This window comes from Sprattus sprattus (genome assembly GCF_963457725.1).
Source record: "Sprattus sprattus genome assembly, chromosome: 3".
Taxonomy (NCBI): domain Eukaryota; kingdom Metazoa; phylum Chordata; class Actinopteri; order Clupeiformes; family Clupeidae; genus Sprattus; species Sprattus sprattus.
The window spans coordinates 28,643,545-28,715,633 of NC_137922.1; the positions used below are offsets into that span (position 1 = coordinate 28,643,545).

The 72,089-nt window shown below is 44.3% G+C and overlaps 4 protein-coding genes across 5 annotated transcripts in view; all 4 read right to left on the minus strand.

Annotated features, from left to right (window-relative positions):
* The window catches only part of cyp27a2 (cytochrome P450 family 27 subfamily A member 2), a gene marked incomplete at both ends in the record, with an annotated part of 41,752 nt that extends 41,208 nt beyond the window's left edge, over nucleotides 1-544 (minus strand). The window contains one exon of the mRNA XM_080835435.1: nucleotides 284-544. Coding sequence (XP_080691561.1) covers nucleotides 284-544 — 261 coding nt within the window. The remainder of the gene's footprint in view (nucleotides 1-283) is intronic.
* Nucleotides 545-7,980: 7,436 nt separating this feature from the next.
* On the minus strand, nucleotides 7,981-34,974 carry map3k2 (mitogen-activated protein kinase kinase kinase 2; the record flags this gene model as incomplete). Its single annotated transcript, XM_080834037.1, has 17 exons — nucleotides 34,706-34,974; nucleotides 32,974-33,042; nucleotides 27,747-27,859; nucleotides 27,536-27,576; nucleotides 27,292-27,391; nucleotides 26,189-26,302; nucleotides 24,545-24,608; nucleotides 23,731-23,855; nucleotides 22,913-22,992; nucleotides 22,368-22,435; nucleotides 19,124-19,216; nucleotides 18,668-18,916; nucleotides 18,368-18,516; nucleotides 17,558-17,689; nucleotides 9,727-9,856; nucleotides 9,155-9,332; nucleotides 7,981-8,200 (listed from the first exon to the last, which is right to left on the minus strand). The coding sequence occupies exons 2-17, from the start codon at nucleotides 32,978-32,980 to the stop codon at nucleotides 7,981-7,983; spliced, it is 1,863 nt and encodes a 620-aa protein (XP_080690163.1). The 5' UTR covers nucleotides 32,981-33,042; nucleotides 34,706-34,974.
* A 3,042-nt stretch (nucleotides 34,975-38,016) lies between these two features.
* cyp27c1 (cytochrome P450, family 27, subfamily C, polypeptide 1) lies at nucleotides 38,017-47,919 on the minus strand (the record flags this gene model as incomplete). Its single annotated transcript, XM_080834186.1, has 9 exons — nucleotides 38,017-38,133; nucleotides 38,229-38,432; nucleotides 39,041-39,119; nucleotides 39,617-39,780; nucleotides 41,813-41,976; nucleotides 42,394-42,603; nucleotides 44,093-44,292; nucleotides 44,491-44,681; nucleotides 47,626-47,919. The coding sequence occupies 9 exons, from the start codon at nucleotides 47,917-47,919 to the stop codon at nucleotides 38,017-38,019; spliced, it is 1,623 nt and encodes a 540-aa protein (XP_080690312.1).
* An 11,761-nt stretch (nucleotides 47,920-59,680) lies between these two features.
* ercc3 (excision repair cross-complementation group 3) overlaps nucleotides 59,681-72,089 on the minus strand; it is a 46,782-nt gene continuing 34,373 nt past the window's right edge. For both annotated transcript variants that reach the window (XM_080834170.1, XM_080834169.1), the window contains exons 12-15: nucleotides 64,559-64,676; nucleotides 63,418-63,536; nucleotides 62,738-62,890; nucleotides 59,681-60,310 (exon numbers count right to left, since the gene is read on the minus strand). In XM_080834170.1, the coding sequence (XP_080690296.1) occupies nucleotides 60,164-60,310; nucleotides 62,738-62,890; nucleotides 63,418-63,536; nucleotides 64,559-64,676 (537 nt within the window). In that variant the 3' untranslated portion in view covers nucleotides 59,681-60,163. The remainder of the gene's footprint in view (nucleotides 60,311-62,737; nucleotides 62,891-63,417; nucleotides 63,537-64,558; nucleotides 64,677-72,089) is intronic.

The following is a 72,089-nucleotide window of genomic DNA, read 5'->3' on the forward strand; positions in this document are numbered from 1 at the left end:
ACACACACACACACACACACACACACACACACACACACACACAAGTGCGCACAGACACACACACGCACACAGAGAAACAGAGGAAAGGAAAGGCATTCAGGAACTGGAACAGCTCTGTAAAAGAGAGCACCTAAGGCTTTACGCAATAACACCCATACACTCCCGAGTAGTTTCATGTCTGAAGAGGCTATGCACTTACGGACAAACTCTTTTGCCTGAAAACCACATCCTACATGCAGCAGAGAGATAGAGACGAAAAACCGTGACCTTCTTCCAGTCCTACCTGCATCGCATGGCTCTTGTCGGCATACCCCTTGACGAAGAGCCAATACACCGTCGTCGCCAGACTGGGTCCAGGCAGGTCGTCAATGGTCCTATACTTTTCCGAAGCCGCTGTTTCTACATTTAAGTCACGAGTCCCCGACTTAAAACTCCGGGAACTACATTCCACGGCCGAGGGCAGTGTTCGACAGAAGCGCGTCGTCTGTCTGGTCAGCGTGAGGGCAACAGAAACTGACATTTTGCACGGAGTCCTCACAGACATGTTTATATGTCAGTCTATGGGTGTGCTCATTTCCTCCGCGAGGCCGTCCCTGCTGCTTGGAAGACAATCGCGACACGCCCTCGACATACACACCAACAGGCATACATCCACACGAAAGATGAGTGTGTTTGCTGTAATGATCTGCAGCTTTTGGATGAACGTTAGGTTGGCTATAGCTATAGTTTATAAGGCTGTGGGTATTAGCCAGAAACGTGCGGTCAGGGGAGGCAGAGCCTGGTGAGCTGATCTTGATAAATTAAACTTAAATTGCAGCTAAAGTTGTGTTGGTTGTTATGGTTATCCAGTTCCTACGCTAGCTAATTAGCTAGCTAACGAAACTTAATAACCAAAACGATTTAAGTTAAATTTGCCTGATATGATAGCTGGTTATGTTATAGTCTGTTGTTATAGTCTCCTTGATTTAACTCTTAAAATTATAAGAAAAAGGTAGAAACCCTCAGGGTGCTTGTGCAACTTTGTATGAAAGTTTATATTCACAAGTTCATATTCATGAGTGCATATTCACATTTACACAAGTTAATCACAAACTAGCAGCTGCCAACTGTTTGTACCTTACCTATGTGTGTGTAGAGAACGCTGATATGAAAAACAACCAGCAGTCAATGTGCAATCTGCCAATGAATGGTGATTTAAGATACTCTATTGGGTTTATGTATTTGTAAATCTGACTCTAAAGGAGCCAGTGCCTCACCAGCCACGAACCTCACCGCACGCAACATGGTAGTACGGTCCTTTCACGTAATGGAAAGTCATTGGTCCTCATTCTCGAAAATGTTCTGAAGTTTCTTCTGAAATGGTTCTTACGGGCTTCTGAAAACCAACGGAAGAAAAAGATCTCATGAACGCCTGAAAATGTGTTCTTACGAAGCCAAAGTGTTCTCAGCTGTGCTCCCCCGACTGAGGATTCTTAAATTGAGCGCGTGTTCTTGTGCACCTGGATTTGCATACACACACACACACACACACACACACACACGCCAAGCCAGCTCCTTAGAAGGGCAGGCGTATAATAAACTGGATAATGTATAATCCGGTGGTCATTATCAAAAAAAATTATGTAGTTTTAGATAATGACCACCGGACTGTACATTATCCCTTACTTAGCACATTGCTATACCTGATGAGCTGTAAGAGTTTGTAGGAGTTGTAAAGTTTTGAAGACCACAGGTAAAGAAGCTTAAAATCATCTCCACAAATTGCAAACCCACAACACGGCAGATGAAATAAATACCTTTTTTATTATTTTCATTGTCATAATTATTATCAACAATTTGCAAAGTGCCAGCCTCCATGGCTCGTCCATGATGTCGCCACTCTACGGAATGCTCCTAAAGTCGACCTTTGACCTCTGCTCAAGGTGAACCCACGTCAAGCGCCACCATGCATTACATCTCGGGTTTAGAAAAGAAAAAGACAACAAATAAAAAATATATATATTAAAAAAAATATGTGTTGCACTGATATACAGATCTGATATAAACAGGCGTATTGGTCACAAACCAAAAGATTTTTTTCCTAAACATGGCTTCTCGTACAATTGACAAAGAGAGGACAAAACGTGTGGGCTATAGTTTTTTTTTGTACCAGATACGTGTAGTTATTTTCTCTTTTTAGAAAAAAAGAAACATTACATTTCAAATTTCTACAATTGTACATTTTAAACATTTCCTTTGCTTAGTATAATTACCATACAGTCAGAATGCGTGTGAGTCTGTGTGTGTGTGTGTGTGTTTAGTATAATTACCATACAGTCAGAATGCGCAAGGCATTTAGGGCGCAGTGTCCAAGGCGCAAAAAATAAGACAAAAACAAATGCTCATTCACACACAGACACAGACACACACACACAGGTTGCATTCAGGCCCCCAGTGGCAGCCATGGCACATGTCCACTGGACCATCCTGGCAAGAGGGCCAGCGGGTAGGGCCAACTGTTCAGGTCCAGTCAGACACACACACATACGCACACACGCACACACACACGCACATGCACACGTGCCCACACACACACACACTCCCCTCTGGGGGGGGGGGGGGGGGTTGAAACTGGCGGACACTTCTGCAACCTTAAGACAGCACCAGTCCTGTCATACACAGGCCAACCCAGGCTGTTCGTCCTCTCCTGCTCTTGGGCTCAGGGAGATGGCTGTTACAGGCAGGGGTTCAAGAGTGACACCTAGTGGAGACATACAGGCATAGCGTTCCAGCAAGCTGCTCCAGGAGGCTGCAGGGTTGCACTCACACGCACCTCAAGAGAAGGATTTTTAAAATAAACCCTTTTTTTCTCAGTTTAAACACAGGCAAAGGAATACAAAACCACACACACATACATACATACACACACACACACACACATACACACATACATACATACATACATACATACATACATACATACATACATACATACATACATACATACATACATACATACATACATACATACATACATACATACATACATACATACATACATACATACATACATACACACACACACACACACACACTCAGGCACACATGCCAAACACACACACTCACTCACTTATTCACACCATGTGCCAAGCATTCAATTTGCAAAAGTATTAAAATCAGTGTACAAATGGCCCACTCTGCGCTGGACCCTGGCATGACCCCATGGCTAGGCCATGATGAGTCCCAGGGTCAGCAGTGGGCCTCGTTTCAAAGAATGTGCAAACAGTTCAACATCAAAAGTAAAAGGACCGTACAAACATAGACACTGACGTCACTACACACCGCATAGAGCGAGTCCGTATCCTAGCAACCTTGAAGTAGTCGCTGCATTCAACCTCTCAGATCACACCTCACCTTGGGGAAGAAATCTGTTCTGTTGTCCAGAGCAGGACAGCAAGCACCCATTAACACGTCCCTGACCCTAACCCATTACCACGTCCCTAACCCTAACCCATTAACATGTCCAGCCAGATCCACATGAAAAGCTTAGGTAGTCCTTCCCAACAGGCATGCATAACATAGGCAGATCTCCCACCATAGTGACTCGCCATGACAACCAGCTCAACTCCACCACATTCACTACCAACTCTGTATTTGGGGAAGTGCCATCACACCCCATAAACCCCTGATCAGTCCTTCCGTCGGCACAGCACAGTGGGAGGGGGGGGGTCTGGAGTGGTGGTGGTGGGGGTTTGTGGGAGGGGGTGGCGGCCGGGGGTGGGGTCTGGAGTGTTCTCTGCTGAGAGATTTGCCCATCCGTCCACCTCAGGCCTCAGAAGCACAGGAGTGGGGGGTGGTGGGGGGGTCTGGAGTGGAGGGTGGTTGTCTGGAGTGGTACCGTACCACGTTGGCCTGCATGTGGCCTCCTGTTCAAATGATGGAGCAACAACTGCCAGGGGGCCAAACTATGTGCTGTCGAGACCACAGCGGCAGGAGAACGGAGGAACACTTCCTGCTATACAGCTCAGGCTCAAACTAGGAGACTACAGCAGTCCCTGCGGAGCCACACCCTGGCAGCCCTGTGGTCAACACCACAACACTGGTCAAAGGTGTTCTCTGCCAATCTAATCCAACGTTTTGTCAAATTTGAGGAATTGTACCTCACTACCCTCTTGCTGACCTCTCCGAGGGGGGGAACTGGAACATACAGCAGTGTTGGCACTCAGTGCCGAGATGGCATCACATGGTAAATGAGAAGCAGACATAATGGTGGACTACAGGAGCGTACCTGCAGACTACCACAGCAGGGTGTGGGAGAGGGTGGCACTGGACTAGGAGTGGCATGAGTGCTGGCGAAGGTAGGCACTGGACTAGGAGAGGCATGAGTGCTGGCGAAGGGTGGCACTAGGGCTGGTAAATGAGCGTCATGAACAGTCACAAAGGTTGGTGGCATATCTGGACGACAGACTCAAAACAAATAACCACATTGGGTTCATCGGTACAGTCGGGTGTTGGTGGTTTGGGGTTCATCGGTACAGTCGGGGGGTGTTGGTGGTTTGGGGTTCATCGGTACAGTCGGGTGTTGGTGTGTTTGGGGTTCATCGGTACAGTCGGGTGTGTGTGTGTGTTTGGCAGCAGGTGGGAAAGGGAATCCTTGGAGTGTATTTCAGGCGATAATAAAACATGAGAAAAAAAAGATGAAAGAAACCAGAGAAGAAAAGAGCCAGGTTTCAGACGCTGTAAAAGGAGCTTCCAGTCTGAAGGCATTGAGTTTCTAGAGCACTGAGGTGTAATCTGACAATAGAGAGCAGGCGGAGAGAATCATCAAGCACTGCTGATCACTGACGGTTCCTGAACCATCCACAGGGGAAAACTAAAGCACCATCCAAAGAACTGTGAAGTCTACTGAAATACTAACGCACAGTAAGTACTGAGAAGAGACCAGAAGTACCAAGGTACAGTTAACCATCGCAGGAGTACACACAAGTATTAAAGAAGCATTCAGTACTGTGAAGTCTACATCAGTATGGATGTCTGTTGAGTATTGGGAAGTCTATTGAAGTAAGGATGTCTGTAAAGTTCAGAAGAAAGGATGTCTTGAGATCTTTGAAGTCTATTGAAGTCTACATCAGTAAGGATGACTGTTGAGTTCTGTGAAGGCTATTGAAGTAAAGATGTCTGTTAAGTTCAGAAGTAAGGTTGTCTGTTGAGTACTGTGAAGGCTATTGAAGTCTACATCAGTAAGGATGTCTGTTGTGTACTGTGAAGTCTATTGAAGTCTACATCAGTAAGGATGTCTGTTGAGTTCTGTGACGTCTACATCAGTAAGGATGTCTGTTGATTACTGTGAAGTCTACATCAGTAAGGATGTCTGTTGAGTTCTGTGAAGGCTACTGAAGTCTACATCAGTAAGGATGTCTGTTGAGTTATGTGAAGGCTATTGAAGTCTACATCAGTAAGAATGTCTGTTGATTACTGTGAAGTCTACATCAGTAAGGATGTCTGTTGAGTTCTGTGAAGGCTACTGAAGTCTACATCAGTAAGGATGTCTGTTGAGTTATGTGAAGGCTATTGAAGTCTACATCAGTAAGAATGTCTGTTGATTACTGTGAAGTCTACATCAGTAAGGATGTCTGTTGAGTACTGTGAAGGCTATTGAAGTCTATTGAAGTAAGGATGACTTGAGTACTGTGAAGGCTATTGAAGTCTACATCAGTAAGGATGTCTTGAGTTCTGTGAAGGCTATTGAAGTACAGATGCATGTGTCGAGTTGTGAAACCACCTGAAATACTACCGAGCTAAAATCCTGTACAAAGTTCTAGGGGAAGGTGTTGAGGAAGGAAGAGATCGCGTCGAGCCACACACGTCCTGATCGCGTCGAGGCACACACGTCCTGTCGGTTCTAAGATCCATTTGACAGATCTCTAAGCTACCATACAGCAGGGTGGAGAAACACGAGTTGACTGACATTTCATACCCTTTGGAGAGCCTCCCTTCGTTAAAGTACCTGATGTGAGCTTCCAGGCTAGCTAATGCTAACGCTAAACACGCACTCAACGAGCGCTTAAGATTCCCATGCCAGAAGGACTGGAGGGGCCCAGGCTTTAATCAGGGGCGGAGGGAGGGAGGGAGAGAAGGAAAGGCAGAGAGAGAAAGACATTTTTTAAGTGTAAATACAGGCAAAGACTGCACTCTACAGACACACAGTAACCATTAGTGAAGCTCCAACACAAGCTCCTAACCCCTAACCTCTGACCTGGGCAAACTCATGGGGCTCGCCACGCAGGACACAGAAGGCAGAGAGAGGCTCAGATCAGACCTGGGACCAGCCAACACCAACAGCTAACACGGCCAGACCGCTCGCCTGTGTCGTTAGGTGAAACCCAACAGACCGCTCGCCTGTGGTAAGGTACCGTGTCTGTGGTAAGGAGAACTGCAGTCCTGACAGGCTTACAAACTGCCATTTGGTGAATGCGTACGGACCACAGGAACCGTTCCTGATACGTGCCATGGCCATGTTGGAGTCGAGCAGGAGGAGAAACAGAAGCGTGAAGGAGATAGATAAAAGAGAGATCCACATTCCTAGAAAGGCACCCGGCGTGGAGTGAGAGACTGGAAAAGGGGGAGAGAGAGAGAGAGAGAGTGAGGGTGTGTGTGTGTGTGTGTGTGGAAAAGAGCATTTCAGAGAGAGAAAGAGAGAGAGAGAGAGAGAGTGTGTGTGTGTGTGTGTGTGTGTGTGTGGAAAAGAGCATTTCAGAGAGAGAGAGAGAAAGAGAGAGCGTGTGTGTGTGTGTGTGTGGAAAAGGGCATTTCAGAGAGAGAAAGTCCAGCAGATTCATTCGGTTGTTTACAGCATTGTGAGATATACTACAGTCAGAGCAGTCTGAACAGAAGGAGAGGGTGTGTGCACATGTGTGTCTTGTGTCTGTGTGTGTCTCTATCTATGTCATCTGTATGTTTTTTTAATGTGATTATGCTGTGTGTGTGTGTGTGTGTATATATGGATTTATCTGTTAAAGTGTGTGTGTGTGTCTGTGTCTGTCTGTGTGTGTGTGTATGTTTGTGTGTTTGTGTGTGTGTGTGACAGAGACTGTGCAGAAGCGAGACAGCTGAAGGAGCAGAACTAAGCGTATGGGAGTTTTCTCCGTACCCTGTGGTCTGTGTTGTTCGTTGGTGTTTGTTTGTTTTTTCATACAAGTGTGTGTGTGTGTGTGTGTGTGTGTGTGTGTGTGTGAGATGTTGTTTAGCAGCGTGGTGAGGCCCCAGTGAAGGTCTGAGGCTGGTGATACATTCTGGGTTGGGTCCGGACCACATCACTCTGGCCGGTTCTGAACACGCGGCGTGGAACCTCACAGGATCTCCTCAGAAGTCGGGACGTCCGGCGGTCCTCGTTCTCCTCGTCGTACAAAAGTCCGATAAAAGAGTTCAGAGTTCGTCTCCAGTCTCAGGCCGCTCGGCCCGCTGGGAACTTAAGGTGCGTTTAACGTTTCAGAGTTTCAACACAAATAAAAAAGCTCCGCCCCTTTTCTACGGCATCTTGCAAAAACGACGGCACAGGTGGGGCCCCGCCCTCTGCAGCCACTCCCATTGTGTCCTCTCTGGTCCAATCAGGAGGCTGGTAGAGGTAGGGGCGGAGCTGACAGACACTTGGGGGCGGTAGCTGATAGGCCAGGGTTGGTTGGGGTCATGGGGGGGGGGGAGGGGAGGTGAGATTGGAGTTCATGGGGGAGGGGCGGGGGTGGGGTGTAAAGAGGATGGGAACGGAGTTTTGGAGTGGGGGGGGTTGGGGGGTTCTAGTGGACAAAGATGTGCCTCAGGAGGTCCTCGGCTGGGGGGGGTGGGGGGGGGGTTCAAGTGGACAAAGATGTGCCTCAGGAGGTCCTCGGCTGGGGGGGGGGTTCAAGTGGACAAAGATGTGCCTCAGTAGGTCCTCGGCTGGGGGGGGGGGGTTCTAGTGGACAAAGATGTGCCTCAGGAGGTCCTCGGCTGGGGGGGGGTTTACTAGTGGACAAAGATGTGCCTCAAGAGGTCCTCGGCTGCCGGTCTCAGCTTGGTCTCCACAAAGATGCGCTTCAGGAAGTCTCTGCCGTGGTCCGACACGTGTGCCGGCAGCGCGGGATTGGTCGGCTGCGTGGCGATCTTGAAGATGGCCGCCATCGCCTCAAACTCCGCCCACGGCGGCCGCTCCGTCAGCATCTCCACCACCGTGCAGCCCACGCTCCTGTTGGCATGACAACAGCACAGAGGTCAGAGGTAAAAGATGACAAGGGCGACCCTAACCCTATCCCACCGTGCAGCCCACGCTCCTGTTGGCATGACAACAGCACAGAGGTCAGTGAGCAGCCCACGCTCCTGTTGGCATGACAACAGCAGTGAGCAGCCCACACTCCTGTTGGCATGACAACAGCACAGAGGTCAGAGAGGTCGAGGATGAGAAGGGCGAGTAAAGTTATGACACGACTGATAAAGAGCGGGAACAGACAGCTTCACATCACCACCACCACCACCACAGCATGATCAGTCTTAACTAACTCTGATCGATTAACAACACAGATATTTCCTTCATACATGCAGGGCCTCCACCCATGGAAGAGCAAAAGTAAGGATTCATGGATTTAGATTGGCTTAATTGTTGATTTAACTATAATATAGTCAAATATAATTAGTACACTCTTCCATGGAGTCAAAAAAAAAAAGAATTGCACGACTTTTCCGGGATTGACTGTGGGAAATCGTGAAATGTTCTGAGATCTTAAAAACCTGTGATGTCGTTTGGAAATGTTATTGTCCGCCTCACCAGATGTGTGTGTGTGTGTCTCACCAGATGTGTGTGTGTGTCTCACCAGATGTGTGTGTGTGTGTGTGTGTGTCTCACCAGATGTGTGTGTGTGTGTGTGTGTGTGTCTCACCAGATGTGTGTGTGTGTGTGTGTCTCACCAGATGTGTGTGTGTGTGTGTGTGTGTGTCTCACCAGATGTGTGTGTGTGTGTGTGTGTGTGTGTCTCACCAGATGTGTTTGTGTGTGTGTGTCTCACCAGATGTGTGTGTGTATGTGTGTCTGTGTCATACCAGATGTGTGTGTGTGTGTGTCTCACCAGATGTGTGTGTGTGTGTGTCTCACCAGATGTGTGTGTGTGTGTGTGTGTGTGTGTGTGTGTGTGTGTGTGTGTCTCACCAGATGTCAGCCTTCCGTCCGTATCCCTCCCCGCTGATCACCTCCGGGCTCATCCAGTACGGCGTTCCCGTCACGGATTTGATGCCCGTCCCAGAGAGGCAGATGGTCTGCAGACGTCGACTCGCTCCGAAGTCCCCCAGCTTTACGTTTCCAGCAGAGTCCCGCAGGATATTGGCACCTGATAGTGTATGCGAGAGAGAGAGAGAGACAGAGAGGGAGGGAGAGACAGACAGGGAGGGAGAGACAGACAGACAGACAGACAGACAGACAGACAGACAGACAGACAGACAGAGACAGACAGAGACAGACAGAGAGAGAGATCAGTACGGCTGTGCTAAAACAAGCATACACGCACACTAACAGTACTCTGCATGTCAGCACAATGTTCTTGGCCACCCAACGCAGCAAGTAGCAGCAGTAGTAGTAGCAGTAGTAGTAGCAGTAGTAGCAGCAGTAGCAGTAGTAGCAGAAGCAGTACTTGTAATAGTAGTGGTAGTGGACGGAGTTGTAGTAAAAGTAGCAGCAGTACTAGTAATAGTAGCAGCAGTAGTAATAGTAGCCGTAGCGGTCACCTTTGATGTCTCTGTGGACGATCATGTTGCTGTGCAGGTAGGAGACCCCCTCCAGGATCTGGCGAGTGTATTTGCGGGTCACGTTCTCCGTCAGGGCACCGTACGACTTCAACTGGTCTTTGATGGAGCCCTGACAACAAGAGTGTGCCATTTCAATCCTCAATCCTTACACAAGAAAATAGTGTGTGTGTGTGTGTGTGTGTGTGTGTTCTCACCCCTTGCATGTACTCCATAAAGATGGACAGCGTCCTTTCGTGTGTGTGTGTTTGTTCTCACCCTTGGCATGTACTCCATGAAGATGGACAGCGTCCTCTCGTGTTTGTGTGTGAGTGTGTGTGTGTGTTGTGATGTACAAGCACACTTATATATTATTTCTTTTTTTTTTTTTTTTTTTTTTGCTTGCTAGAATTCTTTATTTATGCTTAAAGTTAACTAGAATTGTCACTACCGAAACAGTCACTACCGAAACATATGGTAGTGACCAGATGATTTCGGCAGTGACAAAATGAAATGGTAAGTAGTTCAATTCCCACAATTTTTAAATAAATGTGTTGTGTGGACTAAAGGGCGGCCCAGAGCACCTTTTGGAAGATTCATCCATCCAACAGTGCAGTCACTACCGAAACAGATAAATTGAACTTGAAAATGTGGTAAAAATTTCATTTTTAAGGATTTCATTGTGAAAACAGAAATATTTGTAAAAATACTCTTCAGAGAAGGGAAGGAAACACAATCTAAACAGGTCAATAATAATACTTTTTTACTATAGTAAATGTGATGTTTCGGTAGTGACAATTTTTGGAAGAGGAAAAACATTCCAACACATTCTGAAAATACAATATAAAAATTGACTGTTCTTTTTTTTTTTTTTTTTTTTTTTTTTTCAGGATTTACATTTACTTCATACTAACATGTTGTCCAACCGTAACCATTTTTTAGTGTGACCCTGAATCCCAATAGCACCACATTTAAAGTGTGACATTAAACACATGACAGACAGACAGGTGACAGACGAACAAACGGAGAGACACATAACCAGGCAGGTTGGCAGGGAGCAAGGTGGGGCAAAGACAGAACAGACAAGACAGGACAGGACTGGACAGCTAAACACATGGGATGCATTAGTTATTGAAAATAATGGTATATTGGGAGGTTACGGAAGAATGTTGAGAATGTTATTTGTAACTTGGGTGTTGGTGCGCTTGAATGTTGCTAGTGAGTGCCTATGTGTATAATGGTAATGCAGGAGGGTGGGAGGGGGGGGGGGGGAGTTATAAAACATTAAAAAGTGGTGTCTGTTGATATATGTGGCTTATGGTTAGGTTTTGGTGATGTTTCCGTTTAATTTAGAAATGATAGAAATGGTGACCAGGTATTTTCAAAGGCTGGCATTTGCCTCCCTCTATGTGCGTTGTGTTTTTCTATTGCAATGTATTGTGTGATTAGATTTTTCCAGTGGTTGATGTGGCAAGATTTCTTTGACTTCCAGTTTTGGAGGACTACTTTCTTAGCGACAGTTAAAGAGATGAGCAAGGGGTTCTTGAATTTTTGCGGGATGTGGACTATGGAGATGTCACCAAGGAGACAGAGTGTTGGGGTTGATGGGATTCTGAAGTTCAGGATGGTAGAGAGTGCTTCAGTGACCGTGATCCAAAAAGAGTAGACTGGTTGACAGAGCCACATGGCGTGTAGATAATCGTCTGTGCTACCCAAAGTGCATTGGGAACAAATACCTGTGTTGGTTAAGCCCATTTTGAACATTTTACTTTGGGTGATGTGAGATCTATGAATGACTTTGTATTGTATAAGCTGTAGGTTTGTGTCAGTGGTCATGGAAAATGTGTTTTTGCAGATTTGTTCCCAATAATCGGGGTTGGGAGTGAAGGCCAAGTCATTTTCCCACTTGGTCGTTGGGAGTGTTATTGTTGTTTTTAGGTTTGCTATTATTGTATATAGTTGGGAGGTTAATTTTTTGAAGTTATTAATTTTCATGAGATTTTCTATCAGTTCAGAAGGTTGTAATGTGTTGTTGGTTAGTCTAGTTTTATCTTTAATTTTATGCTTAAGCTGTTGATATTGAAGAAACTGTTCTCTCCCAACCCCATATTTCTGGGTCAGTGTGTTGAATGACATTAATTGGTGGTTCTCAAACAGGTGGGGAAGATGTGTGATTCCTTTTTGTGCCCACGTGGGAAAGTGAAACGGTTTGTTCTGTAATGTGAAAGCTGGGTTGTGCCAGAGAGGGGTGTACTTGTTTAGTGCCAGTGATGATTTTGTGATTTGGTTCGTTTTCCACCAGGCTGTCAGAGTTGAGTTGATGGTAATGAGCTGGCAGAAGTTGGATTTTTTTATTGATTGTGAGAGGAAGGGAAGGTCTGCAATTGGGATATTTGTACATTGGTTTTGTTCCAGTTCCAGCCATGGGTAGTTGTGCTTTTGTATATTCATCCATTTGACTAAGTATTGTAATTGATTTGCTAGGAAGTATTGATGAAAGTTTGGTGCCTCGAGTCCACCATGTGATTTTTTGTTTTGTAGTGTTGCGAGCGATATTCTGGGGTTTTTATATTTCCAATAAAATTGTGTTGTTAGTGAGTTGAGAGTTTTGAACCAATTGTCTGTAGGAGTGGTGGGAATCATAGAGAAGAGGTAGTTAATCTGAGGAAGGATTTTCATTTTGACTGCAGCTATTCTTCCAATGAGTGTGAGTGGATGTTTAGACCAGCGTTTATAATCGTCTTCGATTTTTTTGAGGAGGGGAGTATAGTTGAGGGTAAAAAGCTCTGACAGCCTGGGGGAAATATGAATCCCTAGGTACTTGATATTGCCAGTATGAAAGTGGAGGGAAGTGTCCTGAACTCCAGAATCCCATGCATCATCTGAGAGGGGTAGTAAGATTGATTTACTCCAGTTGATATTATAATGTGAGACATGAGAGAATTTATTGATGAAATTGAAGATTTCTTGAAGTGATACCTGTGGGTTCTGTATATAGAGTAGTAAATCGTCTGCATATAAACTGATTTTGTGTTGTATGTTTGCTACCTGAATTCCTTTGATTATGCTGTTTTGTCGTATTGCTGCTGCGAGAGGTTCGATGAAAATGGCAAAGAGAGAAGGCGAGAGGGGGCATCCCTGTCTGGTGCCCTGGTGCAGTGTGAAACTCTGTGAAGTGATTCCATTAGTGGTAATTGTGGCCCTGGGTGATGTGTACAGTGTTTTAATCCAGTGGATGAACGACTCTCCAAAGCCAAACCTGTGGAGAGTAGTGAATAAAAATGCCCAGTTTACCTTATCAAAAGCTTTTTCCGCATCAAGTGAAATGATAATGGTTTTCTGTTGTGTTTCTTGTGATATATTGAGAAGGTTAAACAGTCTGCGGACATTGTCTGTGGCGTTTCTGTTTTTTATGAAGCCTGTCTGATCTGGATGAATGAGTATGGGAGTAACTGTTTCTATTCTGGTGGCTAGTGCTTTGGTGACAATTTTCAAGTCAGTGTTCAGTAGTGAGAGAGGTCGGTAGCTAGTGGGATGAGATGGATCTTTGTTTGGTTTTAACAGTAATGTCATGGCTGCAGTGTTCATGTGTGTGGGTATGGTGGAGGAAGTTTTTATTTCTAAAATTACTCTGTTGAATAGTGGTGATAGTATGTCCCAAAAGTGTCTGTAGAATTCTGCTGGTAGTCCGGATGGTCCGGGACATTTGTTGCTAGGGATTGTATTGAGGGCTTTGGTAAGTTCGTTAAGGCTGAGAGGTGCGTCTAGAATGTTGGATTGTTCTGTAGTTAGTTTTGGTAGTGTCACATTGTTTAAGAAGGTATCTATCTCTGGTTGTGTGGGTTGGTGAGTGGGAGAATAGAGGTTAGTGTAGAAATTCCGAAATATGTTGTTTATATCCTTTGGGTCTTGCTTAATGTTTCCTGTGGGGTCCAAAATGGCTGGGATGATTGATTTCTCTTTCTTGTGTTGGAGTAGGTTTGCTAAGTATTTACTGCTAACTTTATTGCTGTATTGAAAACCATTATAATTCAACTGTTGAATTTGGAATTGTGTTTTTTTCTGTAGGATATCGTCAAGTTGTGTTGTGAGTTCTTTTAATTCCTTTTGTTTTGGTTCACTGGGGTGGTGGGATATTTCATTTGTTAAGTGTTTGATGTTTTGTTCTAATGTGTTTTCCAATTGCTGTTGCTGTTTTTTTTTGTATGAAGAGTATGAAATGATTTTCCCTCTGATTACAGCCTTCCCAGTTTCCCATAGCAATGAAGGTGAGGTGTCTGGAGAGTCGTTCATCTCCAGAAAGAATGCCCACTCTCGCCTTAAAAGGGTTGTAAAATTTGGGTCATCTAACAGTGAGGTATTGAAGCGCCATGTGGTTGAAGTTTTAGGATATGTCTGAGTGTTAATAGACAGGGAGACGGGGGCATGGTCGCTGATTACTATTGAGTGGATTTTGTTTTCTGCTATTTTGGGTATTAGTGAATTACTGATGAGAAATAGATCGATTCTAGATGAACATTGATGAGCTTTTGAAAAATATGAATATTCTCTTAGAGAAGGGTTACTCATTCTCCAACTGTCACCAAGGCCATAGTCCTCCATATATTGTTTGATTGTGTCAGTGGAATGCCAGTTTCTTGAGTTGCCAGAGGTGCTTGAACGATCAATTGTGGGATTAATGACAGTATTGAAGTCTCCTGCTATGATGAGGTTGTTTGAATTTAATAATACTGAAAAAATGTTGTGGAAGAAAGATGGATCATCATTGTTTGGGCCATAAATGTTTGCTAGTGTAAATGTTATATGATTGAAAATTGCGTTTATAATGATGAATCTTCCACCTGGGTCTGTGATAGCTTGATTTAGTGAGAACTGGATATCTTTATTTATTAGAATTGAGACTCCTCTTTGTTTGCTGTTATATGTTGAAGAGTATATTTTGTCGAATTGTCTGAATTTAAGATGCTGTATTTCTGTGTCTGTTAGATGTGTTTCTTGTAGGAAGCAAATGTCAGCCTTTAATTTGATCAGGTGATTAATTACTTTAAGTCTTTTGGATTGGTTACGGAAGCCACGTATATTCCATGATATCAATTTAAGTGGTTGCATAGGTGAATGACAGGTATGTCTGAGTTGTGGGCTGATATGTATATCTGGGAATGACTTGGTAAAAAGAGGATGAGAAAGTGGGAGAGGAGAGAGGGATAGAGGGGCTCAATTGAGGGGATTTGGTGTGTGTGTTTTTGCTCATCAATGTTGAGTGGATGTGTGTCATATCTTGCGCAACATGTTTCCCATTGTTTGTGCTTGAGGTCAAGCTGACAGTTAATAGTGGTGCTGAAAATGAATATAGACCTAACAGCGAGATACTGAACAAGGGGATTTTACACATAATGACAAAGACAGATAAAAAGACAAGACATAAACAAGCAATATTTAAAGAATGGTACATTATAAGACACTGATAACAGAGAGAGAGAGAGAGAGAGAGAGAGAGAGAGAGAGAGAGAGAGAAGTTGAGTGAGAAAAGGAGGAGAAAAGAAGAAAAGAGAAAGAAACGAGAGTGAAGAGAATGAACTCAGTAGAGTGAGGGGCTAGCTAGTTATTTGAGCTTAGAGGTGTAGGTTAATCCAAGATAGCCTATTTGCGTCAGAAAAGCCAAGGGGTTATTTCTTGGCTTCGGAATAATTGTCCATTTATATATAGTTTGTCGACTGCTATTACTGCACGTATGTTCTTTTTCCGATGGTCCTTTAATATGGGGTAGAGAGCTTTCCTTCGTTGATTTATTTCCGGTGGGTATTGGTCGTTTATTCCAAAGTGAGTGTCCTTGAGAAGTCTTCCTTTGCTTTTGAGGAGTTCTTTGTGCTGGTAGTGTTCGAATTTAACAATGATAGGCCTGATTTTATCCGTCTGCGGTTTGCCAAGACGGTGAACTCGGTGGAATGTGATGTTGCTTGCGACGTCGGTAGATAGTTTGAGTTGGGTTCTTATGAATTTTTGAACATGTAATTCTGGATTGTCGGGTGTTGTTTCTGGAATTCCTGAAATGATGAGGTTGTCACGCATCGAGCGGGTTTGGATGTCAAGAATGGTTTCTTTCATCTGTTTATTTTCGACCGTGACGTTTTGCATTTGCTGGGTGAGTGTTGCTACGGAGGTTTTGAGATCCTGATTGGAGTGTTGTAGTGTTTCGATTTGGTTGTGGGCGAATTCAAGGCTTTTGCGCATGTCGTTTAAATCACTGTGAATAGTGGCCAAAATGTCCAGCTTTTTATTGATGCTTGCAAGTACACTAACCTCAACCTCGGTTGTTTGTAGATCATCCGTGCTCGTTGCCGAGTCTCGCTTTCTCCTCTTGGAGTCGGGTTTGTTTATGTCTGGCGGATCCATGGTTGAATTAGGTTGGTGAAAGTGGTGGTCAATGAAAGCCTCCAAGTCCGTTAAATTCTCCAGAATGTAGTCCGATTGTTGCTCGTATAGAGTATATGGCAGTCAGTGTAATGTTGATTTGGTTGGTCCGGGAAAAAGGTTTTAAATCCTGTTGCGTTTTTCAGCAGCAGTGCGCTGTCATGTTCGGTCTTACCTCGAGCGCTCAAATCTCCCGCTACTCACGCCGTCATTTCCGTCACCACCCTACGCACCCTACGAAATTATTTCTACTTTGTATATTTATTTTCACATGATTATATTTGTTATGTTGTCAAGTAATCGCTGGTGTGAGTTGAAACACTGTGTAAGGAAAACGTTTAGTTTGACGCGTGAAGAGGCGTCATGCCAGGTCAACCGAGTTCATAGGTTGGGAGATGCATGGCCCGAACTCGGAAGGGGATTTAAACCTGTCCGGAAGTATCATGCAGGAGATGAGGCCTTGGAGACGTGTTTTGGAAGATGGAGACGGTCGGCGTTTTTTCACCTGTTTAAGAGAGCTTGTGACGGAGACGTTGCAGCATTGTGGGCCACAGGCTTTTGAAACACACTGAGCCTGCGGCATTTATATGCCAACGGTTTTCCTTCAACCCAGACGGACCGGCGGAAGTTTTGTTCAACCATACAGACCGTAAGCCCAATTCTCCTCAACCGGCCTTATTCTTTGAATGGACAGAATATTCGCAGCGGAGGAAAAATGCTTTCACACTGGACAATGGCACATTTGGTGGTCTGTATGTTGTGATTGGTGCAAGAAAATATGTCAACGAACTTTTGTGTTTGTTTTGAAAATAGAAACTATTGAAATGACGTATTGAGTTCGAGACTTTGTTTGACGGCAAATCACATGATGAACACAATACATAAAAGTGTGTTCTCACCCCTGCCATGTACTCCATGAAGATAGACAGCGTCCTATCGTGTGTGTGTGTGTGTGTGTGTGTGTGTGTGTGTTCTCACCCCTGGCATGTACTCCATGAAGATGGACAGCGTCCTCTCGTGTGTGTGTGGGTGTGTGGGTGTGTGTGTGTGTGTGGGTGTGTGTGTGTGTGTGTGTGTGTGTGTGTGTGCTCACCCCTGGCATGTACTCCATGAAGATGGACAGTGTCCTTTCGTGTGTGTGTGTGTGTGTGTGTGTGTGTGTGTGCTCACCCCTGGCATGTACTCCATGAAGATGGACAGTGTCCTCTCGTGTGTGTGTGTGTGTGTGTGTGTGTGTGTGTGTGTGTGTGTGTGTGTGTGTGTGGTGCTCACCCCTGGCATGTACTCCATGAAGATGGACAGTGTCCTTTCGTGTGTGTGTGTGTGTGTGTGTGTGTGTGTGTGTTCTCATCCCTGGCATGTACTCCATGAAGATGGACAGTGTTCTCTCGTGTGTGTGTGTGTGTGTGTGTGTGTGTCTCACCCCTGGCATGTACTCCATGAAGATAGAGAGCGTTCTCTCGTGTGTGTCCCGTAGGCAGCCGTAGTACTGGACGATTCTCTCATGGAACAGATTCTTCAGGAGCTGGATTTCCCACTCCAGAGCACTCACCTCCTGAACACACACACACACACACACACACGTTTTGAATAAGACACGTACAAAAGCAAACACACTAGGGCTCATATAATCGTGTTGAAACGATTTATTTGGCCTTTTCGTTGTACAGTAGGCCTGGAGATTTTCTGAAAAGAGACGGGAGGGGGCGGGACATGCCAGTGAGCCGCCAATCAGCAGGATCCACCGTTGACCGCCAATTGACAGACTTTCATGCAAAGACGACAGCACAGGCTCTAGCTAATCAGATCACGTTTATGGTCACGTCTCAAGAGTGGGAAGCTCAAAAAATAAAAAAATGGCGGACCAAACGCCGTAGATGGTCGTATTTGTACCTAAAAGTTGTTTGTTTGACTGTTTTGCTTATATTTTTATAAAGTTACCGAGAAAGACACTCAACAATGTAAAAACCCCATTATTGTAACTGAAAAATATGTCAGAGGATTTGTGAGGTGGTTGAGCTTTGAATGGGGATCCGTCAACCTTGACGGATCAACGCATTCCAACGCATATATTGTGTAGACAACAAATACATTTTTTAAGGGGAAAGTTCTAAGTAAATAAATGCATAATGTTTTCAGTTTACAGATGTGTGTATACACACACACACACACACTCATACACACAGATGTGCATACATACACTAACTCACTCACGCTCACACACACTCCTCACCTTGCTGGTCTCCGGGCTGTCAGGGTCGAACTGCACCTGTTTGACGGCGAGTTCTCGCCCAGTGTCTGCGTCGTAGCAGAGGAAGACTCGGCCGAACGCACCCTGACCCAGGAGCTTCCCCAGACGCCAGTTAGTGGGGGCACGAGGGGCTACACACACGCAGAGAGAGATGGAGTTAACACACACACACACACACACACACACACACACACACACACACACACACACACTGTACTGTTGTCTAACACTTCCTCCTCCCTATGCTTCCTCTCCCGATAGGCTGGCACTCCTGTCACTCACAGCGGCTGGGCGGGCTGATGTCCATAACGGAGAGGGTGGGGGCGGGGTTGGAGGCGGAGTTGGGGGCGGGACTGGTCTCGATGTCGGAGCCTCGGCGGCGGCGGAATCCTCCAGGCTCCTCCCCCTCCGGGCTGAAGATGCTGCTGCCGCTGCTGGTGCTGGGAGACTGCTGATCCACCGGGCTGAAACTCACCGGGGACCGCACACCCTGACCCTGAGTCCGACGCGCACGAGGGAACGTCTTACGCCCTGAGGGATGGAGGGGGAGCGAGAGAGAGAGAGAGAGAGAGGGAGATAGAGAGAGGAATAAGATAAATACAGCACAAAAAATAAGTACATACATATTAGCAGTTCATGAAATATGGGGGGGGTGTACGTGTGCGTATGTGGTGTGTGTGTGTGAGTGTGCGAGTCTGAGTCTGAGTGTGTGTGTGTGTGTGTGTGTGTGGTCCTCACCATCACTGTAGTCCTGGAGACCAAAGGGGATGTGGTATCGCCGTGGATACGTGCCACCCTTCCCAGATTTCTCAAACACAGGGATGTCATACTCTAGGAAAAGAAGGAAGAGAAATGTGTAATGTCATAAACTGTGTGCAACACGCCACACACACACACGCCACAAATGCACACACACACACACACACGCACACACACACAGGCACTCTTAACTCTTCTGCAGAGCACAGGCCTTAGTGCCGTACGTGAAGAGACCACAAACTGCACTCCGCAGTCAGACACACGTTTGTAGAGGAACAGAACCAATTGGCCTGATATTGAAGTGTTTCAAATACTGATTTTGGCTAAGGCCAAAAAGAGCACTTGTTCTGTTTTTTTTACCATCACTGAACAGTGAAATGGATGCTTATAATGAGCACTGTTGGCTGCTTGTTATTACACACACACACACACACACACACACACACACACACACACACACACACACACACACACACACACCTCATCCAGATCTGGAAAAATAAGGCATAAAAACCTCCTCTTCTGCCCATTGCTTTGGCATCCCAGCGGCACCATGGGTTAGGGTCCAGTCTGTCTCCTTCACTAATAAAGGACACTGAGAAACCAGTCTGACTCCTTCACTAATTATGGACACTGAGAAACCAGTCTGACTCCTTCACCAATAATGGACACCAAAAATAATACGGTATGCGTTAGGGTCCTAAGTGTAATGTGTAGTGTCCTGGGTAAGGGGTCCTTAAGACCTGGTAATATGAAAAATAATAATCATATGGTAATATCCTGGGTAAGGGTCCTTAAGACCTGGTAATAATAATAATAATAATAATAATAATAATAATAATAATAATAATATGGTAATATCCTGGGTTAGGGCCCTTAAGACCTGGTAATATGAATAATAATAATAAGAATAATAATATGGTAGTATCCTGGGTTAGGGCCCTTAAGACCTGGTAATAATAATAATAATCATCATAATAATAATATGGTAATATCCTGGGCTAGGGTCCTTAAGACCTGGTAATATGAATAATAATAATAATTATAATATGGTAATATCCCGGGTTAGGGTCCTTAAGACCTGGTCATATGAATAATAATAATTATAATAATATGTTAATATCCCGGGTTAGGGTCCTTAAGACCTAGGCCCTGTTCGGCGTACAACTGAAGCTAAGATAATTAATTTAGCTCGCGACTGGAGATTAACTAGCTCGCTAATTGAGAACAGGCCAAGCCCGTCTGGTGACGGGCGCTAATTTATTTTAACCTCTCGTTAATTTATCCCAGGCTAAAATCATCAGCTAAATTGCGCGTGCACGTCCTGCTTCAAAAGGCAGGATAGGTCGATCACCAAAACCATGATTTTCTTTTCCCAAACAAAAGTCTAAACTCAAAGAAAAAGACTCATTTTTTTCTCCGCTAAGGCAGGATATGACCATGAACGCGTTATGAAGAATTCAAGACCATAATCATTTCAAAATTCAACACTGCCTTGTCTGTGACCGCAATATAAGAAACCGTCTTTAGACTGACTAAGTTGTGATATCTTTTCCAATATCTAATATGTGACTCTGGTGCAATGGGTAGAACTCATAGTTTGCATGCTACAGATCGCTAGTTCGAACCCCTCCGCTTCCCTGGAATTCGTAGTTTTACATCTCCTTGTAAATAGCTTTGAATAAACCGTCTGCGAAATGACTAAATGTAAATGTATTAATAAGAAATTCGATAAATTGAACCATGAAAATATATTGTGTGCATTTCTCTCTTCTTATCATGCATCCAACTTTCTACAAAAAATATATGCTGAAGTAGACTGAGGTAGACTTTATTAACTAGGCTACTGCACAAAAACTAGACACGTTTGCAAAACTATACGTTTGCAAGGATGTAAGTTGCATTTGTTGATAACGTATGGTTAATAACATTGTGATTGTGGGACAAGATCTTAAACAACTTTCGCCAATACCTCCGTAATGGAGATGGGTTATATGCTCAAATTTCCTGGGATCAAAGAAAACGTTAGTAGGCTATTCATGTGCAAATCAAGTCTCAGGCTGCGAATGAAAGTTATTTCGGGTTTATCAACTGTAGGCTACCAATGTCATATAATTATGAGTGCATCGCCGATATTACAAAAAGTGAAGACATGCAATGATCTACGGTGTATGCAATAAATGACTCGAAAAGGTCTTCTAAATTAATTATTCCTTGTCGGGTGGATCGGTAGCACTCATACAAGAACTCATCATGATGGAAAAATGGATCTTCTTGGCGATCGCAAAGAACTTTTCCTACACTAATCAAACTTTATGACTCCTTGTCAATGGGATCCCTCCTTTTGGCGTGGGTGTGGCAAGTTTAGCCAGCTAAACTTTGGTTAGCCTGCCCTGGAGCAGGCTAGTGCTAAGCGATTGGTTACCATGGTTATTAGCTTCGCCGAACTGGCTAAAGCGGTGTTGTCTTTTTTGAGCCTGGAATTTAGCTCGCTAAACCGCTTAGCAAGCGTCGCCGAACAGTACTCTGGTAATAATAATAATAATAATAATAATAATAATAATATCCTGGGTTAGGGTCCTTAAGACCTGGTAATATGAATAATAATAATAACAATAATATGGATATATCCTGGGTTAGGGTCCTTAACGGCACCCAGTGCAACTTTCGAGGCTTAAAAATAAACATTCAATTTCTAGTCTTTTTTACACTTAGTAAGTTTCAATAACTCCATACCATTACATATCGACATTCAAGGAGCAAAGATGAGACGTCGTTGTGTGATGAGAACTGATAGAAAATCGATAACAACAACAATCGCCGCCATTTTCTTTATTTATTGGTGCCCACAATAAATAAAGCAGGATTCCAGTCAATGGAAAAATGGCCTCTCCCCACCGGCGATTGTTGTTGTTTACGGTTTTCTATCAGTTCTCACCACACAACGACGTCTCATCTTTGCTCCTTGAATGTCGATATGTAATGGTATGGAGTTATTGAAACTTACTACGTGTAAAAAAGACTAGAAATTGAATGTTTATTTTTCATTGAATGTTTATATAAAGTTGCACTGGGTGCCTTTAAGACCTGGTAATAATAATGGTAATAATAATAATAATAATAATAATAATAATAATAATATGGTAATATCCCCGGCTAGGGTTAGGGTCTGGCAAAATGGTGCCCTAAAGAGGGCAGGTGAAGCTTCCTGACGGCTGTTTACCTGGGAAGTCCTGGTGGTTGTCAGGGTAACTCTGGGCGCGGGGCATCCGAGACTTGGGGTAGCTGTCACTGCATGTCAGAGAGAGAGGAGGTCAGAGGTCAGAGGTCAAGCAGACAGTAGCCATGCCAACGGGCAAACACTCCGAGCACTACAGCAGGGCTGGACTCACCTGTCTAGAAGACTGTCTAAGGAACACTACAGCAGGGCTGGACTCACCTGTCTAGAGGACTGTCTAAGGAGCACTACAGCAGGGATGGACTCACCTGTCTAGAGGACTGTCTAAGGAGCACTACAGCAGGGCTGGACTCACCTGTCTAGAGGACTGTCTAAAGAGCACTACAGCAGGGATGGACTCACCTGTCTAGAGGACTGTCTAAGGAGCACTACAGCAGGGATGGACTCACCTGTCAAGAGGACTGTCTAAGGAGCACTACAGCAGGGCTGGACTCACCTGTCTAGAGGACTGTCTAAAGAGCACTACAGCAGGGCTGGACTCACCTGTCTAGAGGACTGTCTAAGGAGCACTACAGCAGGGCTGCACTCACCTGTCGAGAGGACTGTCTAAGGAGGGGCAACTCCCCGAGGCAGAGTTCTCAGGACTACTCATCGACAACGGGTCCAGCATCTGAGGGAGAGAGAGAGAGAGAGAGAAGGATTGGGTGAGAGAAACAGAGAGGAAGAGAGAGAGAGAGGGAGAGAGAGAGAGTGAGGGGGGAGAGAAACAGAGAGGGAGAGGGGCTATATGAAGATGCAGTGGGGCTTATCACATGGAGTGTGAGTGTGTGTGTGTAGCACACCTGGTCCATGCTCTCAGGGATGAAGTGTGTGTGAGTGAGTGTGTGTGTGTGTGTGTGTGTGTGTGTGTATGGTAGCACACCTGGTCCATGCTCTCAGGGATGAACTCTCCCTCACTGTTGATTCTGGTGAAGGAGCCGTTACGAGTGTGTATGTATGTGTGTGTGTGTGTGTGTGTGAGTGTGTGTGTGTGTGTGTAGGGTAGCACACCTGGTCCATGCTCTCAGGGATGAACTCTCCCTCACTGTTGATGCTGGTGAAGGAGCCGTTACGAGCGTGTGTGTGTGTGTGTGTGTGTGTGTGTGTGTGTGTGTGTGTGTGTGTGTAGGGTAGCACACCTGGTCCATGCTCTCAGGGATGAACTCTCCCTCACTGTTGATGCTGGTGAAGGAGCCGTTATGAGTGTGTGTGTGTGTGTGTGTGTGTGTGTGTGTGTAGGGTAGCACACCTGGTCCATGCTCTCAGGGATGAACTCTCCCTCACTGTTGATGCTGGTGAAGGAGCCGTTACGAGTGAGTGTGTGTGTGTGTGTGTGTGTGTGTGTGTGTGTGTGTGTAGGGTAGCACACCTGGTCCATGCTCTCAGGGATGAACTCTCCCTCACTGTTGATGCTGGTGAAGGAGCCGTTACGAGCCACCTGCTGTAGAGCGTCGGGGATGTAGCCGGGGGGAGGGGAGCTACGGTCTGTGGAGCCTAGAGACAGACAGACAGACAGACAGAGGAGGAGGAGGAGGGATACAGGAAGAGAAGAGATGAAGAGAGAGTGGGAGGAGGAGGAGGAGTAGGGATACAGGAAGAGAAGAGAGGGAGTGGGAGGAGTAGGGATACAGGAAGACAGAGGAGGAGGAGGAGGGGGAGGAGGAGTAGGGATAAAGGAAGACAGAGGAGGAGGAGGAGTAGGGATACAGGAAGAGAAGAGAGGCAGAGAGAGTGGGAGGAGGATGAGGAGGGATAGCGATACAGGAAGAGAAGAGAGGAAGAGAGAGTGGGAGGAGGATGAGGAGGGGTAGGGATACAGGAAGAGAAGAGAGGAAGAGAGTGGGCGGAGGACGAGGGGGGAGGAGGAGTAGGGATACAGGAAGAGAAGAGAGGAAGAGAGGGTGGGAGGGGGAGGAGGGGGAGGAGGAGGAGGGATACAGGAAGAGAAGAGAGGAAGAGAGAGTGGGCGGAGGAGGAGGGGAGAGGAGGGATACAGGAGGATGAAAGGAGATAAATCAATGATCATCAATATAAAAGAAAAACAGGAGAAGGAAAAAACTGAAAAAAGCAGAGATATACTGCCATGCTAACAGAACTAGGCTCTCGTGAGATATGTGTGTGCGTGTGCGTGTGCGTGTGCGTGTGCGTGTGCGTGTGCGTGTGCGTGTGTCTCCAGCATGTACCTCTAAAGTCTGTGTTGTCGAGGCTCTCGTGAGATGGCAACAGATCCATACTGGAAACAGAGTTCTGGTAGAGGGACAGAAAAATTCAATTAAATTCAATTTTTTTTTATATAGCGCCATAACAATACAATTGTCTCAAGGCGCTTTACAGAGCCCAGTGCCTGAAAAAATGATCAATACTCAGCTCAATATCAACGCAGGTAAGAAAGTAGTTGAAGCTAGAAGCTGAAGCTAATAGTGAATGTGAGGAGTTTATCAGGAGATGATTAATGGTATGTGTAGCTGGGTTTGAGCTTAGCACATTTCATTTCATCACATCACACCACATCACATCACTGCTGCAAAATAATCAAACCACTGATTCTCTAAGCCATCTCTAAGAATGCAGTCACACTTTTCATCGCTGCATAAAGCAACACATCTCTACTATTGGCAACATCATGTGCAACACGAGGCTCAGGATAACATGTCTCTTCCACTTTATGGAACTGGAAATATTGCTTTTCTGTTGTTGTAAGACATTAACTACTTATTTTGTATCTGCAACTGAAAATTCCCCCATAGCAATAAAACTGGGCCACAGATAGCGTATCTTGAATCGTGAAGGAGAGCTATAACAGATCCCAGGTACACCATACAGCACATATTGCAGCTGTCTGCAGCTAGTTGGTCCTTACTATACTTATGACTAAAACTCCCCATGCACCAAGCCAGCCATCATAACTCATCACAACTTAATCATCACTACACATAAAAAATTCCCCCATATCAAAAAAACTGGGCTACAGTGTATGTTGTATCGTGAAGGAGGGCCTTTACGGATCCCGGGTGCAGCCTGTGGTGCGTACTGCAGCTGTCTCCAGCTAGTTAGACACTGTTTAGTACCATGCCACCCTGACTATGCTTATGACTAAAACTCCCCATGCACCAAGCCAGCCAACATAACTAAACATAACTCATCACAACTTAACACATACAAAATCGTCCAAATTAACAAAACCGGGCTACAGACAGCGTATGTTGTATCGTGAAGGACGTCCTTTGATATGTTTGATATATATGTTAATGCCTTTTTTAAGTTGTTTAGCCACTATCACTCTGTTATGTTTGATATACATGTTAATGCCTTTTTAAAGTTGTTTAGCCATTAACACTCTGGTAGGGGGACTGCCAATGGAAACTAGCCTTTTGGCTACAATTGGGTACATTTACATTTATTAATGTACACTGTCCCTCTTCAACAAATAAACTGAACTGAACTCATTTTGGATGTGTACTCTGTCTGTCTCACTGAAACCTGAACAAATGACATGTGAACCCCCTTCCCCTCTTCCTGCGAAAAATCCTTTGTATCTTGGCATCACCCCCCCCCCCCCCCCCCCCCCCCCCATAGGTGAACGCCTCTCCCCACTGTCTCCCCCTTCCTCTCACCTAAAGGGTGTGGTCTTCCCCTTCCCTATTGTATTCTACCTGATTGAAATGTATAAATGCCAACACATTCTGCTATCAGCTAGGCCTTTCTCTGAGCAGCAGCTGAGAGGGGGTCTCCACGCTGAAATAAACTACAGAAACCTGACTTCAACTCTCCGGTCTCTTCTTCAACTTAAGCGTAATAATGAATATTCTATCAGAGTGACCTCTGACCTGTGTGGAGGACTGAAGCACCAGCAGGATCTTGAGGCTCTTCATGTGGACGCTCCGATCCAGCAGCTCCACAGCCTTATCCAGGTCATCCTGAGTGGTCAACGGGATCACCAGCTGGAGGAGAGAGAGAGAAAGAGAGATAGAGAGAGAGAGAGAGAGAGAGAGAGAGAGAGTTAGTGTTAGACCTTATCCAGGGGGGGGGGGGGGGGGGGGGAGTGGATAGATGGAGAGAGAGATGGAGAAAGGAACTCGGAGGATGAGGGAGGGAGAGATGGGATAAAGAGGGATAAAGAGAAGAGATGTGGGAGGTAAAGAGAGGAAAGTCATGGAGATAGAGGGGGGGGGGGGGGAGAGGTGATGGGGGGGGAGAGAAAAGGTAATGAGAAAAAGAGGAAAAGGGAGAGCAAGATAAGGAAATTAGCAGGCGGAAAAAGGCAAGTGAGAATCTTGTCCTTGATGTAAAAGGTGTGTGTGTGGATGGTGCGTTACCTCGTTGTTGGTGTAGTGCAGGTGTGTGTGAGGATGGTGTGTTACCTCGCTGTTGGTGTAGTGCAGGTGTGTGTGTGTGTGTGTGAGGATGGTGTGTTACCTCGTTGTTGGTGTAGTGCAGGTGTGTGTGTGTGTGTGAGGATGGTGTGTTACCTCGTTGTTGGTGTAGTGCAGGTGTGTGTGTGTATGTGTGTGTGTGTGTGTGTGTGTGTGTGTGAGGATGGTGCGTTACCTCGTTGTTGGTGTAGTGCAGGTGTGTGTGTGGATGGTGTGTAACCTCGTTGTTGGTGTAGTGCAGGTGTGTGTGTGTGTGTGTGTGTGTGTGTGTGTGTGTGTGTGGGTGTGTGGGTGTGTGGGTGTGTGAGGATGGTGTGTTACCTCGTTGTTGGTGTAGTGCAGGTGTGTGTGTGTGTGTGAGGATGGTGTGTTACCTCGTTGTTGGTGTAGTGCAGGTGTGTGTGTGTGTGTGTGTGTGTGTGTGTGTGTGGGTGGGTGTGTGGGTGTGTGTGAGGATGGTGTGCTACCTCGTTGTTGGTGTAGTGCAGGTGTGTGTGAGGATGGTGCGTTACCTCGTTGTTGGTGTAGTGCAGGTGTGTGTGAGGATGGTGCGTTACCTCGTTGTTGGTGTAGTGCAGGTCCATCGGCTGACCAAAGGCCACTTTGGCCTTGTTGCTTAAGTCATCAAGACTGAGAGGTCGAGGAAACTGCAGGATCCTGAAGGTGAGGAACACAAAGACCAGTGATGAAGAGATGACACTGACTAGAATAGGGTTCATTAGGGGTCATAGGGGTCATTAGGGTTCATAGGGGTCATGGGGTCATTAGGGTTCATGGGGTCATTGGGGTTCATAGCCTCACCTCTTCTCGCCTCTGTACTCAAACTTCACCCGAACATCATTCTGCACAAACACAAGAAAACACGTTATGTACTGACTTCTGTTAAGAGTTTTGTGTGTGTGTGTGAGAGTGTGTGTGTGTGTGTGTTTGTGTAAAAACAATTGTGTGAGTGTGTGTGTGTGTGTGTGTGTGTGTGAATACAATTTTGTGAGTGTGTGTGTGTCCAACACACCTGGTTCTTGGGCGATGAGGTCTTGGGCTTGGCCAGGTCTGAGAGCATGGCGGCGGGCTTGCTGGAGCGGTGAAGCTCAGCCAGGTCCTGCATGATCGACTCAAGGGCTGCGTCTGTGGAGGACAGCCAGAGAGCACAGGGTCAGGCCAGGGTTACACACACACACACACACACACAAACACACACAGCCAGAGAGCACAGGGTCAGGCCAGGGTTACACACACACACACACACACACACACACAGCCAGAGAGCACAGGGTCAGGCCAGGATTAGACTCAGACTCAGGACACAGACACCGACACACACACAGCCAGAGAGCCAAGGGTCAGGTCAGCCTGCTGTGCTTACACACACACACACACACACACACACACACACACACACACACACACACACACACACACACACACACACACACACACACACACACACACACACACACACACACACACACACACACACACACACACACACACACACACACACACACACAGACGTACGCACGCACGCACGTGATCAACAGATCAGTCCATTTCCCTCGTAGCAGGGCCTCTTCCTCTTACTGGTCTGAAGTGTGAACCGGTCACGTTACAGCCTTACTGGTCTGCAGTGGTAACTGGTCACGTTACCGCCTTACTGGTCTGCAGTGTTAACTGGTCACGTTATGGCCTTACTGGTCTGCAGTGTGAACTGGTCACGTTACCGCCTTACTGGTCTGCAGTGTTAACTGGTCACGTTACCGCCTTACTGGTCTGCAGTGTGAACTGGTCACTTTAACCGCCTTACTGGTCTGCAGTGTGAACTGGTCACGTTACAGCCTTACTGGTCTGCAGTGTGAACTGGTCACGTTACCGCCTTACTGGTCTGCAGTTTTGGTCTGCAGTGTGAACTAGGGGTGGGAATCTCTTGGCACCTCACAATTCCGATTTGATTCCGATTCAAAGGTCAACGATTCGATTCTAAACCGATTATCGAGTCTAAACCGATAATCGATTATAAACCAGGGGCCGTATTCACAAAGCTTTTTATCTTACCACTAAGAGTGCTCCTAACTCGCGCTAAAACATTTTACGTAGGAGTAATTTCTTAAAAGTGATTCACAACACCTCTGAGACCTACTCATACTAAGGATAATACAAACTCCTAAGCTTAAGATAAAAGCACCGTTGCTATGGATGACGTCGATTCTCATGCACGAGTTTAGAAGGGGTGAGGACGGTGATTGGTTGTTGACAGGCTCTCTCATTAAAAACTCATTCGTGACGTCCCTCTAACAATCCCACTATATCAACTGAAAATAAGAGAATAAGCTAGGCTTCAAATTAAGTCATATTAAATAGTTATGGACAGTGCAGTTAGCAGAATGCACACGCATGATGATAAGTTTGTGCATCCAACGGGAATGACACTTTGCACGTTAAGAGAAAAAGAAAGCGATCAATATAAAATATGGCAATTGCATGTAATCAAGGCAGTAATAATTAAAGCACCCAGCAAACTGTTAGGCTATTATATTTCCAGCCCTTGACCACTTCAAATATCAGCACATACGGCCCTTCAAGCGAAACGAACGTGAAACATAGCCTAAGCGAAAGCCTACTGGTCCCAGGACCAATAGCCACTGTCACCCCAGCGGCATCCAGCTGGTAAGTTCTCAAAAACCTGCTGCAGACCGCTCTCCGTTGAAATGCACGAGTCATCGGTACATCCAGGCCACGGTGGGCGAAAACGTCCTCATCTTTTGATGGGGCAATTATTGTAATGTGTGTCCCGTCACTGGACATTCCTGCGATCGCCATGGAATTTACTTTGATCTTGTGTAATTGGCGATTGTCCAAAGGCAACTGGATAAACTGTTGGATGATGTGGGGTCTACAGTGCGTTGATAGTTTGATGAATTAAACGTCTGACTGATGATTCCCAGTGTCGTCATTTGCGTTTTCCGCGAAGCCAAATAGGCTATCTTTATGTTTCCAAACATTTCACTTCGGGATAGGCTACATCGTTGTTTAAAGGCGTCATTGCATCCCGCGCCCAATATTAATACCTTCACAGTTTAAGCAATGTCTTTTATCAACTCCAAGTCGGCTGCAGCCATCTTAAGATTTTTTGTGAATAAGTCTTAGTGACTTAGGAGTCCTCATGAGGAGTTTTAAGCTGTCTTAGACTTAGGTGCTACTTTTAGGGATAAAATACTTTGTGAATTGCTCTTAGTAAAAAAAAATAGGAGTCCCTAATTTAAGACTGACACGCCGATTATTTTTAGGAGTTTCTCCTAAATTCGCCACTTATGAGCTACTTTTAGCCCTAAGATTCTTTGTAATTATGGCCCCAGATCAGTTATCAATTATAAAGCGATAAAACGATTATTGATGCATTTCGATTTTTAAAACATTCCAGTTTGTTACTCAGAGTCTCTAATCACTTCCTACTTTGTGTTTGATAATTAAAGAAAATCAACAGATGCATTACCTTCTCTATTTTTTAATTAGACAATTTTGACTTTCTATGAACAATGCAATAATCGATGCAGCTTGCATTTCAACATAGAATGGATGTAAAAAAAAAAAAAAAAAAAAACATTTGATGAAAAAAAAAAATTATTCGATTTAATCGATTATGAACTTTTCTGAATCGAGACAGAATCATTTTAGAGAGAATCGCGAAAAATCGAAGAATCAATTTTTTCCCCCACCCCAGTGTGAACTGGTCACGTTAGCGCCTTACTGGTCTGCTGTCACTGAACTGAACTATGAGAGGTTATTTACATGTTGTCACTTGAACACGGTCGCTGTACTGTACTATGCAGTCATACTCTCTCAGTGCTGCAGCTGCAGTCATACTCTCTCTCACTGATCTATCTCATATTTACCTGTAGAAAAAGAAACACACCCTGATGCAACTGCTAATGAGGATGCCATTAGAGTCTAGTGAGAAGGAGTGTGTATTTCATCCAATCACAAAGTGTGTTTCATATGTCAAATAAAATCAATGAGGCAGTCAAACAGCCCTGATGTAAGCAATTAATGACGCAGTGCAGGAACTCTATAAAGGACCTGTGGCTGCCCGACATGGGTCTAAAATGAATTACTGTAAACTGAAGTTAATTAATCATTTTACGATAACGTACATACATGCAATTTTTCATGAACTGGCAGGTCTGCCTTTACCTTGGCTTTAATTTCTATTTAAATAAAAGCTACCTAACTAAATTCTGTATTTGCATTACCTATCAAAAGCGTGCACTGCCCTGCAGACTCTCTGGATCAGTGTGTGAAGCAGAGGAATCAGCTAATCAACTACGGCCCCCTAACCCTAACCCTAACCAATCAGCTAAACAGCTAAACAACTATGGTCCTACTAACAATCCTACTGTGTTTTACATGACTATTGAGTTCACACTGACGTTACTGAAATTTGAAATGTCTGCATGACTATTGAGTTCACACTGACGTATCTGAAATGTTTGCATGACTATTGAATACACACTGACGTGACTGAAATGTCTGCATGACTATTGAGTTCACACTGACATATCTGAAATGTCTGCATGACTATTGAATTCACACTGACGTGACTGAAATGTCTGCATGACTATTGAATTCTCACTGATGTGACTGAAATGTCTGCATGACTATTGAATTTTCACTGCTTTACTGAAATGTCTGCAGGACTATTGAATTTTCACTGATGTGACTGAAATGTCTAGCCTGGTGACACCAGCCTACGTATTTCCGCCTGAATTGATTTCAAGCTCATACTCAGTCTGGCCCAGCCCCGTTGACAATCGTTTCCAGGCTTCAAAATCCAGTCGCACCAATCAGTGAACAGTTCAGAGCTGTGACGCAAAACTCGCCTTGGAGGAAGAGACACGAAAAGCTATCGGAAAAGTTGTCTCAACTCTCGAGAACATCAGAAAATTAAAAGGAGAACAAGAGTATTGTCTTGTAAGTTTTATGATTGGAAAGGACGTTGTAGCTCTTCTCCCAACTGGCTTTGGGAAGAGTTTAATCTATCGAATGCTTACCAAACGTTGCTGATTGGTTAAGGGAACTCCAATGATTTTAAACCTCAAGCTAAGCACCCGCCCATCTCGGAAACGAAAATGCATGGGGTTAGGCCAGACTGATTGACGGAAAGAAATGGAGTCACAGGCTGGTAATGGCCAGGCTATGAAATGTCTGCATGACTATTGAATTCTCACTGACGTGACTGAAATGTCTGCAGGACTATTGAATTTTCACTGACGTTACTGAAATGTCTGCAGGACTATTGAGTTCTCACTGACGTTACTGCAAGTCCATTTTTATTGCACAATAGGCCGGTTGTTTCAACTTCAGCATCACCTACAGGAGTACTTGACCTTGACCCTTCACTTCAGGGTCAATGGGGATCACACACACACACACACACACACACACACACACACACACACACACACACACACACACACACACACACACACACACACACACACACACACACACACACACTTCAGGGTCAGTGGGGACTGGGCATATTGACCTCGACCCTACACTTCAGGGTCAGCGGTGATTAGGCCAAGTCTTAACGACACAGACACACAGACACACACAGACACATACACACTCAGACACACAGACACACAGACACTCACACACTCACACACACACAGACACACAGACAGACACACACACTTCAGGGTCAGTGGGGACTGGGCATATTCTTAATCGATACAATGGGAAGCTTTTCCTCCAACCAGCAGTGTCATTATTACAAAGTATGGCACCAACACAGCACATGGTAAAATAACAAATCACTTAATCATATGTGGTAACTGTATTACACGCCCCTGTTCTTTGATCCACATACAGTACTGTGATCTCCAATGTGTGTGTGTGTGTGTGTGTGTGTGTGTGTGTGTGTGTGTGTGTGTGTGTGTTCTTTGATTCACATACAGTACTGTGATTTCCCTCTGCAGTTTGGACTTGTTGATATCAGAGCGCCAACAGAACATCAGCTCAATGTTGTCCCTTAAGCGAGACGCATGGGTTTGGAGGCAGGGCAGGCTGTGCCCATCTTCAACTCTCATATTATATGGCATATAACCACACAGACAGACAGACACATACACACACACTCACATACTCAGACAGACAGAAAGACAGACAGACAGACAGACAGACAGACAGACAGACAGACAGACATAGACACACAGACACACACACAAAGCTGTATAACATACCCATCATAACAGATCTTCGGTTCACCCAGGAGTCCAAGAGGATTCGCCCATAGAATGGGTTCCTTTCTCCTGTCAAACCAGAGGGGAAAAAATGGAATTAGTTCATTTATAGTGTTTCATACGGCACAAACAGCGATTTCATCTACCAACTACAGTATCTTCTGCCTTCATATGTCCTGCTCTCGTAGTAGCAGTCATATGCATAAATGTGAAATCAAATGATTAAATATAGGGACATACGATCCTAGTCATAGTTCTGGAGACAGGGGTATCATTAAAAGGGACCATAGATTACATAGATACCTAGCAGAAAAGCCTATGGCTTCATGGCCTTTCCCTTGTTGTGAAACCCCAAACCCCACAACATTTTCACCATAGCTTCACGCACTCTATGAAAGTAAACATTTGATTTCCTGTTGTCAACAACAGTTGACAGCTGTCAATGAACTGTGTTTCAGTATTTCGCAAATAACTTTGTAACATACTCTGTAAATGTTAGGCCAACAATTGAATTAGGTAGTATAGATTTGGAAACGACAAATACAAATCAGCTGTTATTATACGTTCTCGCAGTGGAGTATTTGTCGTGTTATACTTGAGTTGAGGGCCGCAAAAATACCACGGAAGGATGTCAAAATAATCCAAACAACACACGAATCGTAAAACTTATGTCTCTCTAAAGAGGCAATCTCACTTAACCGTCATGTAGTCATATATAGTAATAAAGATGGTAAAAGTCGTTCTGGAAGGGCAGAATACGTCTTTATCAGACACAAATATACAATATAATTCATGTGACCAGCTTTTCTGCAATTTACAAGCTAACTAACGCTAGCAGGTTCATTCTGATACTAGGCAACGTTAGCTAACTGTCAATCTAAGAACGCAGTTAACGTTACCCCACATGAACAAGTGTAGTGGACAGCTATTGCTTTTTGACAAGCTCTGTGTATAATGTCATTTAATTGAAATGTATATGTCAATTTTGTCTTAATACGTAGCTGCCTACAGGAACAGTTAGGACACAGCATCTTGTAGTTAGCGAGCGAGCTAGCGAGAAAAGCTAGGGAGCTAGCTAACGTCACTGTAGCATGATACCGATACCTGTGCAGTTAGCTGAAATGCCTGCTAGCTAGCCTAACTTCCTAAATTGACCAGAAACCGACCACCATTAGTCAGTGTATAAACTTACAACTCGCTTTTGAATACACTCACATTTCCACAACAACGATGCTAATGTCAAGTGACTGCCCAAAAGTATGTGCCGCCTTATATTAACTTGCTAGCGATACCGAGGTAAAGCTAGCTAGGTACCTCAGCTAGCTAGCTACCCATCCTATCATACCTAATTAAAACTCATCCATCCGCTTTAATTCAAGGTACCAACGAAATTATGGGTGGGTAGGAATATACCCCAACCCCCCTGTAAATATATAAAGAATCTTATGTTGTCTGAATATATTTTGCCCCCGGATAACTATTGACGTATGTTTCATTATAGTTACCATTAGCCTAATTAAGTTGACATTTGGCTAAACACGAATGGCTAGCTGGCTAGCAAATATCATTGGTTATCATGACGGAAGAATCCAGGCTTCGAGCTTATTTGGCTAGCTAACGTTAGCATGCGCGAACTAACTGAAAAACACACGCTGCAGCAAGGAAATGCATAATTGCATGTCTCTACTGACTGCACCAGCAGTAAAAGGTAAATGTAGTGAACTTGTCTCACCTGGGTGGGTTGATTCACTTCACTTCCTCATCCACAAGGCAAGGCCGCGAGGGCCCAGTGCCGTGTGACAGGCGCCGTCAGCGAGGATGCAGAAGTTGTTGAGTCCGCTTACAACTTTACTCTAGCCCAAGGCCCGAGTGCATAATTCGACACTTTCCGCACGCCATAGGCCAGGCAACAAACTATTTTCCTGGTAGATGCAGATGAGGCTGATAAAAGACAGAAAGTGTCCGGGACAAAACAAAAAGTATAAAATATTCCAACTGCAAAACTTAATCCACTCCAGTAGTCTGCTTTGTTTACATGCAGACGGCCCTTCCGACACTGCTCAACTACGTACCCACCCCCCGGAACGAGGCAAACATTGTTGGAAGAGTCCACAACTGCTGCACATTTTTTTATGAAAATCGGAGCGGTCGCCTAAGACGGGTCGAGGGAGGCACGGAACACGGAACCCCAATTTTTTGCTATTTCCTGCGCAGAAATTGCACTTAAGCATATTTAGTTTTATTTGTATCGGTGGGTTGTTCTAATAGGATGTGTGACATTGACAAGGACAATAACTTCTAACAGACCATCATTGACAGCAGCTTTGTCTTTTTAATACACATGTGTCTTTACAACACCCCTGTACCCGCGTGATTTAAAGGGACAGATGGACCCATGAATGGAGCACTTTTTGATCCTAAAGTGTAGATCAAATCTGCCATCATGTCATCTGTTGGATGTGACCGTATAACGCACTTCTGAACAGTGTTTTGAATGGCTCATTTCCCCAGCTAGCAGAAATCATCTGACACTGGACTGGATATACAACACTTCTGTTGTGATCTTTCAGTAGTCCGTACTCCGTAGCCATTAGGGTTTGGGTTTGGGTGATAGTTCGGGCAAAGTAACTCATTTTGGAGCCAAAAATAGAACTAATTGTAAAAAAATGTTTTGTATTACAGTTTCTTTGAAAATGATTTTTTCCCCCCTTAACTCCCACCTGCTACCACAATAAAACTTACATAGTAAAAGAATACACGAAGATCCATGTGTGCTAATAATGCCAGGCAACAATACACCCCAAAAGTGTATTTTTTCCCCCCTTTACTCCTATCAAAATGAAACATTACATAATGAATTTACCCATGAAAAGTAAACATTTTTGTATAACAAGTTTCTTTGAAAATGAATTGTAATATGCAAATTAGCTATACACTAATCAAATATGCCCAAAATACAACCAAATAGGCTTAATGTTTTACATTTTATAAAAGTACACATGAAAAGAAACCTTTTTTGTATTACAAGTTTCTTTTAAAATTAATTTAAATATGCACATGAGCTTCACACTTATTGAATATACCCTAATTTGCAGGCAGAAACACCATTCATATGTATGACAATTACATCTGCCCAATCTTCATCCAATCATCCTACTGCCAATGGGAGATGGCAATGTTGCTTTAGACTAACCTCTAACCTCAAAACTGCCTGGCTTGGTAGTAGCCTACCTGCCAGGGGTATGGTGTTTCTGCCTATGCAAATTAGGACATATTCAACAAGTCTGGAGGTCATGTGCATGTTCAAATTAATTTCAAAATAAACTTGTAATACAAAAAAAGTTTCTTTTCATGTATACTTTTACTAAAAAATTAAGCCTATTTGGTTGTATTTTGGGCATATTTGATTAGTGTATAGCTAATTTGCATATTACAATTCATTTTCAAAGAAACTTGTTATACAAAAATGTTTAATTTTCATGGGTACATTCATTGTGTAATGTTTCATTTTGATAGGAGTAATGGGGGAAAAAATACACTTTTGGGGTGTATTGTTGCCTGGCATTATTAGCACACATCTCGTATTGATGAGAATTAAACATATTTCCTCAACTAGGATTCTCTTAGGACTTTTAGTATGTTGTTCTGGACACCTCATAGAAATGATCTATGCTGTAAAAATATGCTTTTACAATCAGTCTGTCATAAAACGCTCCTTTGCCTGGACTATGAGGCGTTTGCCTGGTATTGCAGACAGTGAAACCAGTAGGCCTATACAGTGAGCGGTTGAAAGAATGACACCCAAAACTGCAAGGAATGGCAAACAGAGAGCACCTTATTTATTACACAACTTCATTACAGAGTAGACAGTAAGTGCACTGGTGGGTATATACAGTTAAAAGGCATGTTTTGGTGATGCTATTTACACATTTGTATACGGTTTGTACTAAGAGTATCATTCACACGTACAGTCTAGTTGCACATTACAATCATTCTTAAAAGTTTAAAATGATACAGTGAATTTAACAACAGACATCCATCTAAGCAGTAAGACGCTTCAATAGAATAAAATAAGGCATACAGCTAAGGCAGAAAGGTATACAACATTACTGGAAAATGAAATGAAATAGTTTACACTAACAGGCCTCGACACACATTACCTTCAGACAGTTTTACAGCTTTTGACCGCTCTTTTACCAAGTGACAGCACACTCCTGGAATACCCAATAGCGAGCCACATGCTTAAGTCCCTTTACAGTAGGTTACCTCCAACATAACCACCTCTCATCTGACAAAAACCTCACGTTCTTCCCCAATTTGATTTATCTTATTAATGACATTGACATGCTATGACCATATAAAAATAGGAGGTGTCTCTCGCCACTAGATGGCGCATTGCTCTTAGGTTGTAATTGTAAGACCTGTTTAATCACATAGTAACTTTCAACTCTTCACCCTCCACATTTGAATAGTTTAAAAAATTAGACTTTTGTTTTGAGTTGACAGTCCTGTCATAACTGTAGGTTGAAAACACATAAAAAAAATACTTTGTTTGCCTAAGTGGCTATTTGGTCTAAAATACATTCTTAAATACAGTGACTCGTGTGGTGACACTGTGGAGACAGACAGACCTGTAAAAATGCATGAAATTTTACGTTTTATAGCCACATAGGATATGAGGCCACATGACTCATCTATGCGACTACTGCCTCCCTAGTTTCCCGCCCATTAGCCTAGTATTAGCCTCAAATTAGCGCCGCCTGCTACAACACAGCCCGGGCGTCATCCCAGCTCTCCTCACTTCACCACTGAGGAGAATCTTAAAAGCAGCTAACTGTCTGATCCGCCACAAACATTCCGAATGCCACAGAATAGGTTGGCAAGAAGTGTCTGAACAAACTTGGATTTAAATAAGTACTCATGATTAGTGGCCCAGAAACTTAAGAAACCCCAAAACGACTGGTGGGTTTTTAGCCACCCGTCCGCAGTTCACACAGTAGGCTACATATAAAAAGCATTGGGGTTTAAACCCTGTCTTGAGGTTTAAACCCGGTCCACGAACTTCAGGTCGATGGGGGCACCAGGGCACAGGAGGCCGTGGGTTTTGGCCTTGATGTCTTTGGTTACCGGGGAAACCTCGATGCGGAAGTTCTGGAGGATCTGGAAGAGACAGACAACAGGGTTATCTCAGCTGTTCTCACACACACACACACACACACACACACACACACACACACACACACACACACACACACCTGTGTGAGGGCTAGGTGCATTTCCAGTTCAGCTATCCTCCGTCCGATGCAGCTGCGGATTCCGTAGCCGAAGGGGATGGAGCCAAAGTTATCCACTCGATCGGTCTGGTCTTTACGGATCCAGCGCTCCGGCCGGAAGTCGTCGGCCCCGGGGAAGTTCTCCTCACTCATGGACGTGGAGAAGTGGCACAGAGCCAGCTGAGTCTGGCCAACCAAAACATTCACAGAGTTTCTCACTAATGCTGCTTTGGCAGGGCACACACACACACACACACTCACAAACACATACTCACACACACACACACTCACACACACACACTCACACATAACGGAGTGGGGGGGGGGGGGGGGGGGGGGGGGGATTTAAAAGATGGCAAGAATTCCTTCTCCCCCTCACTAGGACTGATATCATACTGTATACATACAGTAACTCTCACCAGATGAGTGTGTGTGTGTGTGTGTTTCTGGTCTCCTTAACAGACCATGAGATCATATTTGATGTAGCACACTGTAACTCTCAGCAGATGTCATCACAAAGAGCTTTAACAGCTGTGTGTGTGTGTGTGTGTGTGTGTGAGTGTGTGTGTGTGTGTGTGTGTGTGTGAGTGTGTGTTTAAATGTAGTGCTGCCTGCACATCAGAGACGGGGCGAACAGAACATGTGGAGGACTAAGGCTTTGTGTGTGTGTGGGGGGGTCCATAAGGCAGGGGGAGGTGTGTTGGTTTTGGAAACAGTTTCATAACTCCAAACTAGCTCACACATGCATACACACACACACACACACACACACAGAGACACAATCACTCACTCACCCCCTTGGGTAAGAAGTAACCGCCCACGATCAGATCATCCTGTGTGATGCGTCCGTTTCCAGGCAACACTGGGAAAAGTCTGCGGGGCCAAACCATGGAGAAGAGAGCAGGACAAAGCGAGAGGGAAATAGTGAGGATGTTCAGATAGACAAACACATTCAAATCAGCTCCGATGGAACTGATATCTGACGCCCCTGCATGACTGAGGAACCTGTCACTGATAGGCCGGGACCTTTACTGACTGCTACACTTCCTCAAGCACCAGTTCTTTAGAAGGCTTCTTTATGACCAATTCTGCTTGAAGTGTGACTTCATTACTGGAAACCAAGCACTGGACAAAAATCTCACACCAACTATATGCACCCTATGTACCAGCTGGGCTTGAGTCTGACTGATGTGTGAAATAATTAATTCTTCTATTTCCACCTACTTTGTAGAAGTAAACAATAATAACAACAATGACAACAATTTGAATGATTATTATTGGTGTTGGGGGTGTCAAGACTGGAGTACTGTGTGAATGGGATGAGTGTGTGTGTGTGTGTGTGTGTGTGTGTGTCTGTCTGTCCTGCCTACCTCAGTGTCTCTTTGACCAGGCCTCGGATGAGGGGCAGGTTGGGCACATCGTTGGCCGTGGGCATGCGCCCACCTAGGGTCTGAGCCACCTCCTCAAAGATCTGCTGCTGAACCTCAGGGTGGCGAGCCAACAGGTACGTCGCCCATGACAACGTGAAGGAGGTCTGTGAGAGAGACAAGGGAGGAGAGGCAATCAGGTATGTCGTCATGACAACGTGTAGGAGGTCTGTGAGAGAGACAAGGGGAGAGAGGGGATCAGGTACGTAGTCATGACAACGTGAAGGAGGTCTGTGAGAGAGACAAGGGAGGAAAGAGGGGATCAGGTACATCGCTATGACAACGTGAAGGAGGTCTGTGAGAGAGACAAGGGAGGAGAGAGGGGATCAGGTATGTCGCTATGACAACGCGAAGGAGGTCTGTGAGAGAGATAAGGGAGGAGAAAGGGGATCAGGGATGAGGTCATGCCAGGATAAGACATATTGAGCTTGAGTTTGAGAGAGAAAGAGACAGGAGTAGAGAGTCTGGGGGTTGGGGGGGAGGTATGGTGGAAGTAGTACACCAGACGGGGGGGTATGGCAATGGCTCTATAGGGAGAGAAGTACACAAACAACGACCCTCTTTCCAAGGAAGCTCTACTTGAGTTCAAACCCAGAGAAAGAGCTGGCTGCTTGTTTAAAGCTTAAATGCAGCGTAACCCATAGCAACACACTTTTTCAAATGCAGTGTAACCCATAGCAACACACATTTTCTCAGAAAAGTAACCCAGTCCGGCCTGTTTCCAAAGCGCCCCCCAAACAACCCCCTTTCCCCACATTCTCATTTTTCTTCTTCTCTCTACCCCTTCCTTCCCTACCCCTCTCCTTTTTCTTCTTCTCTCTACCCCTCCTTCCCTCTCGGCTGGTTCTCCCCTCTGCCTGGGCCCCTCTCTGCCTTCTTAGTGTCCCTCTCTGTTCAGATGTTGTGTTCCCAAAACACCTCTACAGTTACCCTAACCTAACCTCTACAGTACCCAACAGCTGCCCAGCCCTGCACCAGCACACTGGGGGATGACCCACTTATAATCAAAGTAATTATGCAGAGAGAGAGAGAGAGAGAGAGAGAGAGACAGAGAGAGAGACTGTACAAGGGGGAAGACAGAGAGAGGAAGAGAGATAGAACAATGTACAAGAAAGGGAAAAACAGAGGGAGGGATGGAGAGAGAGGTGGAAAGACAGAGAGAGGGGAAGAGAGAGAGAGAGAGACTGTACAAGTACAAGGGGGAAGAGAGAGAGAGAGGAAGAGAGAGAACAATGTAAAATTACAAGAAAGGGAAAAACAAAGAGAGGGATGGAGAGAGAGGTGGAAAGACAGAGAGAGTGGAAGAGAGAGAGACTGTACAAGTACAAGGGGGAAGAGAGAGAGAGAGGAAGAGAGAGAACAATGTACAAGTACAAAAAAGGGGAAACACAGAGATGGGGTAGAGAGAGAGAGAGAGAGAGAGAGAGAGACAGAGAGAGATGGAAAGAAAGAGAGAGAGACTGAGAAAGACAGAGACAGAGAGAGAGAGACCAAGAGAGAGATGGAGAGAAAGAGAGAGAGAAAGACAGAGACAGAGAGAGAGACAGAGAGAGAGATGGAGAGAAAGAGAGAGAGAGAAAGAAAGAGAGAGAGAGAGAGAGAAAGACAGAGAGAGAGAGAGAATAACAGACTGGGAAGACTGTGTAGTAAATGGTTGACTCAACTATTCTCCATCCAAAACAAAGAACAACAGAACTAGAAGAAAAGAAAGAAGAACCCGAGAGAAAGCTGAGACGCGCTGGGAGACAGTCAGGACCGGGTCATCGCCAGGTGACAGAAACACACCCCCACACCCACACACCCACACACCCACAGGGGCGAACAAAAGCCCCCCACTGTCATCTGACCGCCAGAGAGGAGTTCAGCAGGGATTAGCTCCCTCTCATGTCGGTTCAGTTCTGCCGCGCACACAACAGTGTGCCAACCAACTGCCAAGCCTAGTTATCATCTAACACCTCTCTCCCTCACACACACACATACACAAACATACACACACACTCAACTCAATACTGTGTATGGCCTTTGTTCAACGTCCACCAATTAACCAGTTCTTGTAAGCAGCCTCCTCGCCCCTGCGTTGGTCACTCACTCACATACACACACACACACACTCACATACACATACACACACACACTCACCGTGTCCACTCCAGCTAAAAGCATCTCGGTCATGTTCGCTGTGATCTCCTCCTTGTTCATCTCCATGGTAACGAGCATGTGTGTGAGCAGACCTCCCTGGACGGCTTCTCCTCGCGCCATCTTGGCTTTGATATCCGCCAGCTTCCTGTCCACATGCATCTGGCCTGCACACACACACACACACACACACACAGACATTCAAAGATATGATTACTCAGCAATTTCACTTCTCTCCCTTATAGACTATTCCCACAAGCCAACCCCGCAGACTGACCTGTAACTATGGCACAGACCTCTGCAGCTCAGACAGAGAGACAGGCAGACAGGCAGGCAGACAGACAGACAGACACACAGACAGGCAGACAGACAGACAGGCCCATTGCAGACAGACAGACAGACAGACAGACAGACAGACAGACAGACAGACAGACAGACAGACAGACAGACAGACAGGCAGACAGAGACAGATAGAGAGTCAGAGACACAGACAGGCAGACAGGCAGACAGACAGATAGACAGATAGACAGACAGACAAGTAGACAAGCAGACAGACAGAGAGACAGACAGACAGAGACACTCACTGAATTTGAAGAGGCCGTCCCAGGAGCTGCAGAATTCCCTCCAGGGTTTGGGAATGAGGGGGCGAAGCCACTTGGGAATGGCGCCGGCGTACATGGTGGTCTTGAAGGAGCTGAACATGAGGTTTAGCGCCGTGATGTACTCCTGGCTGGTCTTGGGAATGCTTTCCTCCAGGCAGCCCAGCCGACTCTCATACAGGATGGTGGAGATGCCTGGAGATCAGGAGAGATCAGGAGAGAACAGGAGAACAGGAGATCAGGAGAGAACAGGAGAGAACAGAAGAGATCGGGAGAGAACAGGAGAGAACAGGAGAGATCAGGAGAGATCAGGAGAGAGAGAACAGAAGAGAACAGGAGAGAGAGAACAGGAGAGATCAGGAGATAGAGGAGAGAACAGGAGAGAGAGGAGAGAACAGGAGAGATCAGGAGAGAACAGGAGATCAGTGACACTGCTGATAGCCTGAGGTGTGATGCCTGTTTCACTGCTGTTAGCCTGTGGTGTGTGTGTGTGGTGTGTGTGGTGTGTGTGATGAGCCCTAGGCCAGAACTGGGCAAAAACTGAGCCGTCAACTATCTGTGATGTCATTGTTGGTAAGATAGATAGATAGATAGATACTTTATTTATCCCGAGGGAAAATAAGGAAACCCGGTTGTATGTGGCAGAGTGTTTGTTGAATTTAGGCAAGGAGGATTAGAGCTATTAGCCCTCATTGCTAATAGTTTCCAGTTCTGTGGACCATTGATGTGATAAGGCCAGTACTGAATGACCGAATAATTGCATTAGTTCACGTCTACTTTGCAAAGCAGTCTAGCAACAAAATCTCCTTTCTTCTTTCTTTCTCCCAGAGATTCCCGTGGAACCAAAAACCCTGGAATGGATCTTTTCCAGTCTTATTGTGATGGGATGAGATCAGAACTGCCTCAAAGAAGCTTGTGTCTAGGGTTAACCCGAAACCTCCGTCAGATTTGGCTTTGATAAAACACACACACTCTCTCACACTCTCTCACACACACACACACACACACACACACACACACACACACACACACACACACACACAAAACATGCAGCAAAGGTGTCTCTTCATCTTCTCGTCACATCCCTTATCTTTGACTTCAGTTCACAAATCTATTACATAACCAGGGTTGATACGGTTACAGATACCTAGTTAGCTGTCCAAAATGTTAGAAGTAATTTGACTATTTTAATGACTTCATCAAAGCAATTTGATTATTTTAATGACTTCATCAAAGTAATGTGACTATTTTAATTACTTCATCAAAGTAATGTGACTATTTTAATGACTTCATCAAAGTAATGTGACAATTTGAATGACTTCATCAGTTACAATTTTAACATTTTACATTTTGATTGACAGACGAGAAGCGGTTAAAATTTAAATGTACTGCCAAAGGAATGGAGCCTGTCTAGAAGCAACAGAATGAATTATTTATTCTACATATAAGCTTTTTTTTGGACGTAACCCCTTTGTGATCACCAAAGTTTCAAGTAACTGTAATCGAATTACATTTTTTTTGTCAGAAACCTTATCAGATTACAATTACTATTATTTTGTAGGTTAATGACATAACTTTGTGACAAGTAACTAGTTACTTCCCAAACCTGTATACACCAATCTGAGTGGTCAGGCAGTAGACTGGACTGGACTGGTGCTCCTATGATAAGAGCTGAAATGCTTACCCTCCATGGCATATTTGAAGTACATGTCGTTGATGTTGAGCACGGTGTGTTTGTCGGCCTGCTGGCTCCGCAGAACCCTGATGCGTTTGACCAGGTCCCCCACCACAGCGCTGACGTCATCGGAGAAGGCTGCCACGTCACGGGGGCGCATGATCAGCTGCCGGAGCACGCTGCGCATCTTCAGCCAATCGTCTCCCTCCCTGTGAACACAAGCGTGAGCGCAGGGGCCGTCAGGCCAAGGCAGGAAGTCGCCTTGGTCTCATCAGACACACAGTCTAGCTTGCCTCTATAGATTGACTTAATCTTGTCTGGACACACACACACACTAAAATGTCAAAGCCCAGTAGAGCTGAGTGCGAGAGCTGAGATAAGGTGTGTGTGTGTGTGTGTTCACTCACGCTGAGATCAAGCCCGTTGAGCGTCCACGTATGTCTCGATATTCCTTCCAGGACTCCATGTTGGCCCTCTGCGGGGCCACGCCCTCCGCCCTCAGCACCTGAGCCAGCAGGTCGCGGCCCGCGATCGACACCACCAGCTGCGGCCCGAAGCGGGACTTGAAGATCTTGCCGAACTTCTGCGAGTGTTCCATCTGCGGGTGGAGAAACAAGCAGCTTCAGCTGGGATTGAGTACGTGTGTGTGTGTGTGTCTGTGTGTGCCTGGGATTGAGCTCTAAAACCTACACTCTATTCTTGCTGCACTTTACTCTTAATTGAATAATATTACTTACATTATATACCCTCTTTAAATTTTATATATCTTTGTTCTTTAATAACTACTTTATTAACTTTATTAACTACTTTATATATATGTTATCCTTTGTTATATTTTGCCTTTGTATGTTCCTTTTGCTTGAATTTATGTAGAGCACGCTTCTGTGTATGAACTGTCCTACATAAATACACTTGCCTTGCCCAACAGACTTTGTTTCTGAGATTAGTTTTGTATCATGTAGGGGGTTTGCTAGCCTCGTGTGAATTGTTTTGTGTGAATAGTTAACAACATAATTCCTAGTGTGTGTGATAATGTGAGTGACTAATGCTTAAAGGTTAATTCCTATTGTGTGTGTTAATTTGAGTGATTAATGCTTAATTCCTAGTGTGTGTGTTAATTTGAGTGATTAATGATTAATTCTGTGTTCCACTGTAGATCGTGCTTCCTGTTTCCTTGTGTATATGGGCCATTCTACCGAATTGATGCAAAGTCATGTCGGATACATTTTGAATTTTTTTATGGTTTATTCCCAAAACTTTGTCCGTATGTATATTGTACCATATCTAAAGTACACATATCTAGTAAAAGAACAGTCAAGTTTTATATTGTATTTTCAGAATGTGTTGGAATGTTTTTCCTCTTCCAAAAATTGTCACTACCGAAACATCACATTCGCTATAGTAAAAAAGTATTATTATTGACCTGTTCAGATTGTGTTTCCTTCCCTTCTCTGAAGAGTATTTTTACAAATATTTCTTGAAGGTTTTCACAATGAAATCCATAGAAATTGATTTTTTACCAAATTTTCAAGTTCAATTTATTTGTTTCGGTAGTGACTGCACTGTTTCGGTAGTGACTGCACTGTTGGATGGATGTTCATTTCTCTCCCAAAATCATCCAAAAAGGTGCTCTGGGCCGCCCTTTAGTCCACACAACACATTTATTTAAAAATGATGGGATTGAACTACTTAATATTTCATTTTGTCACTACCGAAATCATCTGGTCACTACCATGTTTCGGTAGTGACTGTTTCGGTAGTGACAATTCTAGCTAACTTTAAGCATAAATAAAGAATTCTGGCAAGCACACGGCTTGCAAACACATCTTTGAAGAAGTGAACACACATACAAACATAAGATTTTCCATGAAACCCCAAAAGGTTTACTTAATTGATGAAAACATGCGTTTCGGTAGTGACAATTCTTAAGGTTACACGTCGATTTTCAGACTTTGGAACACATTTATATAAAAACTATGGGATTTAGCTACTTACCATTCAACCATGAGGGACAGGGATGCAGTGTCACTGCATGGTCAAAAATGCAGGGTCGTGGCTAAAACACAGGCTCAGCCAATGGACTAAAACTCTTGTGTTTCGGTAGTGACATGAAAACTAGGGACATGATTTTTTGAGTATAGTAAATTGATTTAAAAATTAAACCCACAATAAATCTAAATATTCCATGTTCTGTTTCAACCCAATCATAATGATCTTTGAAATTAAATCATTGAAAAAAATCAAAAAAAATTGAAAAGTGTTATTTAAAGGCATTGAAATTTAGATGTCAGGGTTGGGGACAGCTACTTCCCAATAGAAAGTACCCTATAAATGATGATTTTGTATATATTTAGCTTATCACTGTCTCATGTAATACTTTGGGTTTATATAGACCATAACATTTTCTAATTAAATATCTATGCCTAAATACCTAATTGTTTTGTAAATAGTTTTTATTGTTGAGGGACAGCATATTACACGAATTCGGTAGAATGGCCCATATAGCGTTTCTCTCTGCATTTACCCACTGTGTTGCTGGTTCCGTTGACAACACTTCTAATTGGCGATATGACATTAAAGACAGCCTTACAGTATACTGATCTGCAGCAATATGCTAGTGCTTGCCAGGCGACTAGAACGTCTACAGCAGTCATAACTTTTACATAAGTGACACAGAAGCAGCACATATCATATCTTATCCAACACCCATCTAACAGGTCAACTGTATCTTCCACAACATGAAGAGACACTTCATTGTGTGATGGTGTCATTTGAGAAGATGTGGGAGGGTAGTGTAGTTATGAATAAAGCCTATGCCGGATTCATTACAACATCGACTTTTGACGGTTACGATTGATTGTAACGTGTGTGCTTACTATTTGATTATGCTGACCTAATAGCTTAACTGACTTGTAAACACTTTAGCTTGAACTATTTTACATACGTTGCCCTCAGGCTGTTATACAAAGAAGGCGGACCAAGAAAACGTTTTATTCAACCAGCTATAAGCGCGCGGGTGGGGGTTAAGGGGTTGTCCTTTATGCAATTGCACACCCATCACGTGTATTAGGCAAAGGCTCCGGTGTGTGTGTGTGTGTGTGTGTGAGGGGGTGTGTGTTTATCTCATGAATTAGGTTTATTTTATCATTAGCACGAATTCCTCTAGTAAGCGAGCTACAACAACAATAAATATGGCAATTAACTTTCCATGAGTGTCTTGAATTGTTATGACTTAGTAGCCTACAGCAATTGCACACCCATCACGTGTATTAGGCAAAGGCTCCGGTCGATGCAGAGTTGCAAAGGGCTGTGTGCGATGTGTGGCGTCTGAGTCTGAGTGCCTCGTGTGCAAGTTTTCGTTAGAGTAGGCTAATGTGCTTTACTAAAGTCATAACAATTTAAGACGCTCGTGGAAAGTTAAATGCCATATTTATTGTGTTGTAGCTTGCTCACGATTGGAATAAGTGCTAAATGATCAAATAAACCTAATTCATGAGATAAACACACACACACGAGATAAACACTCATAAGTCCAAACTCACCTGCATTTCGTGGATCCGGCTGAACCCGTCCCGGTAAAATAACTCAATGAGATTGCCGAACATGCTGGGTCCTGGCATCTCCTTCAGCGACTTCACCCTGGTCCCCTTCGCCACATCTCCAACCTCCAGTGCGGGCGGCACCATGGCTTCCGCGCTGTGCTCCGCGGCGACGCGTAGTGAGCCGCTGGTGGCCGTCTTGTGGAGAGCGTTGGTCCTCAGCAGGAACGGTGCGGTCAAGACATCAGCCAGAAGGGCTTTGCTTCCGACGCGCAGGATGGTGCTCTGGATAGACATGATGAGTGTTGCTCTCCTGGTTTACCACGAGAAAAATAAAATGAACGAAGTAAAGTTGATGAAATGACTAAGAAGTTTCTCTGAGTGGAATCAAACTCAAGCGAATTGGCGGAAAGTGCTGAGTTCTTTCAGCTGTTCTTTTTCTCTGCTCGGCGGTGGGAACAGTTGGCTGCTGAGTGTGGGCAGAGAGACGTCTTTTAAATGGTTCTGAGATCTGGACCGGGGGAGGAGATTGGACGGGACAACGCGGGCTCAGTGCTCTTCAGAGGGATGGGGGCGGGGCTACCCAAGGTGAGATTTTGCCAGGTTACCAAAGACCCCTCTCTGCTTTCTCCAATGTGTTATTGTAAACCGCTTATCCAGCTTTCATCGCAACCCCCTGTTGTTCGATTCGGAGAAAAAAAAAGTCAAAACCACATAGTCACAAAGCAGAGGGCAAAACCACAAAGCAGAGGGCAATCCTGCCTCCACAGGGCGGACTGTCACCATAAAGCAGCCCTGGATTTGGCTGTCAAGTAGTCCCAATGTCATATGCCGAATTATAACTGAAACATGATTATCGGCCAACGAATCATTCATTTAAAAAGCACAATCTGCTATTGATATTGTTTGTTTGCCTTAAATATTGAATCTGTGCTGGTTCCACCGTTCCCTTTTCAGTGCCATGTTCACCGATTTATTTACATTGTGCAGTAAGCAGGTTTTTCTTTTAACAGAATAGCTTTTACTGCTGGACTATCTATCAAATATTAAGCCTTTAGGCTATAATGCAAAAAATCTATGGGCGCGTGGTCCTTGTATACAGACATTAGCAGCACGTTCTTATTTATTTTTTTAAAACATGATAGTTCATCAATTAAACAAATTAACATGTTTATTTTAGCCAATAACCAAACAAGATCGATGACTAATTTGAGCCCTTAAAAATCCAGCGTTAACTTAACTCGGATTTAGTATTGTCTGAGATCAAACGATTTCTCAGTGAAAGTCGTTATCGATCTGAAGATGATTGATATTGATTAGTTTCAGCTGATTTCACAGGGGAGTATTCGCGCGTCGTCACCGAATTCAATGTATCACGCGATGGTATGTTACAGCATCAACAGCATAATTAACCTTTCATTGTAAAAGTTGGAGATCTATTGTTGAATTGGAGAACATTATTTGTGAGAAAATCTCTCGAAATATCCCACCCTTACAGACAGTGATAACAGCCTAGTAATCGTTAATGAATCGTTCACAAACAATAGGTTGATTGTGCGTAGTTGGATGTCCAGCCCCGCTTTCCTACATGTGTTTTTTTGTTAGTTAGGTGGAAATGTATGTGCTTACGTGCGCTATAATGAAAGGAGCTCACGTGTAAGACTATTTAAGTTATCTGTGATTTTAAATTGCTTTATTTAGTCTGAAAACACACGAGGCGATATCAACCCCCCCCCCAACTCTAATACACACCCACCTCGGCAAACGTGGATGTCCTCATATGCTCGATTACTTCCTCCACGTTTCGCTACTAGGGTTCCTTCTCCCCCACACACCAAAACAAGCCTGTTTCCTGGGAAAGCTTTTTATGTAAGCAGTTTTGAGTTGTGTTGAGTTTCTCAGAACAAAGGAAAATCTTAAGGATCCATTGATTCTCGGAGGGCCTGTCTGATTACCTCAAGCGCATTTCACAGACCAGAGCAGCCCAATTAAAGTCAGTCATGCACACGACAGGGGGGGACAAACGGGTACGTTGTCCCGGGCCCTGGACTGGCCCTGGAATGGGGGAGGCCCATAACTGGACCCCCATGAAGTTGGGATTACTTATTGTGGGCCGGTCGACATTTCGGCGTGCGAGGGCCGGCCATCCTTCAATCATACCGGCCCCATTATTTATTATACGACCGCCTTACTTACCTGACAATACGGATAACTCTAGAGCCCAAGAAAGAACCTATCGTCAATTGCTAAGAAGGTGCATCCAATATACAGCCGCGGAAAAAATTAAGAGACCACTTCAAAATGATCAGTTTCTCTGGTTTTACTATTTATTAGTATGTGTTAAAGTAAAATGTACATTTTTGTTTTATTCTATAACCTACTGGCAACATTCCTACCAAATTTAAAATAAAAATATTGTCATTTAGATAATTTATTTGCAGAAAAATGACAATTGGTCAAATTAGCAAAAAATATGCAGTGTCTTCAGATCTCGAATAATGCAAAGAAAACAAGCTCATATTCATTTTTAAACTACACAATACTAATGCTTTGACTTAGGAAGAGTTCAGAAATCAATATTTGGTGGAATAACCTTGATTTAAAATCACAACTTTCATGTGTCTTGGCATGCTTTCCACCAGTCTTTCACATTGCCGTTGGGTGACTTTATGCTACTCCTGGCGCAAGAATTCAAGCAGCTCGGCTTCTTTTCATGGCTTGTGACCATCCATCTTCCTCTTGATCACATTTCAGAGGTTTTTTATGGGATTCAGGTCTCGAAATTGGGCTGGCCATGAAAGGGTCCTGATCTGGTGGTACTCCATCCACACCTTTACTGGCCTGGCTGTGTGGCATGGAGCATTGCCCTGCTGGAAAAAACACTTCTCAGAGTTGGGGAACATTGTCAGAGCAAAAGGAAGCAGGTTTTTCTTCCGGGACAACGTTGTACTTTGCCTGGCTGAGGTTTGTAAAAGACCATAAGGATTGAACCAAAGCGGACTGGAGGTTCTTCTAAGTTCGTCTACTCTGATGAGTCCAATTTTCAGCTTTGCCCAACACATGGTCGTCTGATGGTTAGACGGAGACCTGGAGAGGCCTACAAGCCACAGAGTCTTGCACCCACTGTGAAATTGGACTCATCAGAGAAGACGAACTTAGAAGAACCTCCAGTCCGCTTTGGTGTGCAGTAGTTGGCTGTACAAACTCAAGAAAACACCTGAACGAGTGGTTAGATAGAGAGTGCTTTCACCACAAACCAGCCTCCAAGAGACAATGTTCATGTCCTCCGTTGTTTACGTTTTTTCGCAAGCCTGATGCCGACTCGGAATCACGGGCCTGGCATGTAACCAACTCTCATTTTACCCTACAACGGATTCTCTCTATTTTACCCTACAACGGATTCTAATGTGAATTAGCAATGCAAACATAATCCATTGCTTGCTAGCAGGGCTGTCCGGGTATGTTAAACCGCGTGGATTAATGTGGAATAATTGCAACTTGCAAGAAGCCCCGCAATCAAGACAGCGTCAAGGTAGGCCGTTTGGTTTTTAATTGTGCCCACCGCGACATGTTGACTTCGGCTCACAGGTCTTGCTTAAGTAGGTTGGGGCCGGTGTAGATGGAAAAATGCCAGGGCCGAAAATCGTTCCCAGTCCGAGCCTGGGCTCCGCCTTGTTCCCCAAACATTCTCTGGAAGTTCAGCGGACATACACGCGGGTCTGGCGATAAATAAAAGTACCCTTGACATGATTCCCCTTGGTCAAGTGAAAAATGGTCGATGAAATGTGCAGTTAATGAGCACTAAGTGAATACAATAGCGTGAGTTTTATTGTGGTATGATTCTGAAAGCCATAACTTCACTCAGTCCATATCCATAGCCTATCCAATTAAAGTTGTAAATAATCCTTTTGGTTTATGTCATGTGTGGGGCATTGAGAGAATTTTGTCCCGGGCCCAGCCAAACCTGTCAGCGGCCCTGCACACACCCATCCACCCACATACACACACACACAAGCCTTACAACCTCAGCCTCAGACCCAGTGGCGGTGCCAGAGATGTTTATCTGCAGGTGCTATGGGGGAGCTCAGCGTTTTACTGAGGGTGCTATGAAATGAGGATGATAGCCTATGTGTCACATGGTTCTCTACTTCAACACCTTCCCACCATATCATCTGTCATCTGTTTGCATATTTGCTTTTTGGGGTCTGTAATGTTCAGTACTGATAGAATCAGGGCGATATTATGAAATGCTCTTGCAACCGGAAACCAGTGGAATGCACAGCATGAAGAATAAAGCACTCAAGATCTCCCAGACATTGTGTATACCTGGTGATAATTTATAGGACAAGTACAAGTCAGAACATGGCGTCAGAATAAGTTATTAGACTACGAACCCACCAGAGAATATTGGAGGCTTTCGGTGTCCCTACTCCAAGATGGAATGGGATTCGTCCAGCCTACCTGATGCGTGGCGGTAACTTAAACAACATTCTGTGCTCATGTTCACGGGCCCGCTGCAACAGAAAACGGAGGCGGAAAAATTCAGTTTTCTCCTGCTGTTGATCGGGGAAAAGGGAAGGGACATCAGCAACACTTGGGAAATAACGGAGGATGTTGCGTTATTGCAAAAAACGTACTATGACGGATTTTCAGCAAACCTCACACCGAAAGCTAACCCCATATTCGCCCGGTACAAGTTCCACGAGAAGACGTAAGGGAGCATTGAGTCATTTGAGCACTTTGTCAGGGAGCTCAAACTGCTCGTTAAAGACTGTGACTATAGAAATAGTTGCTCAGTCAGGGGACCAGAGCTAACACTACGTAGATAAGGCAATTGATATGGCATGCTCCTACGAGCTAGCACAGGTGCAGCTAAAGGCTATGGCTAACGACAGCCATGAAGTGCACTCAGTACACCGCAAGGCGAGAAAGTCAGAGACGGTTAGATATACCAGCAGACAGGGATGTGCACAGGAATTTTGAAGGGCAGTTGCTCTGCCCAGGGAAAAAGGGGCAACACATTATTTTTGGTCACCGCCGCTGCCACGCCCACGTTCCCTGATCGCACATTTTGCCAACATCATTTTAAACTCTCACTAACCACCCTGCCACGCCCCCGTCATCTGATCGCAAATGTTGCCAATATCATTTCAAACTCTCACTAACCGTTGCTGCCACGCCCCCGTCCCCTGATCGCAAATATATATATTTCCTTCGGAGGGGCAACTTCAGTCGAGTAGGGCAAACGGGAAGTTGCCCGTGCAACCTTAGCCCACTCTTGTGCACGTCCCTGCCAGCAAAGCTTACGTCAGGAGGCCAAGCGAAGGCTCGAAGATGACTTACAAAGCATGTAGCGTGTGTGGAGTGCACCATCACAAACTATCTGAATGCCCAGTAAATGCCACATTCATGCCCAGCACCCCAATAAGGACTGACAGCCGTAAACTAACTGGCCAATACGGACAGCTATAGTGCCCTCCACAATTATTGGCACCCTTAGTGAATACGGGCAAAACAGGCTATGAAAAAATGTGTCTTTGCTGTTTATCCTCTTGGTCTTTTACTCAAAATATTCACAAAATTCTTAACTTTTCATTGAAGTAAAATTATGGAAAGAATTTACTTTTTTTGACATTAAATAAAATATTTTTCTCCAAAACATGGGTGCCAAATTAAGTCCTGGGGTCAGAAAGTCTCCAGAACTACCATCAGACGCCACTTACATCACCAAAAGTTGTTTTGGAGGGTTGCCAGAAAAAAGCCTCTGCTCTCGATCAACAACAAACTAAAGTCTGACTTTCAATGGACCGAGTTATATGGTCAGATGTGACCAAAATAAAGCTTTTTGGCAACCAACATCAAAGGTGGGTTTGGCGTAGACAGAAAGATTGCCGTACAGAAAAGCACCTCATACCCAATGTGCAGTATGGTGGCGGATCTTGAATGTTGTGTGGCTGTTTTTGTTCCAAAGGCCTTGGACATCTTGTAAGGATACATGTTATCATGGACTCCATCAAATACCAGCTGATATTAAATGAAAACTTAACAGCCCCCTCTAGGAAGTTTCAAATGGGCCGTGGTTGGACCTTCCAATAGGACAATGACCCGAAGCACACCTTAAAATTAACACAAAAATTGTTCACCGACTGCAGTATAAAGGTTTTGCCATGGCCATCACAGTCCCCCGACCTAAACCCCATAGAAAATCTGTGAAAAGAGCTGAAGCCGAGTCTACAAGCGTTGACCTAAGAATCTGAAGGATCTGGAGAAATACTGTATGTAGAATCCCGTGCCATGAGTTCACCAACCTCATCACGCATTACAGGAGAAGACTCAGAGCTGTTATCTTGGCAAAGGGAGGCTGCTCAAAACATTAAATTAAGGGGTGCCAAAGTTGTGGCACACCTGTTTTGGAGAATAATATTTATTTAATGTCAACATTTTCTTTTTCTTTTAATAATTTTACTTCAATGAAAAGGTAAGATTTTTGTGAATATTTTAAGTGAAAGACCAAGAGGATAAACAGCAAAGACATATTTTTTCATAGCCTGTTTTGGTCACATTCACTTAGGGTGCCAATAATTGTGGAGGGCACTGTATATTGGGTGCAGTTGCCCCTGCAAGGACAGCAAGCCCCTGTACAACAATACAATGCACAGTACAATAGAAATGGACGGCCAACATGCTGGAGTGGTGGCCAAAAAGGATGTACAGCAAGAAAGTGCTTCCAAAGGAGGAGATATGGGGGAATAGAGGGATGCCCAGCCGTTGATGAGTGAACTACGTGCAAACTTTGAAGGTATATTGTTTAACTGTAGCCTACTGCATACACACATATATGGCCAGTAGTCTTGCTTACGGCAAAAGTTTCTCCCACAACACGGTATTCTGCGTATGTTGCGAGTTAATAAAGCGCTATGGCAATGCGCTCGTCTGTGGGGACAGGCTTTCAGCAGCAAACCCATGCAGGCGACACAGCAGGGCCTATTAGTTGCCACAATTCTTTGAATCCTGACCTGGTTGGCCTGAAGTTTTCGACCCACAGCATATCTGAAGAGTCTGTTATAAGACCTGATGTGACAAAGTTTGAATGAGCTTTACACTCTCAGTGGAACAAGCTGAATTAATACAGAAATTGTTAAAAGAATAATAAGAGGGATAACAATACAGTACATCACTTGCATGCAATTTAGATAAAGGATTCAGACTACCATGGTATAAGAGGTTATTGATGATAAACTGGTATAATCTCATGTTTACAGTAATCTATAATAATACTTATTAGTGATACATTAGGATTAGGGTTGGTAGTAGTGTATATAAACACTACCGTTCAAAAGTTTGGGGTGAAGATGACATTAAATTAATCAGAAATACACTCTCTACATTGTTAATGTGGTAAATGACTATTCTAGGTGGAAACATCTGTTTTTTAATGAAATATCTACATAGGTGTATAGAGGCCCATTTCTAGCAACTATCACTCCGGTGTTCTAATGGTACATTGTGTTTGCTAATCGCCTTAGAAGACTCATGGATGACTAGAAAACCCTTGAAAACCCTTGTGCAATTATGTTAGCACAGCTGGTGAGAGAAGCTATAAACCCAAAGCACATCTCCAAATTATGCAACAACTATATAGGAAAGAAGCAGGCAGCTCGTATGCTGTCTGTAATGGAGTGGCCAGCGCTGTCACCAGATCTCAACCCCATTGAGCTGTTGTGGGAGCAGCTTGGCCGTATGGTACACAAGAAGTGCCCATCAAGCCAATCCAACTTGTGAGAGGTGCTTCAGGAAGCGTGGGGTGAAATTTCTACAGATTACCTCAACAAATGAACAGCTAGAATGCTAAAGGTCTCCAATGCTGTAGTTGCTGCAAATTGACCCTTTTTTGACGAAAGCAAAGTTTGAAGAACAACATTAATATTTCAAATAAAAATCATTATTTCCAACCTTGTCAATGTCTTGACTATATTTTCTATTCATTTTGCAACTCATTTGATAAATACAAGTGTGAGTTTTCATGGAAAACATGAAATTGTCTGGGTGACCCCAAACGTTTGAACGGTAGTATATATATATATATATATATATATATATAGGCTTTCATGGTGGGTTGGGGTATGTCCAAGTTCATGGTAAGTATATTTTTAATAGGTGAATTTCTTTGTTTTTAGCATTGCAGCAATGATTTTAGTATAACAATAAGGAATTTATGGGAAGCATGGAGTAAAGTACTGCAAACTTTGGCAATCATATTACACACTTCTGGAGCATGTCTAGACGGCGTGTGGAAATTATGTGTATCTGTTGTTTCTAATGTATTATATTTACACAGGTGGACGCATATGGACTGGTCCAGTCAGGAGACTGGGTATAGGTGAAGGTTTTAAACAAAAGGAGCTTCCATCCAATGGGGCGGAGAAGTCAATGGTCTAGTGTGTAATATTGTACTAGCTTTTTGCAGAATTTCAGGACCACAAGGAGGTGGGACAGGGACGTGCGGTCATATGAGGCATGGGAGGCAGAAAAGTAAAACAAAAATAATATATATATATATAAAATAAATATTCATATTTCTTTACTAATATGTGGTATGGGTGTAATTTCTGCATGATTCAGATCATTTTGAGCATTTTTATAATCAAAGTCGCTCAATTTGCGCATTTCCGGTTCCAGAAAACAGGGACCTGCGGTCAGGTGAGGCAGACGCATTGGTGTCTATGGGCAGGGGAGGTAGTGCCTCACCTCGGATTGCGCAATCGCTCCAAACTGGGTTTTGCATTCGTAGAACCTTTGAGGTGAGCTCAAAACGCATTGAAAAATCATGTAGGTGAGGCAGACAGTACCTCTGCCTCAATGAAAGGGGCATGCAAAAGCGGACTTGGTTCCGACGTTGGTCTTCTTCTACACTTCTACTTGACGGCGAAAATGGAAGATTGTATTGCTAAACTGAAGCAGTTCTCAAAACTGGACTTTCAGTCCAAACGTGAAATGATTAATAATGGGAGACTAATGCTGTAGCTAAAAGGTTTGCTTCAAAACGACGGGACAGAAGGTTTTGACATTTGCATTGGAGTGTTTCACGTTTCCCAACGAGACTACATATTCATGTGCAGCACGAACCTCGCTAAAGGCTGCTGGTGCAGGAAAGTTGCCTTGAAGTTGTTAGCAGACTAGGTGCTAATCCTGAGCTAAACTAGCCACTGACTGCAGTGCATTCGCTCAAAAAGAGGATGGAGATCGCGGGAGAAGACAACGGTTTTCCACTGAACTATACGGGTAGTCGTGAGTGGATTACTTTTGTTTCACCTCAAATTGACAGTTACGAGCTCAAACGAAAGTGCACCAACTTTAAATTATACTGGCCAGTAGAACATTTGGTATTGTGTGCTATGCTGTGTTTAACTGTTTGCTTGTTAATATGTTGTTTAAATAAATATGTAATTGTTGTTTTCTTAACCGGTGTAACAGGCCATAGTATACCCCCGGCCTGGACTATACCTGGGGTTGAAGGGGCCTAGGCTAGATTATACCCCGGGTATAATAGGGCCTAGGCCAAATTATACTCCGGGGTTTAAATTGGCCTAGGCCAATTCATACACCCTCGGGCCAGATTATACCTCCATGATATCAGAAGTGTTGAGTGATTTACACAAGAATTACTTAACTTTTCAACATTTTATTGGGGGTTCAGCTTTGTCAGGTAAGTTAAGTAAGAAAGCTAACTGACTTAAATCTTAAAACTCTAAAACATAGACTTTTATTACTTCAACCAGAAAAACTGAAAAAACATTAGACTTCCACAAAGCTCAAAGATTACTACGTCCTGAAACTTCAACTTCTAAGACTAGCAAGTCCTCACTACAATATACGTAAATGTTTAAAGTTAAACACTGAAAAATCAAAACTTCGACAAAGATTACTTCAACACTTCACATATCGACATCACATAACATAATCATTGATAGTTACTGGCTTTGTTTGATGGCTTGCGACCATCCATCTTCCTCTTGATCATATTCCAGAGGTTTTTTAATGGGGTTCAGGTCTGGGAATTGGGCTGGCCATGACAGGGTCCTGATCTGGTGGTCCTTTATCCATACCTTCACTGGCCTGTCTGTGTGGCATGTAGCATTGTTCTGCCTGCTGTAAAAAACACTCCTCAGAGTTGGGGAACATTGCCAGAGCATTTTTTATTTATTTTTTTTTTTTTTTAAATATTGTCATTTAAAGTATTTTTTTTGCAGAAAAATTACAATTGGTCAAATAACAAACTTGCTTCCTTTTGCTCTGGCAATGTTCCCCAACTCTGAGTAGTGGTTTTTACAGCAGAACAATGCTACATGCCACACAGCCAGGCCAGTGAAGGTGTGGATAAAGGACCACCAGATCAGGACCCTGTCATGGCCAGAAGCATCATTTATTCCTAATAAATTCAGTCGTAATAATACTATATTTATTCATTCAATTTTATTTATATAGCGAACAAAACTGTCAAATCTCAAGGCGCATATTTTTAGATAATGCCATATATAAAGCCGGTGAAACCCTTACCCTAACCCTTAGTCATTTGATTCTGTTATTCTTGGGGATAGAGGGTGGAGCAGTACTTCTCATTTGATGCTGTCATTCTTGGGGATAGAGGGTGGAGCAGTACTTCTCGACTCCGCTTCCGACTCCCCCACCAACAAACGCGCTGAGATACCCTTGAGACAGCAGCTATGATGTGGATCCAGATCATGGGTTCATAGATGATGTGGATGCAGATCATGGGTTCATAGATGATGTGGACAAGTGAGGGAAAGAAGTTCAGTAAAGGGTTAGGTTAGGCTAACCCTAGTTCAGTAAAGGGTTAGGGTTAGGCTAACCCTAGTTCAGTAAAGGGTTAGGTTAGGCTAACCCTAGTTCAGTAAAGGGTTAGGTTAGGCTAACCCTAGTTCAGTAAAGGGTTAGGTTAGGCTAACCCTAGTTCATTAAAGGGTTAGGTAAGGCTAACCCTAGTTCAGTAAAGGGTTAGGTTAGGCTAACCCTAGTTCATTAAAGGGTTAGGTAAGGCTAACCCTAGTTCAGTAAAGGGTTAGGGGTTAGGTAAGGCTAACCCTAGTTCAGTAAAGGGTAAGGGGTTAGGTAAGGCTAACCCTAGTTCAGTAAAGGGTTAGGTTAGGCTAACCCTAGTTCAGTAAAGGGGACAAGGGATCAGCGCTCCTTGGCCAAGTTTCAGAAAACTGAAACTGAATCTGAATGGCCTTCACATCATCCAGGTTTCCTGCACAAAACATCGCCACTTGCTTGTTCTTTCCCAGGCCATTTGCATTGATAATGTGATTACGCTACACAATCACCCCAAGCCCTGGTCTTATTCCTTTTTAATGAACCACTACAAATGTCTGAGAAGCCCTGTCACTGACCTATGTGTAGTCTACACAAGGACTGTCTGAGTGTGTGTGTGTGTGTCTGTGTAGGGTGGAGCTCCTGTCACTGACCTGTGTGTAGTCTACACAAGGACTGTGAGTGTGTGTGTGTGTGTCTGTGTAGGGTGGAGCTCCTGTCACTGACCTGTGTGTAGTCTACACAAGGACTGTCTGAGTGTGTATGTATGTGTATGTGTGTGTGTGTGCCCGATTGGGAAGGCAGTGTGATCTGGTATAACCAGATGAGGGGGCAGTAGTAAAAGGCGCATAAGGCCCCAGCTGGGCACTGGGTGATGGATCTCTGGGGGAGGCTGATGCTGGTAAATGGTGATGGGGGGGATAGATGGGTTAGGGCAGAAGGCCCCAGCTGGGGGATAGATGCTGGTAAATTGTGGGGTAAGGGTTTGGGCTAAGTTAATTCACCAAAAGATGAACACTTTTTACCCATCTTTATTATTTTATTTACCTTTGCCAATCATTGTGGAGGGGACTGGAGATGCTGGTATTTACCCTAGAGTCCTGGTAGTCGTGTGTGTGTGTGTGTGTGTGTGTACCTCACTCTTTCCACCGGAGTGTTTAAATCACACACTTGTTCTGTTTCAAAATACTCCTTTTATTTTTAATTCAGGACACATACAGTAGACAGTGGGACAAGAAATACATCAATACAATACTCAATACACACCAGCTGAGTCTAAGACTGGAGACTAACCAAATCAGTTGAGAATGAAGAACAAAACAATGACTCCAAAAACGGACGCCATCAGCACACCGTCTGTGCTGGGGGGGGGGGGGGGGGGGGGGGGGGCGGGGGGGGGATAGGTCACGTCCTCTCGCCGTCTAGGAAACATCCTGTGTCCTCTGCTGCACCTCTGAAGACCTCTGTAGAGAAGTAGCTCCTCCGCAGTTTGCCATTCAGAGGGGTGGTTTGCCATTCAGAGGGTTAGTTTGCCATTCAGAGGGGTGGTTTGCCATGGCAGAGGGGTGGTCTGCCATTCAGAGGGGTAGTTTGCCATTCAGAAGGGTAGTTTGCCATGGCAGAGGGGTGGTTTGCCATGGTGAAGGGGTGGTTTGCCATTCAGAGTGGTGGTCGTTCATTCAGAGGGGTAGTTTGCCATTCAGAGGGGTTACTTGCGGAAGCGTTTGAAGAGAGGGTGGAGATGCTGGCCTGCTGCTGCACCCGCTGCTCTTCTGCCCCGCCCGTACTGGTACTCCATGTAGAACGCATCATCTGCCCCCGACATGGAGCTCATCGCACCCGGACGCCTCGAGAACTGGCAACCAGAGAGATAGATAGAGGGAGAGAGGGAGAGAGAGTGATGGATAGATGGATAGACAGAGGGAGAGAGAAAGAGAGAGAGAGGGAGAGATGGGGAGGCAGAGGGAGAGAGGGAGATGGAGAGGCAGAGGGGGAGCGGGATAGATGGATAGACAGAGTGAGAGAGAAAGAGAGACAGAGAGGGAGAGATGGATAGACAGAGGGGGAGAGAGAGATGGATAGCCAGAGGGAGAGAGAGATGGATAGATTGAGGGAGAGAAAGAGGGACAGAGAGAGATGGATAGACAAAGGGAGAAAGAGAGATGGATAGAGGGAGAGAGATGGATAGAGGAGGAGAGAGAGATGGATAGAGGGAGAGAGAGATGAGAGAGAGAGGGAGAGAGAGATGGAGAGGGAGAGAGAGATGAGCGAGAGGGACAGAGAGATGCACAGAAGAAAAAAAAGCAAGATGTCAGAACAATGACCAAGGAATGGATGGAGCAAAAAAGTTGAACGCAGGAAATACAAACACACACACTGTATGAACACATGGGGAGGAGAAGGAGGGTTAGTTTATATAGGGATGGATGTGCTACGCCATGCTAAAAGTCTTATAGCTCCATTAAGAAGGGGTCTGTCTTAAAGAGCCTTCCAGAAACCCAGATGTTCATCTCTTAAGGAAACTCTGACTTGAATGTATGTATGTGTGTTAATCATAGGCCTTAAGTGAGCTGAAACATGATGTTTCTGTCTCTGTTCTTAAGTGCTGACATTTCTATCTCTGTGTATGTGCTTAAAAGTGTACCTTCTGTGTGTGTGTCCGCGTAGGCAAGGGCTGATAAGAAGAACTAGTAGTCCTTCCTTTCTGCCTTGTTGATGCATTACGTTGCAAAAAGCATAATAAGATGTCCACGGACGTCAGAGACCCACCACGTGGTTATCCTTGCTGGCAAAGCGTTTTGGCATCAGAGAACGCTAACTCCTTTGTAACTTTACAACTCCTTTGCTAACTCTATTGTGATGCCCCGGCATTGCCGTGCTGTTAGGGGTTACTCCTCTTCCTCCCGCTAGGCTCTGTGGTTGCTATGTGTTCATGTCTCATGTGTGTGTGTGTGTGTGTGTGTGTGTGGTGCTCTTAAACACTAGGCTCTGTGGTTGCTATGTGTTCATGTCTCCTGTTCTCCGTTCAACCTGTAGGAGGAGCTGAGTTACAGGCTGTGGCTAATGAGGGGTGGGGCTCCATGTGATGGCCATCAGTATAAAGCCGGTGTCCCGGAACCTCAGTGGAGTTGTCTTTCCTGCTCTGGCCTGACTATGATCGCTGCGCCGGTACTTTGTTCATATACATCTTTGTTTCGAATTTTTGATTTGGCTTAAGTACAGTGCCAATTTTGTAGTCATTCTTTATTGTTCAATAGGTTATAGTTTCCATACGTTTAGCTTGCTGACTTCTTTAATTTGGTTCTTCCAGTAGTTAAAGTAATTTTCCTTATTCCTTTCTTTTAGCCGTTTCAGTTTTGAAGCAATGTTTGAGTCTTTTTTTGGTGAGCCCATGTTTTTGGACTAGATAGTTGAAGGGGTCTCTCTCTGGGTGTCCACCCCTCAGTTGGGCAGCAGTGCAGTGGTACTTGTATTGTTTGCTTTTTTGCAGATGGTGCCAAAATTTTGCTGCTCTCTAGTGTGTGTCTAGAAGGAGTGGGTATCTTCCCAACTCTGCTCTACACGCTATGTTAGGGCAACTCCTGTTTACACCCAGTATGTGTGCAGGCAGTATCCTCGAGGTGTGCCTGACCCAGGTGTGTGGGAATGTACGGGTTTGAGTAACTGAGGCCTCCCGCCTCCCATCTCGCCGCTGACCACCTCGTCCTCATGGAGAGGTGTGTGTGTGTGTGTGTGTGTGGGTTTGAGTACCTGAGGCCTCCCGCCTCCCATCTCGCCGCTGACCACCTCGTCCTCATGGAGAGATGTGTGTGTGTGTGTGTGTGTGTGTGTGTGTTTGTGTGTGGGTTTGAGTACCTGAGGCCTCCCGCCTCCCATCTCGCCGCTGACCACCTCGTCCTCATGGAGAGGTGTGTGTGTGTGTGTGTGTGTGTGGGTTTGAGTACCTGAGGCCTCCCGCCTCCCATCTCGCCGCTGACCACCTCGTCCTCATGGAGAGGTGTGTGTGTGTGTGTGTGTGTGGGTTTGAGTACCTGAGGTCTCCCGCCTCCCATCTCGCCGCTGACCACCGCGTCCTCATGGAGAGGTGTGTGTGTGTGTGTGTGTGTGTGTGTGTATGTAATGTTGGGCCTTAGAGGGAGGGAGGTGTGTGTGTGTGTGTGTGTGTGTGTGGGGGTTTGAGTACCTGAGGTCGGCCTCCTCCCATCTCGCCGCTGACCACCTCGTTCTCATGGAGAGGTGTGTGTGTGTGTGTGTGTGTGTGTGTGTGTGTGTGTTTCAGTACCTGGGGTCTCCCTCCTCCCATCTCGCCGCTGACCACCTCGTCCTCCGCGTCTAGGTCCGAGGCCGCCACCACCTTCTGCAGGAGCATCTGCTGCTCCTCACGAGAGGAGAACATCAGATCCTCCTCATCCATCCCTGCCATCTTAGTGATCACCTAAGAGATGGAGAGAGGAGAGAGGGAGAGAGAGGGAGAGCGAGGGAGAGCGAGGGAGAGCGACGGAGAGAGAGGGAGAGAGAGGGAGAGAGAGGGAGAGAGAGGGGGAGAGAGGGAGAGAGAGGGGGAGAGAGAGAAAGAGGGAGAGAGAGTAAATTTAACAGCTATCCCTCCATTAATAGAGTCGCGTATTGTGCAGCGAGGACGAGGCATTCCTCACATTCTCCACTAAGGTATGAAAGCCTCTCTTTACTTCTCGCTAGCAGGAACTCAGGGAGGACCTCACCAATATAAAACTAGTTTCTCCTGATGGCCACACTGTGGGTGCTCTGTCTCCACTCAACTCTAACTCCAGGTATTACTCTCGGTCTCCCACATCTGCTGTCATGGAGGTGTGTGTGTGTTTGTGTGTTTGTGTGTGTCTTATATAATTTCAAAACTGTTTATTACTGCCCTGTGTGTGTGTGTGTGTGTGTGTGTGTGTGTGTGTGTGTGTGTGTGTGTGTGTCTGTGTGTAGGGTCCAGACCTTGAAGCTGTAGCCCTGGTCGACGAGGAAGCGCTGTCTCTTGGTGGAGTAGGCCATCTCCTGAGTGTCCTGAGACACCAGCGAGTAGAAGTAGGCGTTGTACTCCTCCGCTACCATCCCTACGGCAACCACGCGCAGGAGGGGTGTAAACAATAACAACATCATCATCATCATTACCATCATCACCATAATCATCATCAACATTACCATAAGCTATAACATCATATGTAAATATACCAAAACAGACGATAAATAACTGTAATAACTGTTACTGTAATTTTAACATTCCAAAACAATAATAAAACTAAAATATACAGAACACTTTCAAAACATTTATTGTCATATAGGTCTGACCGGCATCACCACTAAGAGAAAGAGTACCGAGTCAACTAGGCTGGCAGACTTGGAATGTCCAGGCTGTCGCTCTAACTGATTCATGTCAGAGGTTTATTAAGTGTGTTATGGTCCGCCCTTACCACAACATAAAGAAGAGGCGGACAATAGATTGACAACCTGGGCCCTGTTCGTCGTACCTAATACAAATAATTCCTTCGTACAAGTGATTCCTTGTCGGCTGAATCGGTAGCGTTTGTACAAGAACTCATCATGATTTAATAACGGATCATGCTGATCGAGACAAACTCTCTCCCCATGAAACGCTAATCTAACTAATAATATATCGCTCCTTTGCCAATGGGATCTCTGAGGAAGGGAGCTGCCATTTTTTTTCCGGGGGAGTGGCAAGCTTATCCAGCTCACTAAAGCTGTTAGCCTGCGCTGGAGCAGGTTCAAGTTTATTGATGCGTTGCTATGGTGATTTAGCCAAAGTTGCTTCGATGAACCAAAGAGGCGGACTTATGCTATCTTATCCTGAAAATGATCTTGGTAACTCGCTAAACGAGGTATGACGAATAGGGCCCAGGGCAAGATACAGAACTAACCTCCATCAACCTGCATGGTCCTCAAAACTCCTGCAGCAACCCTTAACCCCTCACCCCTCAGATGACCCTAATCCTAACCCCTCACCCCTCAGATGACCCTAACCCCTCACCCCTCAGATGACCCAAGCCTTAACCCCTCAGATGACTGCATTCAAATACCCAAAATTATTACGAAATGTGGTGCATGTTTCCATGGTTACCTTTTTTGGCGCGGAGGACTCTGCCGAGCCTCTGAGCTTCCTGCCGGCGAGAGCCACCGTGAGAAGAGATCTGGATGAGAACGTTCGCCTCGGGCAAGTCAAAGGAAGTGTCACCCACCTGGGAGATGAGGAGAGACAGGAGAGAGAGATGAGGAGAGGGAGAGAAAGAGAGAGAGGAGAGAGATGAGGAGAGACAGGAGAGAGCGATGAGGAGAGAGAGATGAGGAAAGAGAGAGATGAGGAGACAGGAAAGAGAGGTGAGGAGAGAGAGAGAGCGATATCGTAGGTGACAAAGAGACAGATTGATAATATTCTTTAAACTGATAAAGAGACATATTGCTGAAAGAATCTTTTTCATTAAATATATTATATATATATAAAAGGCAGAGGGTTATCCACACAATTTAAAGGTTTAAGCACAGGATCAAAGGCTGAAATCTCAAACGCTTACTTTAATTTGTGTTGCAGACAAAACATCACTTCACATGCATTAACACACACACACACGTTCGGGATCAAGAGGAACAGTAGGGCGCGCACACACAGATACACCCACACACACACAAACACACGTAAGTAACACAAAGTTGGTTCTTGGAAATGTTATGTGAGAAGTCTGAAATTATAAGGGTAAGGGTTAGACGCAGATCAAGCTGTTGCTGCTGACAATAGAACATAAAAGTTCTCTCTGGACCAGGGGTTCCATTAGCCAATATTTACCATTTTCCCCCCAGTAAAATTATTAAAAAAACAATTAAAATGTCCGGTAGTAACACTCAAACTAAAATACAAAAACATACCCTTAAACAGTACATTTGTGTTTAAAGCAAATAAATCAATAACGGAAATATATTTATCAAATTTTATTGATTATTGTAACGGAAGTCAAAAAATCCATCCAATTCCTAGACAGCGTGGGGTGAGAGTGGAATAATCCAATCACATTTCATTCTCTGTGAAGCTTTATCCAATCACGTTTCATTCTCTGTGATCCTTTATCCAATCACGTTTCATTCACTGTTATCCTTTATCCAATCACGTTTCATTCTCTGTGATCCTTTATCCAATCACGTTTCATTCTCTGTGATCCTTTATCACATCACGTTTCATTCTCTGTGTTGCTTTATCTAATCACGTTTCCTACTGTGTTGCTTTATCTAATCACATTTCCTACTGTGTTGCTTTATCTAATCACGTTTTCTACTGTGTTACTTTATCTAATCACGTTTTCTACTGTGTTACTTTATCTAATCACGTTTTCTTCTGTGTTGCTTTATCCAATCACGTTTCCTTCTCTGTGATGCTTCAGCCTGAACATCCACAGTATCGGCATACACATCACAATGATTTTGGTTGGCATACACTTCATGATGATCTGCCAACCAAAGTGTTGAATATGTTTGATCAGCGGTAACGTGATGGCAACTCTAACCCTAGATGGCTGGCCCTCAATCCCAGCGACCTTAAGAAGGATAAATAGGATTATTCACTTTCCTGGACGGCTGCTGTGCCCCCAAACCACGTTTTGCTCATGAAACAAGAGTTCTGCTCATGAAATAAGAGTTTTATGGGATTATCTCAGGGCATGGCACCATTGCTTTGATTAGAGTGTGTGTGTGTGTGTGTGTGTGTGTGTGGCTGGGCAGTGGGTATAGTGGTTGAAATAGGTTGTTGGGTATGAGTGTGTGTGTGTGTGTGTGTGTGTGTGTGTGTGTGTGTGTGTGTGTGTGAGTATATGCATGTGACAGTGAGCAGACTGGCCGCTGTGAGAAGTCTCCAACCAAAAGCATGTGGAGTTTAAGAATCTATTCCTGAAACATGTGGAGTTGGAGGCTATAACTTGCAGGTTGTGCAAGGAATCTGTAAGAAAAGTGCACGTAACTGGTTACGCCCATCTCTGCCGTGCGGTTTCCACATCACCAACGCACGTAACTTGGATCTCTAGGAACCCCTAATCTGCAGTAGACTATAATCTCTCTGCAGGGCTGATCCGGGTCAGCTGGGGCCCACCAACTACCGGAGAGTTCAAACTGATCATTTAACAACGAACAGTAAAGCACTGCTTTCTGGGGAAACACAATGTGTTACTATTCCTGTGTGTAAACTCGTTACTATTCATTTACATTTTACATTTACATTTAGTCATTTAGCAGACGCTTTTGTCCAAATCGACATACAAGGGAAAGAACAGTCAAGCTACGAGCAATAGAGACCTAGTGTAACAATAAATACTACTCTACATAAGAAATAGAAAGACAAAATAGAAAAGAAAAAAGAAGTGCAGGAATCTCCTGCAGGGCTGATCAGGGTCAGCTGGGGCCCACCAACTTCGCAGAGTTCAAACTGATCATTTAACAACGGACAGTAAAGCACAGCTTTCTGGGGAAACACACCACCAGATTGACGATTGGCACCCAAAAGACTGCAGGCTCCATGAGGTTGTGTTAGTGTGTTCATGCATGTGTTCCTTCCAGCAGTCTCCATTAGGTCCATGTGTTAGTGTTCATTCAGTCTCTATGAGTGTCTTTGACTGAGTGTGAATGTGTTACTATTCCTGAATGAATGAATGTGTTACTATTCCTGTGTGAATGAATGCGTTACTATTCTTGCACGTCCTTGTCTGTGTGTTTGCTCTCGTTTGAGCCAGATTCACACAGGCATGACTACATTCCTTCCATTTTCTCCCTCCCTCTCGCTCCCCATCTCTCTCTGTCTTTCTTGCTCTCTCTCTGCCTCCCTCCCTCTCCATCTCTCTGTCTTTCTCTCTCTCTCCCTGTCTGTCTGTCTGTCTGTCTGTCTGTCTGGTACTTTAGTTCTAAGTAGTAGGAGTAGTAGCTACTTCTGTCTGTCTGTCTGTCTGTCTGTCTGTCTGTCTGTCTGTCTGTCTGTCTGTCTGTCTGTCTGTCTGTCTCTCGCTCCCCATCTCTCTCTGTCTTTCTTTCTTGCTCTCAATCTCCCTCCATCTCTCTCCGTCTTTCTCTCTCTCTCATTGGCACCATTCATTATCTCTGGGCAACGGGACAGACTATCCAGTGTACATGGTTAGGGTTAGGATTGGGTACACGGTTAGGGTTAGGATTGTGTACAGGGTTAGGGTTAGGATTGGGTACACGGTTAGGGTTAGGTACACGGTGCCGGTGAAAGGAGTTTCCAGTGAGACTATCCAGTGTACACGGAAGCCCCCCTTAAATGTTCTTTAGCCCCCCCAAAATTATTTGGCATTATTGGCTTAAAAAAAAAAAAAAAAAACATTTAATTAAACTATTGTTTCTCACATGGACACATTATTTATAACTCTAAAATGCTACATATGTGCGTTCGTTCATATCTGTATATGTTTATGTTCAATAATATCAGTCCCTATAGAATGTTGTTGTTTATAATCATCTAATGCTAGTGAATCCTTGTTTGACTTGATTATAGTGAATGCATTGGGTGCCTTCCATTTCAGCCCATCATACAATATTTATCACTTGATAATTAAGATGAAGCCTACTTGAAATGTGTTTTTAAATTTTTGTTATTCATTTTTTTGCCATTGAATATACAGTACTGTGCAAAAGTTTTAGGCAGGTGTGAAAAAATGCTATGAACTAAGAATGCTTTGAAAAATGTAAACAATAAATGTTTATTTTTTATCCATTTACATGGTAAGACTGAGCACAGCAACAAGACACAACGTAGTTATACTGCATCAGCAGGGTCTCTCCCAGACAAAGATTTCAAAGCAGACAGGGGTTTCGAAATGTGCAGTTCAAGCTCTTTTGAAGAAGACGTTGAGGATCGTAGACGCAGTGGTCAGCCAAGGAAACTTAATGCAGCTGATGAAAAACACATCAAGCCTATTTACCTTTGAAATCAGAAGATTTCAAGCAGTGGCATCAGCTCAGAACTGGCAGAAACCAGTGGTACCCAGGTACAGACATTTACTGTCCGGGGAAGTCTGGCCAGAAGTGGTCTTCATGGAAGAGTTGCAGCCAAAAAGCTCTACCCCGACAAGGAAACAAGGCCAAGTGACTGAACTAAGCACGAAAACATAGAAACTGGGGTGCAGAAACATGGCAGAAGGTGCTATGGACTGATGAGTCAAAATTAGAAATATTTGGCTGTAGAAGAAGGCAGTTTGTTCGCCGAAGGGCTGGAGAGAGGTACAATAATGAGAGTCTGCAGGCAACAGTGAAGCATGGTAGAGGTTCCTTTCCAGTTTGGGGCTGCATTTCTGCATGTGGAGTTGGAGATTTGGTCAGGATGAATAGTGTCCTCAATGCTGAGAAATACAGGCAGATACTAATCCATCATGCAATACCATCAGGGAGGCGTATGATTGGCACCAAATGTATTCTGCAGCAGGAACATAACCCCAAACATACAGCCAATGTCATTAACAACTATCTTCAGCTTAAAGAAGAACAGAGAGTCCTGCAAGTGATGGTATGACCCCCACAGAGCCCTGATCTCTACATCATCGAGTCTGTCTGGGTTTACATGAAGAGACAGGAGAATTTTAGGAAGCCTACATCCACAGAAGATCTGTGGTTAGTTCTCCAAGATGTTTGGAACAATTTACCAGCCGAGTTCCTTCAAAAACTGTGCGCAAGTGTATCTGGAAGAATTGATGCTATTTTGAAGGCAAAGGGTGTTCACACCAAATATTGATTTAATTTAGAATTTTCTTCTGTTCCTTCACTGCATTTTGTTAATTTATGAAGAATTGATGAAAATAAACTGTTAACACTTCCATTTTTGAAAGCATTCTTAGTTTACAGCATTTTTTCACACCTGCCTAAAACTTTTGCACAGTACTGTATATTTGACACTGAACTAGTTCATCTTTATGTCAGTGTTATAGTGTCCAGTGCAGGCACGTGCAGAGGGGGGGGCTAAGGGGGCTTGAGCACCTGCCCCTTTTGCCTTTGATGCCCAAAGTGCCCTTTTGTCAGAGTGTTTTTTTATTATTATTATTTTTATTATTATTTTTTTAATTTGTGTGTGAAAATCCGTCTGTGCGGCCCAAAATAATAATAAATGTAACGAAATGATAATAATTTAGATCTACCTTGGTCGGTCACATGATCCACAACGTGCCCTCACTCTGCCCTGACGTGCCCTGCTGACCGACGCCTCGGATAAGTTTCTCTGGAGCTCCCGTTTTCTAGGTAAGCCGAGTAGCCTTGTGATGCCAGATGTGCCATGATGACTCGGGAATAACTCGGTGTAAAGTTTGCTATAGGGGCTTATATGCCTCTCTCTTGTACGTCGCTTTGAACAAAAGCGTCTGCTAAATGATTGCATGCAGATATGAGCCAAAAATAGTTGATTTACTCCCGTAAATAAACTTCTCAATGTATGAAGTTTGTATCGATTAATATACAGCGTGGTCTTTAAATCTGAGAGCATTTTCGTTCATTTCACGTATTTGTATTGGTTGGTGAATTTTGGTAACGTTATTTCGTATCAATCAGAGAGAGAGAGAGAGAGGGCCAGATAGCGAGAGCGAACAGAAGTCTTTGAGCAGAAGAAACAAGAGGACGAGTGCGAGAACTTAAACTGAAACACAGGGAATTTCTGATAGCAACAGTGTATTTGAGTGCGACAACTTAAACTGAAACGGCATTTCTGCAAGCAACAGTGTATTTGAGTGCAGACAATCCGTTTTGAGCAGGATCTCTCCCCCCCTTTCTCTCTCTCTCCATCCGTCTCACTCCCTCTCTCACTCTCTCTATCTCTCACTCCCTCCCTCTCTCTCTCCATCCATCTCACTCATTGAAAATTGTATGTTGAAATGGACCCACATTGACTATAAACATTGCACCCTTTTGACAACTTTCATACTCACAGTGAAACACAGCTGTCTACTACAGTACTTGCTGCCTGTAAAATTATAGTTTAAAGGCCTTGTTCCCATATAGTTCAAGGCCTCATTTAAAACCTAATGAGTATGCACCTGTTTGAGAAATGGATGTACAGTATGTGTGTGTGTGTGTGTGTGTGTGTGTGTGTGTGTGTGTGTGTGTGTGTGGGTGTGTGGGTGTGTGTGTGTGTGTGTGTGTGTTGGTAGCTGTGGGGACACTGTAATGTGTCTGGGGGTATAAACCAACCCCTTGTGACAACACTGTCCTATAGTGTGAAATTAACTCAGCGTCACACTGGTGGAAATGACCGTCACACCAGTGGACATAGGCTATAGAAAAGGCCTAGATAAATACATTTTTACAAATCCGTGCTACATGTGCCCCCTTTTTAACTTTGAGCACCTGCCCCTCCAAAGGTCTCTGCACGGCCCTGGTCCAGTGAGCATAACATATCACTGGTATGTAAAAACTACACGGACAACAAAATAGATATAAATGTTGATCAAAATCTTATTCCCATCTGCCCATAATAAAACAAGTTAACAAAGTTGACACTGTTAGGTCCCTTCTCCACCCATAGTGTCGAAATGAGCATTAAATATCACTGATAGCCCATGTTAAACTACACGGACAACAAAATGTTTTTTTTTATAAACATTTGTTTATTGAAACACATCATATGAAGTAGCATAGATACATTACAATTAGCTGTGTGATCCATCTTCTTTTTTTTTATAGACAAGACATGTAAAAAATAAAATTGAAAATTAAAATTAAAATAAAGAGATACAAGAAAGAAAAATATACACAACTTAAAGACCCACCCACGCTCCCATCCCATGTTGGTCCACCTTCCTCTATCAATGTATCGAATCAGTCAAAGTGTCTGTATGTAACAGTTAAACTGGTACTGGTACTTTAGTTCTAAGTAGTAGGAGTAGTAGCTACTTTATCCAAATATGAGAGGAGAGGCTGCCATGAAGTGTAGAAATTCCCAATTGACCCTCTAAGTGAGAATTTTATCTTCTCCAGCTTAAGGAATGACATGAGATCATTCTCCCAAGACTTATCTGCTGGGGGTTTGGGTGACTTCCAGTGTAGAAGGATACATCTGCGGGCAATCAGAGAGGCAAATGCTAAAACATTTAATTTCGGTTTACTAAATTGAAAGTGGTTCAGGGGTACTCCAAATATGGCAATAAGTGGACAGGGAGTGATATCTGCATCTAGAGCCTCAGAAATAATCTTGAAAAAGTTCTTCCAGAATCCTGTTAGTTTTGAGCACAACCAGAAGGTATGGGCTAAGTCAGAGGGGACAAAGGCACATCTATTACAGGCATCACTCGTGCCAGGGAAAAACTTTGCCAATTTGGCTTTGCTGAAGTGCATTCTGTGCAGTACTTTGTACTGTATTAAGTTAAGGCGGGCGCAGGATGAAGAATAATTTACTTGTAATTTGGCCCTGTCCCACCAGGGGTCTTGAAATGGGACTCCTAGCTCGTTTTCCCATTGCTGTTTAGCTCTGACCAGCGGCGAGGGGTTGAATTGAAGAATATCTGTGTATAACTTAGACACCATCCTTATCAGGCTTTCAGGTCTGTCAAGAATTGTCGGTAAGTCTGCTGGCAGAGATGGGAATGTGCTGCAATTATCTTTGACAAAACTGCGAACCTGGAGGT